Source organism: Pelophylax lessonae, assembly GCF_965119305.1.
Source record: "Pelophylax lessonae genome assembly, contig: HAP1_SCAFFOLD_377, whole genome shotgun sequence".
In the NCBI taxonomy this organism is placed as follows: Eukaryota; Metazoa; Chordata; class Amphibia; order Anura; family Ranidae; genus Pelophylax; species Pelophylax lessonae.
Window position 1 is genome coordinate 8,972 of NW_028119967.1, and position 72,089 is coordinate 81,060.

At 46.2% G+C, this 72,089-nt stretch overlaps 1 protein-coding gene and 2 pseudogenes across 3 annotated transcripts in view; 1 reads left to right on the top strand and 2 right to left on the bottom strand.

The window, feature by feature from the left end:
- Positions 1–4,015: 4,015 nt before the first annotated feature.
- LOC309543826 (uncharacterized protein) lies at positions 4,016–59,000 on the bottom strand (the record flags this gene model as incomplete). Its single annotated transcript, XM_082276258.1, has 10 exons — positions 58,889–59,000; positions 58,627–58,761; positions 48,061–48,184; positions 47,847–47,944; positions 47,561–47,767; positions 47,297–47,438; positions 41,280–41,419; positions 40,084–41,183; positions 6,003–6,081; positions 4,016–4,801 (listed from the first exon to the last, which is right to left on the bottom strand). The coding sequence occupies exons 1-10, from the start codon at positions 58,982–58,984 to the stop codon at positions 4,016–4,018; spliced, it is 2,907 nt and encodes a 968-aa protein (XP_082132384.1). The 5' UTR covers positions 58,985–59,000.
- Positions 55,014–58,269, bottom strand: LOC309543825 (annotated as a pseudogene). Its single transcript has 2 exons — positions 58,233–58,269; positions 55,014–55,753 (listed from the first exon to the last, which is right to left on the bottom strand). The product of its transcript is annotated as an uncharacterized misc_RNA (transcript).
- Positions 59,001–63,609: 4,609 nt separating the features above from the next.
- Positions 63,610–72,089, top strand: part of LOC309543827 — a 17,973-nt pseudogene continuing 9,493 nt past the window's right edge. The window contains exons 1-5 of the transcript in view: positions 63,610–63,737; positions 63,854–63,951; positions 64,041–64,268; positions 64,348–64,551; positions 64,674–64,925. The product of the transcript in view is annotated as an uncharacterized misc_RNA (transcript). The remainder of the gene's footprint in view (positions 63,738–63,853; positions 63,952–64,040; positions 64,269–64,347; positions 64,552–64,673; positions 64,926–72,089) is intronic.

The following is a 72,089-nucleotide window of genomic DNA, read 5'->3' on the forward strand; positions in this document are numbered from 1 at the left end:
ATTTTTGCTACCACAAGGAACATCCCTTGTGATGGCTTTGTCAGGGACAGGTACACTTTATGGAGAAATCCAGGGTCTATCTGATCCCTCCTCTGCCTCCAAGTTAGCTGATCCAACAGAGCCCTAAAAATTGAATTGATGGAATCCTCGCCATGAGTCTGCTTTATCCGCATCCCATCCAAGACATATGTATCTCACAAAAGTAAGTACACCCCTCACATTTTTGTAAATATTTTGTTCTATCTTTTCATGTGACAACACTGAAAAAATGACACTTTGCTACAATGTAAAGTAGTGAGTGTACAGCTTGTATAACAGTGTAAATTTGCTGTCCCCTCAAAATAACTCAACACACAGCCATTAATGTCTAAACCACTGGCAACAAAAATGAGTACACCCCTAAGTGACAATGTCCAAATTGGGCCCAAAGTGACAATATTTTGTGTGGCCACCATTATTTTCCAGCACTGCCTTAACCCCCTTGGGCATGGAGTTAACCAGACCTTTACAGGTTGCCACTGGAGTCCTCTTCCACTTCTCCATGATGACATCACGGAGCTGGTGGATGTTAGAGACCTTGCGCTCCTCCACCTTCCGTGAGGATCCCCCACAGATACTCAATAGGGTTTAGGTCTGGAGACAGTAATAAGATATATTCAGTAAAAAAGTACATGGCCGTCACTAAATGTTACATCTAAGTGAAGAGAGGAAATATCTATACCTACACGAACCTTATGATATATACCAACTTATCCTTATATATGTATGATGTACATGAGTGAAATTAGTAGGAGACATTGATCTCCTGTGTACGAGCTGAGCTCAGTTTGGGGTCAGTTTCCTCATTTTATTGAGATCTAGTTTTAGATAAATGAATAAATGTTATTTTAGGATAAATCCATGTAGTTGTTATCTGTCTCATGCTGTGCCCTTAAAGTCCACACATATGACAGTGGTTCCTTGTGAACATCTGTAGGTTCCCATTTCTCTGAACAGATAGGATGTTGGGACTCTCATGATAGCTCTGGTTTTTCTTCTCCTATCCAAGTTCTCCAAATAAAACATAAAAACACATCCCCTAGACTGGTCATTGGAGACAACGAGCGGAAGAGTGTGTGCACCTGGCTGTGTGAAAATACCCTGTATCTGGCTGTGGAGTAATCAGTGGGAGGCCCGGGTACACCAATATCCAAGCGGCTCCTGCGGGGGTACCGCTACGCAGAAAGCAAACCTTGCTTCAACAAACAGTTCTCTCCTCAGGACAGAAAAGAAGACAAAGGTAGGCAACTGCACCAAACTTTGGTAAGAGGCTGCAATGCACATGGATCACCCAGAGAGCAGAGTCCTCTCCATATGTTTTCCTTTTGGTTACTCCCTAGCAGCCTGCATGGCATCTGCTCCCTTCTGCTGACCTCAAGCCAAACATACTCACGTGTCCCGGACCTCTTCCACAGGGTAATCGATGCATCCGCAGGGCGACCCGGATCCCAGAGGCAGGAACACAACTGCTATATCTGGGTTGGGCACGCTTAGGAGACATGTGCAGAATGGAAACATTTGTTTCGTTTCGGATAGATTCATTATGTTACTAATTTCATTTCATTCTGGAATTTGGAATTCTTTTAGTTTGGTTTTGGAATTTGTTTAGTTTTCGTTAAATTTATTTTCCTTTTCGCTAAAATTTGTTTAGTTTATTAATCTAAAGAATTCAAACTTATCAGAACGATCAGAATTCCGATTGGTCGAGAAACAATCGACTGATTGGAATTCTGAGTGAAGAAATAGCTGGTTGTTAAGCAGGGGGCTGGGAAGCCGGCCGCCCGCATCCTTACCAACCAACGACTCATCAGCCGTCAGTGGGCTTCCCCAATGACAGATGAATGGAAAGAAAAGAATGCCGGCATTGCCCGGCAATAGAAAATGTTTAAAAAAATGACAAGGGGTCTCCCCCCGCCCCCCAGGCTATACAAGGACCATGCCAAAATGTAAAAAAAAATAATTGACGTGGGGTCCCCCAAAATAAATATCAGACCTTTACCTGAGCATGCAGTTCGGCAAGTCAGAAAAGGGGGGACGAGCAAGACCCCCCCTCCTAACCCATACCAGACCCCATACCATGTTGATGGGGACAAGGGCCTCTTCCCCACAACCGTGGCCTGTGCTTGTGGTGGTCTGCAGGCAGGGGGCTTGTCGTTTTCTGAAAGCCCCTTTTACCAAGGGACCCCCCCCCCCCATGTGAATGAGTATCAGGACCATAGTACCTGTACCTATTCACCAAAAAAGTGTCAAAAAGTAATAAAAACACACACACAATTTTTGAAAAATCCTTTATTATAAAATAAAAACCAGCGTCCCCCGATGTAGATCCGTCATCAATCACAAAGCCCGCCGCACCCGGAAAAATAAATAAATAGAGAAGCTCTCGCCGTCATGGAGACCCTCTGCCTACTGCAGGCTCCCCGTTTCACATATTTTATATAGGTAAGGGGCGGGGCCACCTGTCTACATCACCTGGTGGCACCGCCCTTTCTGACGTCAGGGACCCAGCATGCACCGATCCATGAGGCCAGAAGGGGCAGTGCCTCCAGGTGATGTAGACAGATGACCCCGCCCTTTTCCTATGTATGGAGGAGGAGCCTGCAGTAGGTTTTTTTTAAATAAAGGATTTTTCAAAATTTGTGTGTGTTTTTATTACTTTTTGACAATTTTTGGTGAATAGGTACGGGTAATATGTTCCCGATACTCATTCACATGGGGGGGGCGGGATCTGGGGGCCCCCTTGGTAAAAGAGGCTTTCATATTATGACAAGCCCCCTTCCTGCACCTGCAGACCCCCACAAGCACAGGCCACGGTTGTGGGGAAGATGCCCTTGTCTCCATCAACATGGGGACAAGGTGCTTCGGGGTGGGGGGGCATAGCTTACCCAAAGCACCCACCCCCCCATGTTGAGGACTTGTGGCCTGGTATGGTCGATCGTTTTTTTGTCTGATCCGAATTTGAATCATTCTGAAAAGTTGGAATTTCGTTAGAAAACAAATAAACAAAACCAATTTTAACAGATTTCAAAAAAATTCATTACAATTTCATTTGGAGATTTGGATACATCCGAATCTAGGAATAACCAAAAATTTGTTGGAATTTGTTTTTGCACCGAAACGGATTTCACGTGTCTAACACTTAATGGCCACCCGCTAACAGCTGGGCTCCCAGCCAATGCAAATGGCCGCCGATGGCAGGGCCCACTCTCCAGGCATGAATCCTCTACATATGTGTGCCATAACACCACCCCGCTGATAGCTGGGGACTCAATAACCACTCGGGACATCCTGGAAGACTTCTGGATACCAAAGGAAGCTCCTGACATCCCGCACAGCTGCCCAGCACCAGACCCGCCCACCAATGCTTCCAATAGGTAGGAAAACTTCATACAAAAATGGTCCTATAAGTGAGGAGGACAAAAAAGGAACGCAGCCATTGGCTTATCCTGAACATTTATGGGGTGGGGTCTCATGGGGGAGGAACGAGGGCGAGGCTACCCAAACGTATGCTGCCATTGACATCTGTCAGGAAAGCACATTATGGCCACCAGATGGAATTGACCTTTATAGGAAATCCCAATTCACCATGACTGGGGGAATGCGGGTCACATTTCATCAACACATTTATAACAACCAGATCTTTAAGTGTTTGTGAAATCTTCCCGCACAAAATGTACTCAGCCAATGAAAGGTAAGGACTCCATTTTTATTTTTCTCCTGCTATCAATTGCCAACACGAGACAACACTTCATCCATGTCTCTGGTGATCTCTGATCTCCTTATGAAGTGTTTCTTACATGATGAAGATCAGCCATGGAGTATATCTGACGTGTATATCAGGGTGTGCTTCTTCCCCATATGTCCACCAACATTCATATAGAAGACATTTCCCGCACTCAAGGCACTAATACACCTCCAGGGTTGTGTGGGACCCCTGATGAACAGGAAGACAGGACTTCAGTGAGGAACATTTCCCTCACTCAGGACAGGAATACGGCTTCTCCCCCGTGTGAGATCTCTGATGCTTGGAAAGATTGGACTTCTCTGAAAAACATTTCCCGTACTCAGGACAGGAATATGGCTTCTCACCAGTGTGCAATCTCTGATGCTTGGAAAGATTGGACTTCTCTGAAAAACATTTCCCGCACTCGGGACAGGAATATGGCTTCTCACCAGTGTGAGATCTCTGATGTCTGTAAAGAGTGTACTTCTTTGAAAAACATTTCCCGCACTCAGGACAGGAATACGGCTTCTCACCAGTGTGTGATCTCTGATGTGTGGAAAGATGGGACTTGTGTGAAAAACATTTCCCGCACTCAGGACAGGAATAAGACTTATCGCCAGTGTGAGATCTCTGATGACTGTAAAGAGTGGACTTCTGTGAAAAACATTTCCCGCACTCAGGACAGGAATACGGCTTCTCTCCCGCGTGCGATCTCTGATGTGTGGAAAGAAGTGACTTGCATGAAAAACATTTACCGCACTCAGAACAATAATATGGCTTTTCCCCCGTGTGCAATCTCTGATGTGTGGAAACATATGACTTATGTGAAAAACATTTTCCACACTCAGGACAAGAATAAAGCTTCTCACCAGTGTGTGAGCTCTGATGATTGTGAAGACTAGACTTCTGTGTAAAACATTTCCCGCACTCAAGACAGGAATATGGCTTCTCCCCCGTGTGAAATCTCTGATGTCTGGAAAGATCGGACTTCTGTGCAAAACATTTCCCGCACTCAGGACAGGAATACGGCTTCTCACCAGTGTGAGATCTTTTATGCACATGAAGATTGGATTTAAAACTGAAACACTTCCCGCACTCAGCACAGGAGAACCTCTTATCTGTTGTAAGGACGGCACCGTCCCTCACAGTCTGAGGTTCCTCAGGAAAAGAGGAATACGATGGCCCGGCACCCTCCCTCACAGTCTGAGGTTCCTCAGGAAAAGAGGAATACGATGGTCCCGCACTGTCCCTCACAGTCTGAGGTTCCTCAGGAAAAGAGGAATACGATGGTCCGGCACTGTCCCTCACAGTCTGAGGTTCCTCAGGATAAGAGGAATATGATGGTCTGGCAATGTCCCTCACAGTCTGAGGTTCCTCAGGATAAGAGGAATACGATGGTCCATCTACACTGTGTGGTGCCGGATGGACATTTGAGGTAGCCGGGTTTTCTCCTGGACTATACTGTGTGATGTCCTCATCTTCTACTTTACAGTCTGGAGACAAAGTGAGACAATCCTCTGAGGTTTTCCTCATCTCCCGTCCATCTACTAAAATAGAAATATAAAGATTATTACTAGACATGAGCAGATTGGTTCCCCTAAACCAGGACTCCACCCACATCAGACAGCTTTGTCTCTGAGGATCTTACAATTCCCCCCTCAAGGTAACTAGTAAATGGGTCCTCTGATCTCCTACCAGTTCATTTCTTTATTCATGGACCTTAGTCAGAGAGTGAGGAAACAACGAGAACTGTCTTTTATAGGAGTGACAGTGATGAGGGGATTATAGGACTCCCTCCCCCTCTATCACTCATTGCCATCTTCCCAACATAAAAAGTCCCGCACTTCCTTATTTAGTCCATGATTTAGTCATGAATAACAGCAGGGCTGAGCCCCACCAGAGGTCAGAGAGTGAGGATGGGGGGGAGAACAACCACGATGGAGATTGGACTGATCCTGAAGACCATATATATCTTTGGGGAAGTCCAATCAGGATGCAACGCATCAGATGGGAGTGGTTTGAGGACATCATCACGTTAGGCGGAGTGCCCTCAAGTTACACTGAGACTGATGCTTGGGGAATCTGCAGTGATTGGGTGTATTCAATGCTGGATTGCTTTTTTAACCTTGTGAGTGCTTTTCTTATCCATGTAATAAATATAACAGTGAGCACTATGGAGTCTCTTTATCTCTAGTAGCAGGAGCTGACTACCTAAAGAGGAGGCTCCGCCTACATGTACCTGAAGGTGTGTGATTTCATGCTGGGTGTGTCCTCTTGGTATGGAGCAATGGGGTCCATCTGAAGAGGTGAGAGTACACCTGGAATTGCAGAGTGGCGCACTGTCAGCTTATTCTCCGTGACAAGAGAAGGGTGGATTTGTGGCTCATTCATGTTTACTGTGGATTGTAAAACTGTTTGCGACTGTTCACCACTGTGCGTGTCTTTTCATGTCTTTTCTTCAAGTTTTTGTGTGTAACAGTGTGTGCATTGTATAGATAGAATATACACGGCTCAAAAAAAAAAAAGAAAGGAACTCAGTGACTTGGGTGTGAGACTATACAGACATATCCCTCCACCCGGCACAGCCAGCAAATAACAGAGCAAGTAACCCCGGGAGGATTGTTCTGTCAGAGATCTTGCTAGACCTGGGCATGGGGCAGAAGACCCAGGGGTCTAGGCTGAGCAACGTCTATGGTGAAAATCAACATTTTGCTACCAGCTGAACCCCAGAATCTTCATAAATCCAGTCTAGAGACATAAAATGTGTCTGCAGCACAGAGAAGGAAGATTATCCGAGAGAAATACAGGATGGGAAACACAGCACAGGAAAGTGACCAGGGTATTACAGGCTAATATCACCCAGCCCCCCCCCCCCTACTCTGGACCAATCAGTGAGCAGTATGGGTGGAGGAATGTATTTAGTGTTAATGACCCACCTGTGCTGATCTCTGTAGGAGTGTCCTCCTCTATAAATGTCCCCGTTATTCCATCCTCCTCCATAGACTGCTGATCATCCCTCACATACATCTCTTCTTCTTCTGCTTTAACCTCAAATTCTATATCGATTGGATCTCCACTCTAAATCAAGAAAATGAAAGAATATCATCTGTAAAATATAAGCTTTATTATTGTGACATCACATAAAAATCCACACATTGTCTCCATGAGTCTGTGTTTTATAATCTCTGTCTCACCAACCTTGTAACAGTGAGGGATGGTGTGACCTTCCTGTGTAGAATCCCGGGAATACAGAGGACGGGGACATCTCTCTGGTGGGTTCCTGGTATTAGGTGGCTCCATCATATCCTTGTGTCCTTCTGAAAACTCCTCCATCACTCCATACTCCTCATCCTCCTCTTTATACTCCTCTTTAACATCAATATTATCCTCCCCGAGGTTTCCACTCTGAATATATAATACAACATTCATTGTAACAAACATGCTGTGTATAAATCAGAACCACCAATCATTGTCAATCATCTACCTGATGATGGTGAGGGATGGTGTGACCTTCCTGTGTGGAATCCCGGGAATACAGAGGACGGGGACATCTCTCTGGTGGGTTTCTGTAGCTGGATGACTCCTCCATGGTGTCCTGGTACAGATCTTTGTGTATTTTTAGAAACTCTGACTCCTCCATCACCCCATCCTCATCATCCTCCTCTTTTATCTCTTCTTTAACCTCAACTTTAGAACCTCTCAGGTTTCCACTCTGAATATATAATAAAAATGACATCAATGGTAACAATGCAGATAATGTACAGATCCTAATGATACTATCAGTAATTGTTCCTCATCTACCTGATGATGGTGGGGGATGGTGTGATCTTCCTGTGTGGAATCCCGAGAATACAGAGGACGGGGACATCTCTCTGGTGGGTTCCCATTACTGGATCCATCTGTAGGAAACACACACACTGACTGAATACATTGTTTCTATGTGTTTATCAGATGATGGGGGATCTAGGTGGATCCTCCGTACTGCTCTCTCCTTTACAATAAAGTCTCCTCTTACCCGGTGATGTGAGGGGCGGCTGATTGTCCATCATGACGTCCTTGTAGAGATCCTTGTGTCCTTCTAAATACTCCCACTCCTCCATGGAGAAATAGACAGTGACATCCCGACACCTTATAGGAACCTGACACACACAATGATACAGTCACCATCCAGACACATCCCTTGTCTGTTACTGGATAATGTCCCAGAATTCCCAGCACCGCTCACCTCTCCTCCATGATCTCTCTGGTGCCTTCTAGAATCTTCTTTGTATTTCTCTATTCTATCAGGGGGGGAGGTGGAGGCAATGTGATGGTCATATGATCTCCAGACTTCACAGGAGGAAAACTCTAGATCTGAACACAAATAGTAAAATCAAATGAAATTCCCAGAATCCTCCTCACCTCACTATTCAGGTTTCCATTTGATTAAAGCCCCACCTCAGACTGAGGTATAATTTATCCACACAGTAACCCCACACTAAGCAGAGTAAAAACTTGTTGCAGGCATTCTGACATCATTACATACAATGCAGGACCAACAGACCCACTTTATGTGAGGATGCCAAGGGTCCGCCCACATCCTAAGAGCATGAGAAAAAAGCCAGATGGATGGACATTGGGGGGGAGGAGCTGTGAGGTCAGTGTGATGTCATAGGACACATAGACTCTGAATGGAGGGACATTTGGATGGGGAGATTGGAGGGGCTCTCTATTTGAGGCTCCCATGCAAACCAAATCATTGTTCCTGGGTGCCTCCCACTTTTCCTAAAATGAAGAGTAAACTTTGACCTTTACCATACAGAAATCTGTCAGGATTCTGTGAAAGTAATCTCTCATGTGAGCAGGTGACGTGTGGAGGAACGGAGTGTAAATAGCAGACAATTTTCTCCAGAGCTCCTAATGGTGGGGATGGATTTTGCTGCATGCTGGTGCCAAGTTCCCATCCCCCCAGGGTCACTGCAGGTGTGGAGAAAAGCTGTGTAAGAGGATATGGAGGAGAGATGAGGAGGAGATCCAGGAATCAGGATAAAGGTCAGGACAAGCAACAGACGAGCGCATCCAAGAGATGAAGCCGGGGTCACTACACAGAAAATCAATCCAAGGAAACAACAGGCAGGACGAGGAATAGCAAGAAGGAGCTCAGAGACAAATGAGAATATTGCTCAGCCAATGGGAGATTATCTCAGCATGACTTACATAATGAAGGAGATGTGGGGGAGGGGAGGTGACCATAGATACATGGAAATTCAGCTGGTTCAGCAGGGATCGGTCACATTTCCATCCATGTGTGGTTAGCTTTGGAAGCAAGATATATTAATCATCAACTGATCCCCTTGAAGGGGTTAATCTACTTATTACCTCTGCCGCCAGATCCTGCAGTGTCTCCCTCTACATTCTATGGAACGTCCTCTGTACCTGACATCACTTCCTGTCTGTATTCCATAGAGACTTCCTGTCTGGGTAGAGGTGAGATCACCACCTTGTGGAGCTCAGAGAAACTGCAGCCCTGAGAACCGTCTGGTAGTGTGAACACGGCCTTGTGCTGTGTGTGTATGTACTGTATATCCTTCCCCTTTCTCTCCTCCCTGAGTGTGTATGAAGAGGCGGAGTTCCTGCTGGAACAGCGGTCGGAGGAGGAAGCCGAGTCTAGGAGGGAGACTGACAGAAAGCTCAGCAGACTTGCAGGAGTGAGCGAGGAGGATCCAGTTCCTGTGCCATCGGAGGTGAGGAGAGTGTGAAGAATGTTTGTGACTCTGGTAGCTGAAAAGCTGGGAGTCATATTGCTCTGGTGAGTGGGGAAGCACTACTAAGGGGGCGCCCTCACCATCACGTGTGTAAGAGGTGGAAGAAGGCGTGGCTACATTACAGCTGGCACAGTTTGGAGGAGGGAGCACTTTCACACCTTATCAACTTTTCATTCATTTGTGGACTTTTTTGGAGCAACAGAACTTTGTTGAAGTAGATGCAAAGTGGAAGCAGTGGACTTGCAGAGAACACTATATTGAGCACAAAATATTGTATGATTACATGAATTTGCACAGGTTTTTACTTTATAGAAAATATTATAAGATAATGAAGTATGTGTAAAGTGGAAGCAGTGGATCTGCAGGGAACAGCATCTTGAGCACAAAGCACTTTATGTTGTATATGAATTTTCACATGGATCAGTTTACTTCATTTATTGATAAACACCATAAGATGAATGAAGTAGGTGTAAATCTAGACCTAGGGAACACAAGGGAGGTGGAGTGTGGAATCCTCCTATCCTCACAGAGCACCTTCCAGGTTCTTCACTCTCCTCCCTCTCATCATTTGAAGCTCACTGTACGTCTATTTTCTCCAATCTCCTCTAGAAGTGCTGTGATCTATCGCCCCGCTGGACCGGTATTAACTTTCGTTGATGACTTCTCTGCCTGGCTGCCCTACTTTCTCTCTTCTGAAATCCCCACAATCATTCTCAGAGACTTCAACATCCCTGTTACTACGAACATTTCTACTACTTCCAAACTTCTCAGTCTAACCTCCTCATATGGCCTGAAGAAATGGATACACAATGGATAGAGGCTTCTACTCACTCTGGTGGCATCACCCTCAGCCTTGTATTCTCCCACCGATGCCCTCCATGCAACCTCTCCAACAATCCTCTCCCTCCCTCTAAACACCACTAGGGATGGGCGAGCGGTTTGGGCGGAGGATAACTTCCGATCACCCGAATTTTCTGTGCGCTCGGTGTTTTCATTTTTTTTACTATTTATATCCTGCCGAGCGCACAGTCAATAGGTTGTTAGGAAGTGAGACCGGGAAGCCGGCCACTGCGTCCTTAACAACAAATGAGTCATGAGCTGTCAGTGGGCTTCCCCGCTGACAGCAGAATGTAAAAAATAAAAAATTGACGGGAAGAAATAAATCGGTGTGGGGTCCCCCGAAATCTATACCAGGCCCTTTGGGTCTGGCATGAATTTTAAGGGGAAATCCATGCCAAAATTTAAAAAAAAATGGCATGAGGTCCCCCCAAAATCTATACTTGACCCTTATCCAATAGGACTGTTCGAAATTCGGCCGAATTCCGAACTTCTTGCGGAAAAAGTTCGGAATTCGGCAACCAGAACTGCCCAAAATGCAATGGGACAGGAACTGGGGTTTAAAAGCCTGTGATTGGACCAGAAACATCAGTAAAAGCAAATTGAGGGGGCAGGAGGATGCTAGGAATGTGATTGGAGTGACTAGGGGGGTCCAGAGGCCAATCAGTAGTGAATATGCCGCCCAGTATATAACATAGCCCCGCCAAATCTCTAGCACTGTAATAGAGAGGCTGTGGAATAGAGTGGAAGCAGTTCTGTTACTACTGCTGCTCCAGTGTCACTTAGCAATTATTAGTGTGAGGAAACGGATATCTAGTGTAGTTAGGGTACTATATACCACTATAGTTAGATTCAATAATCTAGTTTCTGTAGGGAAAGTGTCAAGAGTCAGGGTGACCGTAGTGTAGTTTAGGGTGAACTAACTGACTGCTATGCCAGGGTGACGAAACTCTTCCATGTCAGGGTGACCGCCAGAGAAAAAAGATAATTTGTCTTAGAATTGCAGTAGAGCAGGGATGGGGCTCCGCTCCTTTCACACCTGGGCGTTTTTGTTTCAGGCGTTTATTGGGCTTTTTTGTGGACGTCTTTGGAGGCAGGCATGATATCTGAACTTCTGTGTAGGGGTATACATACACACACATATATGTATATATACACATACACACATATACTGTAGGTGTGAAAGTAGTGGAACCCCATCCCTGCGCTAATTAAAATTATTTGCAGGGATGGGGTTCCGCTACTTTCACACCTATATGTGTGTATGTGTATATATACATATATGTGTGTGTGTATATATACCCCTACACAGAAGTTCAGATGTCATGCCTGCCTCCAAAGACGCCCAAAAAATGCCCAATAAACGCCTGAAACAAAAACGCCCAGGTGTGAAAGGAGCGTAGCCCCATCCCTGCGCTATTGAAATTCTAAGAAAAATTATCTTTTTTTTCTGGCTCTGGACATGCTACAGAGCTGAAACTTCACAGGTACACTTTTTAGACCCCCCAGACACTAAATCCAAAGAAATCTCTTTTTTTTTTTTTTCAATAATTTTTTTCAATAATTGGCTTTCTATCAAAAAGGACAATTTTTAAGAACTTTTTTTTGTGTGATTAATAGTCCCTGGGGCATGACCCAGAACCCTAGGCACTTTTTAGGGGCATTTATTGGGTTTTAGGGCTTCAAAACTGTGTTTTTTATTACCGAAGTTCGGGTCCCATTGATTTCAATGGGGTTCTGGAATCCAGACCCAAACTTTCGGGAAGTTCGGTGTTCTGGTCGAACCAAACTTTTCAAAAGTTCGATCATCCCTATTATCCGAGCATGCAGCCTGGCAGGCCAGGAAAGGGGGGGACAAGCGAGTGCCCCCACCTGAATCATACCAGGCTACATACCCTCAACATGGGGGGTGCTTTGGGGCAGGGGGGGCTCGGCCCCCCACCCCAAAGCACCTTGTTCCTATGTTGATGGGGACAAGGTCCTCTTCCCCACAACCTTGGCCTGTGGTTGTGGGTGTCTGCAGGCAGGGGGCTTATCAGAATCATGAAGCCACCTTAACAAGTGGGCCCCCAGATCCCACCCCCCTATGTGAATGAGTTTGGGGTACATTGTAAAAATAAATGAGGCTATGAGCCCACTTTTCACAATTCCTTTTATAGAAAGAATAAAAAAACAATGTCCCTCGATGTAGATTAATCGTCATTCACAACGCCCACCTTCAAGGAATGATAGTCTGACAGTTCTTAAAAAGGTAAGGAGCAGGGCCACCTGGTGACATCATCTGGTGGCCCGCCCCCTTGTATTGTAACTGACTGGTTGCATGCTGGATCAGTGACATCATAAGGGGCAGGGCCACCAGGTGACATCACCAGGTGGCTCTAACCCCTTACCTATTTAAAAACTGTCACCTGTTTTTCCAGATTCTGATAAGCCCCCTGCAGACCCCCCTGCCCCAAAGAACCCCCCCCCCTATGTTGAGGGCATGGGGCCTGGTATGGTTTGGGGGGAATTCGTTTGTCCTCACCTCTGTCCTGGCCTGCCAGGCTGTGTGTTTGGATAAGGGTCTGGTATAGATTTTGGGGGGAAGATACACAATTTAAAAAAAAAAATTGGCGTGGGGTTTACCCTCAAAATCTAAACCAGACCCTTATCCAAGCATGCAGCCTTTTTTGGGCCTGGTATGGATGCGGCCTGGGATAGGTGGTGGGGACCCCACACCATTTTTTTCCCCATTTTTTATTTTCTTTGCCAACAATAATTTTTTTTACATTCAGCTGTCTGCTGGGAAGCCTGCTGACAGCTGATGACTCATTTGTTGTTAAGGACGCCGTGGCTGGTTTCCCGGGCCTCGCTTCTTAACAACCTATTGACTGTGCACTCGGCGGGATGTAAATAGTAAAATAAATAGAAGAAACGCAGAGCACACAGAAAATTCGGGTGTTTGGCGAACACCTCAAGGGGCCATTTCGGGTTGAAGTTATGTTTGGTCCAAACCGCTCGCCCATCCCTAGTGGTGTTTAGAGAGAGGGAGAGGATTGTTGGAGAGGATGCATGGAGTGCATAGGTGAGAGAATACAAGGCTGAGGGTGTTGTCACCAGAGTGAGTAGAAGCCTCTATCCATTGTGTATCCATTTCTTCAGGCCAAATGAGATGGTTAGACTAAAAAATTTAGAAGTAGCAGAAGTGTTTGTAGTAACAGGGATGTTGAAGTCACCGAGAATGATTGTTTAAATGTCATATTTTTTTTCTTTATAAATGTCAGTTTTGCTGTAGCAGGTTCTATACACAGTACAGATACACCACTTTACAGGCAGACTAAGGGGACTCCCCATGCACTATATTTAAAGGAATTTTTATTTTTGTTTTTTTTTTTCATTGTAAGCATTAATTAAAATCATTGCTCCTTTAAAAATGATATTTTGTAAAAAAATAAAAAAATAAATTTGCATTGATAGTATCAAAAATGAAAAAAAATTGTTAAAAAAAAAAAAAAAGAAAAGAAAAACATGCACAGAGAAATTTCTGGTGTTGGGCGAACACCCAAATGGACGATGTTTAAGCCAAACCATTTACCCATCCCTGCTCCCTGGTTATCTCTCGCCTCGACTATTGCAACTCCCTCCTCATTGACTTACCTTTACATTGGCTATCCCTCCTTCAGCCCATCATGAATGCTCCTGCCAGACTCCTCCACCTTACAAAACGCTCAGCATCTGCTACCCCTCTCTGCCAATCCCTCCATTGGCTGCCACTCACCCAACAAATTTATATTAAAAATACTAACAGTAACTTACAAAGCCATCCAAAACTCCGCCCCCAGCTACACCACTAACCTGGTCTTAATATGCCAAACAAATAATCCTCTTCAATCCTCCCAATATCTTCTGCTTTCTAGTTCCCTTGTCACCTCCTCCCATCTCCAGGACTTCTCCCAACCCTCTCCTATGCTGTGAAACTCCCTACCCCAATCTGTCGACTATCTTTCGGTGTTCCCTGAAAACTCATCTCTTTAGCGAGGGGGGGGAGGGTTTTCTTTTGCTCACATAGAAAGTAGGTTCTGCCACCGTCCCTATGAAGGAATATGGAAGGGTTTTTCTGGCGCCTCAAACCAGGAGGTTGGGACTTTATGGGCAAGTGAACATAAGTGCAAATGGGTAAATGAACAATAAGCAATGTATTGTGAAAATAAAAACGCAATAATTTATTACAATGTTGGTTTTACATATATAGGCAATTTGTGAACAATGTGCTTGGGGGGAAGACCCCAAGTGTGAAGGAAATAAAAGGGTTTGATTCCAAAGAATCAGTGACAGTAGTGCATTTGTGACATTTGTGAGGATTTTTTGTCTGTTTCCCAATAGATGTTGATTAGGACAGTGTGTCCCCAAAAAAACCCCAATTTCTGACGCGTTTCGGCTCTATCATGGGCCTTTTTCAAAGCATTTTGGGTTATTCAGTCTTTAATCTGAGAGAGAAATATACATAATTGTTTTAGATCCTCTCGGTATAGTTTCATCAAGTATGTATAAAATAAATAATGGAATAGGTACATACACGGGTGTAGCCGCTAATTCTGCGCAGAGCTCCCTTGTCCAAGATTGCAATCACATCGGGAATCGTGTCCTGTATACAGCCTGGGTTAATATGAGGAGTATTGTTGTATTAATGAGACTTGGCAAAATGGGTCTCAGGTATTGAAAAAGGTGTGAGATGTCTACACTTACAGGTATATCGGCTGAAAGGGTTAAATTTCCACGGTTCTGGAGGTGGGTTTTCTTCCTTTCACACTGGGCCAATTCTTGATCTATATATAATGTATTGTAATATATGATCATGTATATGGTCCGTTTTATTAACAATGGTTATCAATAGATTGTATTTGCATATTGTGACTATGGTGCCGGTTCCCAAAGTATTTAATATATTTTATTATAGTGCTTGAACAGTAGAGCAATAATAGAGAAATGAAGTGATTCTGGTGCCCAAGGTTTTATTGTGGGTATTTAAAAGGAGTTCCGTTGGAACTTACGTTTTTGCTGAAAATCTTGGTAGGGAATCATCTGTCCAGCTGCTGCAGGTTCGGTCCGTCCTCTTCTCTCGGCTCGAGAGAAGTGAGGACTGACTCTCGTTCCCCGGCCTTATGAAGTCCCTTGCGCATGCGCAGTACGCGCTGCACGTAGAGGACTTCCGAGGAGCGTGACGTGGCACCGATCTCTGCGCCTGCGCTCAGGAGATGCGCGCGCAGGTCGCTCTGCTCGTAGTGAGGGACGCTCTTGGCTGCCAGCACGGGAGGAGGGGCCATCCTCTCCCAGAAGGTGATTGGTAGGTCCCAGGCAGGGACCCGTGCTGGGTGCGATTGCTTTGTGACAATTGAGCCGGTCAGCAGAACTGTTGCTGCAATCCCTGCATGTAAAACTCATCTCTTTAGAGAAGCACATTCTGCCCCCACCTAACAACTGTACTTTTATTTTCTCCATCAGCCCATCCCCCACAGTTATGACCTTTTGTATCACTTGACCCTCCCTCCTAGATTGTAAGCTCTAAAGAGCAGGACCCTCTGATTCCTCCTGTATTGAATTTTATTGTAATTGTACTATTTGCCCTAACATTGTAGAGCCTGCGCAAACTGTTGGCGCTTTATAAATCCTGTATTATAATAATAATAATAATAATAATAATAATAATAATAATAATAATAATAATATATGACTGCCTAGTCAAGCCTCTCTCAGCCAGGGTTCCTCCAAAGGTTCCTAGGGGCCTCTTGTCACTTCCTTGGGCTGTATATGGAAGTGTCACCTACCAGCCGTTTCTGGATACTGAAGTCTGTCATCATTGCACTGACACACACAATTTTTTTCATTCAATATATTTTTATTCTAACTTTAATTTTAACAAGAGTGCAAAAAAAAAAAAAAAAATGAATAAAATGGTAAAGGAAGAAATCCAACTGGTCAGGAAAATGACTTGTCTGGAATGTGGAAGCGGAGTCGGTAATAATTTGTGTACAATACACAACGTGTTACATTATTATAACAAAGTATTGTAGAAAAGATCACACCATAGAAAATGGGGAAAGGAGAAAATAAACTCGGATATGAAGGTGACATTTGTGTAGGAGGAACACCTTAACAATTACCACCATTTTATTCTCCAGGGACTCTGCTTTCAGAAAATGTATGTTTTGGGGCTTTTATCTAATCTTCAGGCCCAAAATCTGCATTTTTCTTACGTCCTCCGACAGTCGCCGCCCACTCATACAGTCGTCACCAATGGGTATTGACTTCCGCTCCGCAGGAGTAGCTAGGCATAAGACTTGTTAGTCACAAAAGCTTTTAGCATAGACACAGAAAAAGGGTTTGTTGTATGGGCACTTCCGTGGAATACAACAGGCTTTAGGTGAGACACTGCACTTCGGCAGCACTGGAGAGGAGAAGCTGCTCTGAAAGTGATAAAGATAAAAGGACAAGGCGTCTCTAATTGCAGTAGGCTCTGAGTATTTATTAGGTTAAAAGTATAAAAGCACTCACATTTGGTAAATATGACATGGGCATTGCAAAGATCTAGGCATATAGGCTAGGTAAGTCGCGCTAATAAGTGATGTTGGCAAATATCCGCATAAATGTCAAATCATATAAATGTCCAATAAACGTCTAATGATCAAAGGCTGTCCCAAGTAACAGGAGTAGTCCGAAATCCTCAATAGGAATGTAAACCATCAGATAAGTGATCTCCTTACCAGACAAGGAAAGGGAATTCGCCCTGAGATACCAGGTGAAGTGGGTCCAGCAGTCTCAAATTCGGAGATAATGGAGTTTCTCCCGATGTTATATCAGATACATGTGAAAAAAAATTGCATATCCATAGCGTAATACTGTATGTTTATATTACAAACACCCGGATAGTGAGCCTCCACCAGTTGTGATGAAAGGGACAGCCACCACACCAGTATAGATACAGAATCAAATCTCAGCACGCAAAAACAATCTCAGAAATGACTTCTGTGTGTGCCATAACTCAAAAAAGTAAGTGCAGCCGTGTGGAAAGACAGCCAAGGTAAGATGGAGCCCAACACCAAAATCACTGCCGCTTACCAGATTAAATTAAGTGACAAGCCAAACAGTCTCTGTGAGTCCTCTGGATGTCCCAATGTCGATTGCTCCAAGTTCAGCCAAACCAAAGAGGAGACAGAAGGCAATCGATAGTGTAAAACCCAACAATATTTATTCACGATAAAGAGAGCAACTCACATAAAATTGCAGGTAGGGAGCGTGGATAGGATGCGAGCCGCCGGCCGGTCGGCTCCTTCGCCCGTCCTCAAACACAGAGCAGTGACGTCAGCACGCCGCGACCGACGCACGTTTCGTCAGATATGACGTTATCAAGGTACGGCCGGCGTGCTGACGACACAGCTTAAATACACCAGGAATCACGCCCCATGTGACCGCCAGGGGCGGATCAATCCGCCATCTTTCCGAAGATCGAAAGGCAGTAATGTCACATAGGATTGACAAACCGCCAATATTGTATTAGGTACTTCGTAGGGGGATTAAATAAAAATTTAATGCAAATGCATATAAAAACTATATAATAATCGCCTTAGCATCAGGTTTGTACATGATGCCCACACAAAATAAAAACTAAATGGTAAACCAAGTACTATTAGCGCCATCTACTGGCGAACACAAATAGTGCTAAGTTTTAAATAGATCATGTAAATGTCAGTCGCAGGAAGCGTGATACCTCACAGTCACCCAAATAATACTCTTATTAAAATCAAATATTGTCAAACAAATGACTCAGTACAATAAAAATTATAAACAAATTAATACATTTGATTCAATAGGTGACCAATAACGCCACCCAAAGATAAGGCTACATGTCTAATCCATATTGGCATATAGGTGCCAGTCACATAACTGTGATACTCAACCATTCAATTGAATAGTCAAATAAACAGGCATCCACATATGCCAATTTAATACTGACCAAATGGATACTAATAGGCAATATAAGGAGTATATGATAGTGAAACCATCAATATTACAGTATTCCTATAGAAAACAAACCTATCATCCCCAGAAAGTGGTATAATGAGTATAATTTAAATATCCAAATTATGATATAAATAAATTATTTTTTATACTCAAGCTGTGTCAATGAATGCATTGACATCAGTATCAACATTGAGTCCGTACGGCGTGTATGTTCTGACTCTATGGATCCATGACATCTCCATTCTGGAGATGCTTCGTACTAAAGGATCACCCCTCCAATGAGGGGAGAACTTATCAATCCCTAAAAACATCATATTCCTCGGATCTTTGTTATGGGCTATCAGAAAATGTTTGGAGACTGAGTGTCTATCAAAGCCCTTGCGTATATTGGCAATATGCTCGTTCAAACGAACATTCAGAGGACGCTTGGTCCGCCCAATATATTGTAACCCGCACGGGCACTGGAGCAGATAAACAACCCCAGTGCTCGTGCAGGAGACAAAGGGACTAATTTTGAAAGTCTTCCCATTACTGGTAGAGATAAATTCTTTGGTATTTTTCCGCTTAATACAGTTCAGGCGACACACTTGGTACCTATTACATTTATAATATCCTTTTAGTTGTTCCAAAAAAGTTGGTTGTTTAGTGGGTGCTTCAATAACGTTTGGGGCAACCAAATCATGAAGGTTTGGTGTCCCTTTAAAGATGACTCGAGGTTTTTCAACCATAATTCTCCTTAATACAGGGTCATTCTGTAGGATATGCCAATGACGTTGTATAATTTTCTTAATGCCCATGTGTTGGTTGGAGAAAGTAGTAATAAAGGAGGGACAGACATTGACATCAGTGCCCCCCCACGAGCACCAGGCGTCAACAAACTTAATCTGTCCATCCTACCAACCGCCTCCAGAGTCTCACTGAGAGACTCCGGATCATAACCCTTCTCCAGGAATCTCTCAGTGAGAGTCTGGGCCTGGGCAAGGAAGTCACCATCATCTGAGCAATTACGCCGTAGGCGCATGTATTGCCCTTTAGGAACAGCCTTCAACCAGGACTCATGATGACAACTGTCAACTGGTATATAGGAGTTCCTATCAGTGGCCTTAAAATGCGTCTTGGTGACAAACTTGTCATTTCGTATCGAAATAGACAAATCCAAAAAGGTGATGTTATTTTGGCTAATTTCGTAGTTTAGATGGATTCCCCTAGTATTAACATTAAGAGACTCCAGAAAACCGACAAGATCAGACTCATGACCGTCCCACAGGAGGAGGATGTCATCTATATACCTAGCCCACAACACCAAATGTGGTCTGTTGCGGCCATAGATGACATCCTCCTCCCAATGGGCCATGAACAAGTTGGCCAGGGACGGAGCGTACTTGGCGCCCATTGCGACTCCAGTATCCTGCTGGTAGAACTGGCCCCCAAACCAAAAATAATTGTGCTTGGTTGCAAAATCTAATAATTCCATGATGAATGAAATTTGTGTACTGGGCAAACCTGAATCTCTACTCAGATACATATTGACTGCACCCAAACCCAACTCATGAGGGATAATCGTGTACAGGGACAACACGTCTGCCGTCACCATCCACATACCATGAGTGGGCGTAAAATTGGAAAGTATATTGATTACCTGCCTAGTGTCCCGCACATAGGATGGCATCCTCTGTACCAAGGGCTGTAGATAAAAGTCAATATATTTCCCCACCCGGGACGTCACAGAGTCGATGCCACTGACTATGGGATGCCCCGGGGGGGAAGTCAGACTTTTATGTATCTTGGGTAGGTAATATATGATAGGGGTACGGGGACATTTAGGTACTAAGAAAGACGTCTCCTTCTTATTAAGAATGTTTAATTGATGTCCCCTATCAATAATACCCCCCAGTTCTCGTTTATACGGACCTTTGGGGTCTCTCGGCAAAACAGAGTAGGTGGAGCCATCATCAAGGATGCGACGCATTTCCCGTAGGTAATCGCATCTATCCAAGACAACAATGGCCCCTCCTTTATCTGCAGGCCTAATAATTAACTCTTTATTTTTACATTACACAAAGAATCAAGTCCTGCTTGTAAGTCCCTATTCAGTTTGCACCTATGGACCTTCATGGACTCAAGGTCCCTAAGGACAACGTCTCTGAAGACTTTAACTGATGGAGCTAAGGAACCTGGAGGGTTGAACAAAGAGGCATTCGCAAGCCCAGAATGTTGATACTGGGATAACATGCGATTCTCCTTCACAGGGTTGCTAGCGATGTAGCGTTTGATGTTCACTTTCCTAATAAATTTGTGAACGTCCATGTATGTCTCAAATTTATTAAGGGTTCTCGGGGGGGCGAATTTAAGCCCCTTGTCTAAAATCCGTTTTTCAGATTCAGACAGGACAACTTTACTTAGGTTAAAGATCCCAACTCCTGCTACATCCTTACTTTTTTTGAGTTGGATCCTTCTCCCCCCTCTGGTGCCTCGTCTTGTTCTGCCAGCCTCTTGGTGCCCTGATTCACCTTGGGAAAAACCCAACCTGGGTATCCCTGACCCAATTGTTGAGTACCCAAAAGTGGGGGGGCCCCAGTGTCTACAACCCTACGTTGTTGCAATGGCTGAGAATTGACAGGCTCCTCATCCTCAGGACATTCATTGTCCCTTAAGGGAAAAAATTGGTTCTTAGTTGGTACATTATAATATTGCCCACCCTGGCGTTGCTCATTGCCGTAAGAACCTTCCTCATAGTCACCATATTCATCCCGACCATAGTCAGAGTTAATCCATGGCTGGTTCTGCCTATAGTTAGGAGGTCCCTGTCTCCATTGGGGAGTCTGATCATATCTATAGGGAGTGTGTTGATCCGAAGGGTGGGGCCTCCATTGGGGGCCAAAATTACGGTAAGGGCCCTGCCTCCCACCATCAGGGCCCCGCCACTGAGGTCCATTCCATGGAGCACCACGAGGTCCCGTGGTGTTACCATTCCAATAATTAGGTTGATTGGAAACATAGGGTCCATTGCAAAGATCTGTCTGGAGTCTTCCTATCCGCTGTGCTGAGTGGTTGCAATGGGGACATCCGGTTATCCGCTTCCTGTAGATGCGTCCTTTCGTCTGTGTCTCAGCCTGGTCTGCATGAGATTTCCTGAAGGCAGGGTGTGGACGCAGCGGCTGGTGTCCAATAGAGCGGGTGGTGGGCGGTTACATGTTTCGGAGCTCAGCTCCTTCGTCAGACTGGGAGCTAGACTTTACTAGCTGTTATTTTGCCAGCTTTTGATAGTGGATCTTCGGATGAAGATGGATCATGCAGAGCTGGGAATCGGACTGGCCGCCCTGGTTCTCCAGGACAGAGGGTCAGATGGATCCCCAGCCTGCCATCGAGCGTTCGGCTATGGTTCGCACTGGCGCTATGAACGACCCATCCCTGCTCGCAGCAGGGATGCAGCCTGTGAGGTGGCTACCTCACTGGACGTTTTCTGTGGTCTTGTGCCGCAGTGTCCTGCATTATGGCTGACGGCATTCCCTGTCATATGAGGACAGCGGCTTTCCATTAATGGAGGCACCCACGCCATCCGGTACAGGAAAGTACTTTTCTGTGTGGGGGCCTCTGTCTGGGGTGTCAGTCTGTGTTGCTGTGTGTTTGTCTCATGTCTGTGTTGTTGTGGGGCTCCCGAATGCGATCCCTGCGGGGGTCCTCTTTAATAACTGCTAGCGCTGTGTGAGTGGGGGCCCTTTTCTCCTGTATCACTTGTGAGTGTGCTGTGGGATGATGCAGACATGTGTGCGGCGACCACTGCAGCTGAGCACCGCGTGGTCCGCCATTTTCGATGTGGGCGACATGCTGGCTTCACTGTGGGCCTTTTGCATTGCATACTGTATGGTGCTTTTGGCGCCATCTTGTGTGTGGCAGAACGATCGTCCAAAGCACATGTTGGCAGCCATTTTACCGAAGCCTTCCATTCACTTCTATGGGCAGCCATTTTCCCTGGGCCTGACAGCATATAGTTCAGCCTCTGGTGACCTCACTTCCTTTTCTCCTGGAACAGCGATCGGTGTGGTAACGCTCTGTGGGGCTCTGCAGACTATCTCTTCCATATCTCTCTGTGCTATCCTTCCTGGCTCAGTTTTGTCCCTTTTTGGGGGTCTGTGTATACAGTGATTATATTTGAAGGGCCAGTACCTTTTTCCCTCATTATTGGGCAATGGATTCTCAGGACAGCAAGTTCCCCCCAGCCTTGGTGGGGGACCCCAGTTCTGCTGAACCCCCCGTTATGCCTAGTTTGGCTGCTGTAGTGGCATCTTTGGTGTCATAAAAAGGAGGTGCTGATGGCTGAACGTACTACTAAAAAACAGCCCAGGTTATCTCTCTCCTCGGATTCAGATGGTGATGTGGCTGCTGTGGCTTTTCAGGGTCTCGCTCGTCTCTGGACCCTTTCGGGTCTGAGGGGGAGGCGGAGGTAGAGGGGGTTGATCTGTCTCCCCCGGGGTCGCCTGAAGAGCTTGCTCTCATGGACGAGCTGATTTCTTCTGTTAAGGAAATGCTGCATCTGGAGGATGAGCCCACTCCTCCGGCCATTGTGTCCTCTTTTGGGACGCATAGAACCCGCAAGTCGGCGCAGGTTTTCCCCTGCCCCGCTGAGTTTCATCACACAGTGAATGAACAATGGCGCATTTTAAAACGCCCCTTCACGGTGCCTAGTCGGTTTAAACTGCTCTACCCTTTTGCGCCCTCTATGGAGACGCGCTGGTGCGTGGCACCCCAGGTGGATCATGCTGTGGCCGTGTTAAACAAGGCTACCTTGGTTCCTACAGAGGATACCCCGGTTTTCCGGGATCCTACGGACAGGAGGTTGGAGTCTCTTGCCCGCCATGCATATATGGTGGCGGGCTCTATGCTCAAACCTATTTTCGCTTCTGTCATGGTGGCTCAGGCGGTGGCAGACTGGACTAAGGTGCTTAGATGCACTCTCGTGTCTGATTCTGCCCCACCAGCTACGCTGGAAATGGTGGACCAGATTCATCAGGGGGTCATGTATTTGTGCGATGCGGCCTTGAATGAGGCCCCTTTAGCTGCACGCCTCTCTAGTGTCGCGGTGCTTAACCGTCGACTGATCTGGCTGAAGAGTTGGTCGGCTGACCAATCGTCAAGGAAAACGGTGGCTGATTTTCCCTATGCTGGGTCTTGCCTTTTTGGCGAGGCTTTGGATACTTTGGTGAAAGGAGTCACTGGGGGCAAGAGCACTCTGCTGCCCCAAAATCCGAAGAACAAGTCCTTTCGCGGCAAGCGGGGTCCCGCCTTTAGGCCCTCTCAGGGGTCCTTTCGTGCCTTTAAGTCACAGTCCAAGGGCAAACCCTTCAAAGGCCAAGGTGGCCTGAAGAAGCCCTGGGCGGGTAAGCAAAAGTCCGGCCAGGCCGGTTCAATGCCTCATTCCGCCTCTGCCTGAAGGGACGCCCTCACCCGTATCAGGGAAGGGGGGACGTCTGCGCGGTTTCCTCCAACCTTGGCTGCTCCGTATTCCAGACAGGTGGGTTCAGGAAATCATTCGATCAGGATACAAGATCGAATTCCTTTTCTCGGCCGGCGGCCAGATTTTTTCCCTCAAATCTTCAGTTGACCCCAGGGCATTTATAGGACCTGCATAAAGCGGTGCAGGATCTCCTTGCCCAGGGGGTGATTGTCCCAGTGCCTCACCGGGACAGCTTTCGGGGGTTTTACTCCAATCTGTTCACTGTGCCCAGAAAGGAGGGCAAGGTGCGTCCTATCCTGGACTTAAAAGCTCTGAATCGCTTTGTGCGCGTTCAGAAGTTTCGCATTGAATCCCTCCGCTCAGTGGTGGCCTCCCTGAGTCCAGGGGAATTCCTGGCCTCTATCGACCTGAAGGATGCGTATCTACACATCCCCATTTTCAAAGGTCATCAGAGGTACCTTCGGTTCGCCATTGCGGAAGATCATTATCAGTTTGTGGCGTTACCTTTCGGTCTCGCTTCGGCTCCACGGGTCTTTACCAAAGTGCTGGCACCTGTTCTGGGCCTGTTGAGGGCCCAGGGCATTGCGGTCTTGGGATATCTGGACGATCTCCTGTTACGATCGAGTGGCAGTCAGAACCTGCTGTGCGATCTGTCCACTACGGTGCAGACGTTTCTGGAGTTCGGTTGGACCATCAACGTTCCGAAGTCGATATTGTCTCCTTCGGTTCACCTTCCCTATCTGGGAATGGTTCTGGACTCTGCTCAAGTGAAGGTTTTTCTGCCGGAGGACAAACTCCGGACCCTTCAAGACGAGGTCAGGTCCCTCAGGGACAACCAGTCCTCATCGCTCAGGACCTGTATGCGGTGCCTGGGGTTAATGGTTTCAGCCTTCGAGGCGATCCCCTTTGCTCAGTTTCGCACTCGATCTCTCCAAGCGGAGATTCGGGCCAGGTGGGACAGGCGACCTCAGTCTTTGGATCTGAGGGTCTCGTTGAGTCACCAGACCTGAATGGACCTTCTGTGGTGGCTCCAGTCCCCGGCTGTGTCGCCCTTCCGCCCGTTACTGTGGACAGTAATTACCACAGATGCCAGCCTGTCGGGCTAGGGTGGAGTTCTGGGCACCCTGTCTGCCCAGGGAACTTGGTCGGAGGAGGAATCCTCCCTTCCGATCAACATCTTGGAATTGATAGCGATAAAGCTTTGTCTTCTCCAGTGCTTGGAACGACTTCAGGGCCGTCCTGTTCGGGTACAGATGGACAATGCTACCGCGGTGGCTTTCATCAACCACCAAGGGGGCACCAGGAGTGCCAGGTCGGCCCGGGAGGTGGCCGACATTCTGTCTTGGGCCGAGACTCATGTCCCGGCGATATCGGCAGTGCACATTCCGAGTGTGGAGAATTGGCAGGCCGATTATCTGAGCCGCCAGACCCTGGACCAGGGGGAATGGTCCCTGCACCCAGAGGTCTTCCAAATGCTGTGTGCGAAGTGGGGATCCCCAGATGTGGATCTGTTCTCGTCTCGGGTAAACCACAAGGTGGAAAGGTTCGTGGCAAGAACACGCGATCCTCGGGCGGACGCCTCGGATGCGTTAGTGGCACCTTGGCATCAGTATCGTCTGATGCATGCCTTTCCTCCGATCCAGTTGTTGTCCAGGTTCCTTCGCAGGTTAGCCTCGGAAACCGAACTTGATGATTCTGGTGGCACCGGACTGGCCCCGCCGGTCCTGGTACGTGGACATCGTTCACCTAGCAGTCGAGCCTCCTTGGCGACTGCCACTGCCGGAAGATCTGCTGTCTCAAGGACCGATCTTCCATCCTGCTTTACAGTCGCTGGCTTTAATGGCCTGGCTGTTGAAAGCCAGGTCCTGAGGGACAGGGGTCTCTCCCCAGAGGTCATGCCTACTTTAATCAAGGCTAGGAAAGCCTCGTCTGGTAAAATTTATTACCGTACCTGGAAAGCCTACTTTGCCTGGTGTGAGTCCAGGGGGTTCTCTCCTCGCTCATACTCGGTGTCGAGAGTGTTGGCTTTCCTTCAGACTGGTGTGGACCAGCGTCTGGCGCTGGCCACGATTAAGGGCCAGGTTTCTGCACTGGCTGTTCTGTTTCAGCGCCCTGTGGCGTCTCATTCTTTGATTCGCACCCTCGTTCAAGGTGTGCGACATTTGGCCCCTCCTCAGAGGGAGCCTTTACCTCCATGGGACTTGAACTTGGTTCTGTCCGTATTACAGCGGGCTCCCTTTGAAAACATCAGGGAGATATCGTTGCCTCTGCTGTCTAAGAAGGTTGCCTTTTTGGTGGCGATCACTTCGGCTCGCAGAGTGTCGGAGCTGGCGGCCTTGTCCTGCCGCTCTCCCTACTTGGTGGTTCACAAGGATAAGGTGGTCTTGCGACCTCATTCGTCCTTCCTTCCTAAGGTGGTCTCTGATGTTGTCAGGGCGATCAGGGTTTACCTGTCGTCCACTGAATCCTTTCCCTCTTTGTCCTTCCTGAGGGACCTCGGAAGGGCATGGCGGCGTCTGCAGCGACCATTGCCAAATGGATCAGACAGACCATTGTACAGGCCTATGCCTTGAAGGGCCGGGTTCCACCCTTTCCTGTTAAGGCGCACTCTACCAGATCTCTGAGTACGTCTTGGGCCTACCGGCATCAGGCCTCGGTGGCCCAGGTGTGCAAGGCTGCGACTTGGTCGTCGGTGCACACTTTTTCCAAATTTTATAAGGTTGATGTTCTGCCATCAGCCGATGCCTCCTTTGGCTACAAAGTTCTCAGTGCGGCAGTGCCATAGGGGACCCTTGTTTTTTTTGTGGGTCCTTGGCTGTTGGGGTTATTTGCTTTCCTGGGCTGTTGCTCCTGTTGAGCCTGTTTCCGTTGCCCAGATGATGTGGGTACTGCGTTGCCTTTTCTACGGTTGCGTCTCCCACCCCTCATGTCTTCACTGCTTTGGGATATCCCATTGGTGACGACTATATGAGTGGGCGGTGACTGTCGGAGGACGTAAGAAAAAACTGAATTTTTGTAAAATCTTACCGTAAAATTCCTTTCTCTGAGTCCTTCGACAGTCGCCGCCCCCGCCCCTCTTTTGGGGTCTTGACCAGTAGGACAGCCCCCATGGGTGTGTCTATGCTAAAAGCTTTTGTGACTAACAAGTCTTATGCCTAGCTACTCCTGCGGAGCGGAAGTCAATACCCATTGGTGACGACCGTATGAGTGGGCGGCGACTGTCGGAGGACTCAGAGAAAGGAATTTTACGGTAAGATTTTACAAAAATTCAGTTTTTACCATGTGTGCAAAAATAATGCAAACACAGCTCTGGCAGTGAAAGGGTTAATGTGAGCAAGATGGGATCACTCTGCTGTGATCACATTAAAGCTCCCCCTAGCTGCAGCCTGGTAATAACATTTCTAGGAGGTCTATTCATTTATCTGCTACAGACTTCCCATCTTTGTATAAACGTCTACTGACATTTAGGGGTAAATTTTAGAACATTTACATAGCAATTCTCTCAGTGACAATGTATGTACATTCCTTCTGTGTGATTGGGGAAACAATGAATGTTATTAGGGGATTTGCTGAACTGGTTGAATATTTTTCATTGATTTAATGATGTTCGGAGCTCCTAAACCCAGGGTGGGTATGGGGAAAAATCAAGAGAGCAGCCTAAAAACATCAAATGAGGATATATGTAACGGGTCAAAATTAAGAGGTTTGTATACCAATGCCAGAAGCCTGGCCAACAAGATGGGAGAGCTGGAGCTACTGATGTTTGAGGAGGACTTAGATTTTGTGGGGATAACTGAGACTTGGTTTGACAGCTCTCATGACTGGATGGCGACCATTCAGGGTTATTCCCTTTATCGCAGAGATAGAGAAGGTAAAAAAGGGGGAGGGGTATGTCTGTATAGTAAGAACAGTGTACAGGTAAATATGAGGGATGATATTAATAATGGAGCTATGGACGAGGCAGAATCCCTATGGGTAGAGCTTCAAAGGGAAGGCACTGTGGGGAAGGTAATATTGGGCGTATGCTATAGGCCCCCCAACCAGAGGGAGGAGGGGGAGGCGGACCTCATTTTACAGATAGGATTGGCAGCAAGGATGGGAAATGTCATTATAATGGGGGACTTTAATTATCCTGATATAGACTGGGCAGAAGGAACCGCACACTCAGCCAAGGCTAGGCAGTTCCTAAATGTTTTGCAGGACAATTTCATGGGTCAGATGGTGAATGCACCGACAAGAAACAATGCGGTACTTGATCTACTGATTACCAACAATACAGACCTGGTCACGGATATAGAAATACGGGACAACTTAGGAAACAGTGACCATAGGTCAATTGGTTTCAGTATTAATTACAGTAATAGGAAACACAAGGGTAATATAAGGACACTGAATTTCAAAAGAGCCAATTTCCCTAAACTGCGCTCGCTGCTAGAAAATATCAAATGGGATAGAACCCTGGGAACAAAGAACACGGAGGAAAAATGGGAGTGATTCAAAAGCATACTAAACAAAGGGATTGACCAGTGCATTCCAAAGGGAAATACATTTAAAAGAGCAAAACTAAACCCTGGGTGGCTAAACTCCAACATAAAAATGCATATTAATACTAAAGAAAAGGCCTTCAAAAAATACAAGGGGTCATTGGCAGCATTTAAGCATTACAAAGAGTGTAATAAGAAATGTAAAGATGAAATCAGGGCGGTTAAAATAGAACATGAGAGACATATAGCGGAGGAGAGTAAAAAGAACCCCAAGAAATTCTTTAAGTATATAAACAGTAAGAAAGCGAGGCCAGAACACATTGGCCCCATAAAAGATGACAAAGGAAATATGGCCACTGAGGACAGAGAAAAGGCGGAAGTGTTAAATAATTTCTTCTCTTCAGTCTTCACAAAAGAATCGGGGGGCTACACGAACCCAGCTTGTAAGGCCGAACTAAACAACACACCTCAGGAAATACCGCCATGGCTAACAGAAGATAGACTTAAAACTAAACTAGAGAAACTTAACATAAATAAATCCCCGGGACTGGATGGCTTGCACTCGAGGGTTCTTAAAGAGCTCAGCCAGGTGATTGCCAGACCATTATTCTTGATCTTTAAGGATAGTTTACAGACGGGTATGGTGCCAGCTGATTGGAAAAAAGCCAACGTGGTACCAATATTTAAAAAGGGGCCAAGATGTATCCCGGGTAACTGTAGGCCGGTCAGCCTAACATCTGTAGTCTGCAAGATTTTGGAGGGGATGTTAAGGGACCACATACAAGACTTTAGTAATGAAAACTGTATTATTAGTAGTAATCAGCATGGATTCATGAAAAATCGTTCTTGCCAAACCAATCTATTAACCTTCTACGATGAAGTGAGCTGCCACCTAGATAAAGGTAAGCCTGTGGATGTGGTGTATCTGGACTTTGCAAAGGCCTTTGACACCGTTCCCCACAAACGATTACTGTACAAACTAAGGAATGTAGGTATGGACCATAAGGTGAGTACCCGGATAGAGAACTGGCTCCAGGGGAGAGTCCAGAGGGTGGTGATAAATTAGGAGTACAGTAAACCCCCCTCCATTGCGGGGGTTACGTTCCGGACCCAGCCGCGAAAAGTGAAATTCCGCGAAATAGAAAAACCCTATTAAAATGCATTGTAGGCATGATTTTTTTACTGTCACTGTACGTGTAGAAGCATTTTAAGGTCTTTAAACACACTTTTAAAACAATAGAAACTCATTTAAACACATAAAAGATACTTAGAGACAGAGCAAGAGCTATGAAAAACACAAAAATCTTTCATTTTTAATGATTTATATAGTAAAATAACATTACAAAAAAAAACGCGAATTACCGGGACCGCAAAAACTGAACCGCGATGTAGCGGGGGATTACTGTACTCGGATTGGGCGTGTGTGGAAAGTGGGGTCCCCCAGGGTTCTGTCCTGGGACCAATCCTGTTTAATTTATTCATAAATGATCTAGAGGAGGGGATATCTAGTACAATCTCAGTATTTGCAGATGATACTAAATTAGGCATGCCAATATCTTCTATGCAGGATGTGGAAACCTTACAAGCAGACCTGAACAAAATAACGGGGTGGGCAACTACATGGCAGATGAGTAGGGTTGAGCGGAAACCTAGATGTCCGTGTTCGACGGGTTCGGCCGAACTTTAAAAAAAAGTCTGGGTCCGTGTCCCGGACTTTTACCAAACTTTTCCCGGACACCGAACCCCATTGAAGTCAATGGGGACCCGAACTTTAAGGCACTAAAATGGCTCTAAAAACACCAATGGAAAGGGCTAGAGTGCTGCAAATGGCAGCAAAACGTAGTTAAGAGCATGGCAAGTGCTCTGCAAACAAATGTGGATAGGGAAATAACTTAAAACAACAAAAAAAAAACAGAAAAATAAAACAATGTTCTTCATCTCTGAAGGACGAGGCCCATAAGGAGTAGGAGGGAGGTTGAGGTGGTGGTGGATGTGGCGGTGTCATAGGCGTGCGCACAGGGTGTGCCTGGTGTACCTGGGCACACCCTAATCACCTAGGGCACATAGCATTATCGCTCTGTTTGCCAGTGAGGAGATGGGAAAGATCTCCCTCGCACCTGCTCTGCTCTATTTCTCTTTGCCAGCAGGGAGAGTAATGTATCGGGGCCATGTACATGTAGGCAAACACATGCATGTGTATTTCAACTTTGGGGTGCACACCCTAATGCAATAGGCTGCGCACACCTATGGGCGGTGTAGGTGGAAGCGGCGGTGGAGGAGGACCAGGGCCGGATTAAGAGCATCATGGTCTTGGTGCTGAGGATTTTGAAGGGCCTTAAGGGCCGTGCCTTGGCATGCACCCAGAGGAGGAAGGGTGCAGCCATGCATGCCTAATTCAACATGGGATGCTGTCTCTGAAGCCCATAAACACATCCATGCATCGGCAACTGTCCCTCCTTGTCCGGCCTTCGCGCTGTGTGGGGAGGTTCTGAGGGTGCTGCCTGGGGAAGCGAGCATAGAAGCCAGACTTCTGTGTTTACAAGTGACAGAAGAGCGGTCACAGTGAATATGGCCAACCCGGGGCCTATATAAAAGGTAGGGGCCTGCATGGAGCTGCAGCTCCAATAGCCCCTACGTTAATCTGGCCCTGAGGAGGAGGACGAGGTAGCCAACACTGCTTCTTTTCACAAATTTTAAATGAGGGTACACCCCAAAAGAGTGAGAAAGAGCAAAAATGGAACAATGGCTGGGTAAGGTCGGTATCCATTGCTATTCTGCACAAGGTACGGAAAAGTCCCGTGGGATCCATGCCTGGTTCATTTTAATGAACGTGAGCTTGTCCACATTGTCTCTGGACAGGCGGCTGCGCTTGTCTGTTATAACACCCCCAGCCGTGCTAAATACCCGTTCAGATAATACACTGGCTGCAGGGCACGCCAGCACCTCCAAGGCGTAAAGGGCAAGCTCAGGCCATGTGCCCAATTTGGAGACCCAGAAGTTGAAGGGGGCAGACCCCTCATTCACTACATGTAGGCGTGTGCACACATACTGCTCCACCATGTTGGTAAAATGCTGCCTCCTGCTAAGACGTTCCATCTGACCTGCTGGTGCTGCTGTTTGTTGTGGCGTGCTAACAAAGCTTTTCCACATTTCGGCCATGCTAACCCTGCCTTCTGAGGTGCTGGCGGTGCCCTGGTTGAGTTGGCGACCTCCTCCTCCTCCTCCTCTGCCTTATGCTTCCACTGTGGCCCCACTGTCAGATGGGAATGCCAGCAGCATCGCGTCTACCAGCGTGCGCTTGTACTCGCGCATCTTGCGATCGCGCTCCAGTGAGTGAATTAAGGACGGTACGTTGTCCTTGTAACGGGGATCCAGCAGCGTGGCCACCCAGTAATCAGCACAAGTTAGAATGTGGGCAACTCGGCGGTCGTTGTGGAGACACTGCAGCATGTAATCGCTCATGTGTGCCAGGCTGCCCAGAGGCAACGAAAGGCTGTCCTCTGTGGGAGGTGTATCGTCCGTGTCCTCTGTATCCCCCCAGCCACGCACCAGTGATGGCCATGAGCTGGCCTGGGTGCCACCCTGCTGTGAACATGGTTCCATCTCCTCCTCCAGCTCCTCCTCCTCCTCATCCTCCAGAACTGAGCCCCTGCTGGACAATTGTGTCCCTGGCGTTTGTGTGTGCAGGAACCCACCCTCGGAGCCCCTTGCGAATGACTGCCCTGAAAGCCTTTGAAATGTTACCTCTTCATCCTCCTCCTCCTCATCCTGTGCCACATCCTCTTCCATCATCGCCCGAATTGTTTTTTCAAGGAGGCATAGAAGTGGGATAGTTAAGCTGAGAACGGCGTCATTGCCACTGGCCATGTTGGTGGAGTACTCAAAACAGCGCAACAAGGCACACAGGTCTCGCATGGAGGCCCAGTTATTGGTGGTGAAGTGGTGCTGTTCCGCAGAGCGACTCACGCGTGCGTGCTGCAGCTGAAACTCCACTATGGCCTGCTGCTGCTCGCACAGTCTTTCCAGCATGTGCAAGGTGGAGTTCCACCTTGTGGGCACGTCACATATGAGGCGGTGAGCGGGAAGGCCGAAGTTACGCTGCAGCGCTGCCAGGCGAGCAGCAGCAGGGTGAGAATGCCGAAAGTGCGCACAAACGGCCCGCACTTTCTGCAGCAGCTCTGACATATCGGGGTAGTTTTTAAGGAACCTCTGCACCACCAAATTCAGCACATGCGCCAGGCAAGGGATGTGCGTCAAACCGGCTAGGCCCAGAGCTGCTATGAGATTTCTCCCGTTATCGCACACCACCAGGCCGGGCTTGAGGCTCGCTGGCAGCAACCACTCATTTGTTTGCTGTTCCATGCTCCTCCACAACTCCTGCGCGGTGTGTGGTTTGTCCCCCAAACAGGCAAGTTGTAAAACTGCCTGCTGTCGTTTACCCCTGGCCGTGCTGAAGTTGGTGGTGAAGGTGTTACGCTGTCCGGATGAGGAAGCGGAGTAGGAGGAGTTAGGAACAGGAGGCAAACTGAAGCGCCCTGCAATCCTCGGTGGTGGAAGGACATGCGCCAAATTGCTATCCGCCTCAGGCCCATCCGCCACTGCATTTACCCAGTGTGCCGTTAGGGAGATATAACGCCCCTGACCGTGCTTACTGGTCCACGTATCGGTAGTTAGGTGGACCTTGGCACAGATGGCGTTGCGCAGTGCACACCTGATTTTTTCCCCCACTTGGTTGTGTAGGGAAGGGATGGCTTGCCTGGAAAAATAGTGGCGGCTGGGCACGACGTACTGTGGGACAGCCACCGACATAAGGTTTTTAAAACTGTGCGTCTCCACCAGACGGAATGACAGCATTTCAAAGGCCAATAATTTTGAAATGCTGGCATTCAGGGCCAGGGATCGCGGGTGGGTAGGGGGGTACTTCCTCTTCCTCTCAAGTGTTTGGGAGATGGAAATCTGAACGCTTCCACGGGACATTGTGGAGATGGTTGTTGGTGACTCAGGTGGTGGTGTTGCTGACAGATCGTCTGTTTGCGGGGTGGCAGGTGCCGGTATCACTACAGATGTGGCTGGAGCGGCCGAGACTGCAGCAGAAGAGGAAGCAGGATGAGCCAGAGACGTTTCTTGGTTTTGAAGGTGTGTACTCCACTGCAGCTCGTGCTTTGCACTTAGATGCCTGATCATGCAGGTTGTGCTCAGGTTGAGAAGGTTTATGCCTCGCTTCAAGCTCTGATTGCACAGGGTGCAAACCACTCGTGTCCTGTCATCAGCACATTTTCTAAAGAACTTCCACGCTAGAGAACTCCTTTGAGCTGACTTTGGTGCGCTCGTTCCCTTGCTGCGTTGGGCAGTAGCGGGCGTAGTGTCTAGGGCACGGCCGCTCCGCTTCTGCACCCTGCTCCCTCTTCTGATGTGCTGGTGGCTCTGTGCGACCACCGCCTCTTCCTCCAAACCACTCAGGTCACCTGCATGACGTTCATTCCATGTGGGGTCAAGGACCTCATCGTCCTCCACATCATCTTCCACCCAGTCTTCACCCCTGCCCTCCTTGTCGGTCTCCACAATGCTGAACGCCGCAGCAGTTGGCACCTGCGTTTCGTCATCATCGGAGACGTGCTGCGATGATCCTTGCATGTACTCATCTTGAGAAATAAGTGGTTGGGCATCGCTGCACTCAATCTCTTCCACTTCTGGGGCAGGGCTAGGTGGATGGCCCTGGGAAACCCTGCTGACAGAGTCATCAAAAAGAAGAAGAGACTGCTGTATGGCTTGGGGCTCAGACTGCTTGCCTGATTTGCAAGGGGGTGAGGTGAAAGACGGTTGGACATCGGCTGCAGGTGCCAACTGTGACCTTTCTGCAGTAGACTGGGTGGGAGACAATGTGAAGGAACTGGAGGCACTGTCAGCAGCAAACCAATCTACTATTGCCTCCACTTGTTCTGGCCTCATCACTTCTAGGGGCGTATGATGTCCTACCAAATACTGATGCAGGTTCTGTCGCCTACTCACACTTGAGGAAGGTGTTTCACTTGTGCGTGTAGCTGGCACAGATCGACCACATCCTCTCCTTGCAACAGGAGCTCTAGCAGCAGCACCACCACGACCCAGGCCACGGCCCCTATTTGACGCTCTCCTCATATTTCTGAAATTTAAGATCTTGCCCTAGAAAGGTTTTATTGAATAGCGGAACAAAAGAACAACAGTATCGCACGGGTGTATCTCACAGTCAAATATGCAAACTATGCCGCAATTTAATGTTTTTTACACCAAAAGGGTGTGTATTGAATAGCGGAATAGGATAAAAAACTGTGTATCTCACACGTACAAACACAGACTAGGCCCGATTAAATTTTTTCCTACCCTAAAGGGAGGATGAGGAAGAGGAGTATGGAACAGGCAGCACCCTCAAATCTTCAGAAGTATGAGATGAACCCCAAAAACTTGGAAAGGTGGATCTCACACGTACCGACACAGACTATTCCGCAATTTAATTGAGCCCCAAAGGTTTTTATTGAATAGCGGAATAGGAAATATGATCAAAAAAAAGTGTATGTTTTTCACACGTACAGAAGCACACTAGGCCCCAATTACTATTGTTTGTACACCTAAAAGGATGGATGAGGAAGAGGAGGAGGAGGAGTATAGAACAGGCAGCACCCTCAAAGCTTCAGAAGTATGAGATGAACCCCAAAAACTTGGAAAGGTGGATCTCACACATACAGACACAGACTATTCAGCAATTTAATTGAGCCCCAAAGGTTTTTATTGAATAGCGGAATAGGAAATATGATCAAAAAAAGTGTATGTTTTTCACACGTACAGAAGCACACTAGGCCCCAATTACTATTGTTTGTACACCTAAAAGGATGGATGAGGAGGAGGAGGAGGAGGAGTATAGAACAGGCAGCACCCTCAAAGCTTCAGAAGTATGAGATTGTGTTCACTGTACCCCACAAAGATTGTGTTCACTGTACCCCATAAAGATTGTGTTCACTGTACCCCACAAAGATTGTGTTCACTGTACCCCACAAAGGTTTTGTTCACTGCACCCCACAAAGATTGTGTTCACTGTACCCCACAAAGATTGTGTTCACTGTACCCCCCAAAGATTTTGTTCACTGCACCCCACAAGGATTGTCTTCACTGCACCCCACAAAGATTGTGTTCACTGTACCCCACAAAGATTTTGTTCACTGCACTCCAAAAGGATTGTCTTCACTGCACCCCACAAAGATTGTGTTCACTGTACCCCACAAAGGTTTTGTTCACTGCACCCCACAAAGATTGTGTTCACTGTACCCCACAAAGATTGTGTTCACTGTACCCCACAAAGGTTTTGTTCACTGCACCCCACAAAAATTGTGTTCACTGTACCCCCCAAAGATTTTGTTCACTGCACCCCACAAGGATTGTCTTCACTGCACCCCACAAGGATTGTCTTCACTGCACCTCACAAAGATTGTGTTCACTGTACCCCACAAAGGTTTTGTTCACTGCACCCCACAAAGATTGTGTTCACTGTACCCCACAAAGGTTTTGTTCACTGCACCCCACAAAGATTGTGTTCACTGTACCCCCCAAAGATTTTGTTCACTGCACCCCACAAGGATTGTCTTCACTGCACCCCACAAGGATTGTCTTCACTGCACCCCACAAAGATTGTGTTCACTGTACCCCCCAAAGATTTTGTTCACTGCACCCCACAAGGATTGTCTTCACTGCACCCCACAAGGATTGTCTTCACTGCACCCCACAAAGATTGTGTTCACTGTACCCCACAAAGATTTTGTTCACTGCACCCCACAAAGATTGTGTTCACTGTACCCCACAAAGATTTTGTTCACTGCACTCCAAAAGGATTGTCTTCACTGCACCCCACAAAGATTGTCTTCACTGTACCCCATAAAGGTTTTGTTCACTGCACCCCACAAAGATTGTGTTCACTGTACCCCACAAAGGTTTTGTTCACTGCACCCCACAAAGATTGTGTTCACTGTACCCCACAAAGATTGTGTTCACTGTACCCCACAAAGGTTTTGTTCACTGCACCCCACAAGGATTGTCTTCACTGCACCCCACAAGGATTGTCTTCACTGCACCCCACAAAGATTGTGTTCACTGTACCCCACAAAGATTTTGTTCACTGCACCCCACAAAGATTGTGTTCACTGTACCCCACAAAGATTTTGTTCACTGCACTCAAAGGATTGTCTTCACTGCACCCCACAAAGATTGTGTTCACTGTACCCCACAAAGGTTTTGTTCACTGCACCCCACAAAGATTGTGTTCACTGTACCCCACAAAGGTTTTGTTCACTGCACCCCACAAAGATTGTGTTCACTGTACCCCACAAAGGTTGTGTTCACTGCACCCCACAAAGGTTTTGTTCACTGCACCCCACAAAGATTGTGTTCACTGCACCCCACAAAGATTGTGTTCACTGTACCCCACAAAGGTTTTGTTCACTGCACCCCACAAAGATTGTGTTCACTGTACCCCACAAAGATTGTGTTCACTGCACTCCAAAAGGATTGTCTTCACTGCACCCCACAAAGATTGTGTTCACTGTACCCCACAAAGGTTTTGTTCACTGCACCCCACAAAGATTGTGTTCACTGTACCCCACAAAGGTTTTGTTCACTGCACCCCACAAAGATTGTGTTCACTGTACCCCCCAAAGATTTTGTTCACTGCACCCCACAAGGATTGTCTTCACTGCACCCCACAAGGATTGTCTTCACTGCACCCCACAAAGATTGTGTTCACTGCACCCCACAAAGGTTTTGTTCACTGCACCCCACAAAGATTGTGTTCACTGTACCCCCCCCCCCAAAGATTTTGTTCACTGCACCCCACAAGGATTGTCTTCACTGCACCCCACAAAGATTGTGTTCACTGTACCCCCACAAAGGTTTTGTTCACTGCACCCCACAAAGATTTTGTTCACTGCACTCCAAAAGGATTGTGTTCACTGCACCCCAAAAAGATTGTGTTCACTGCAGCCCACACACAGAAAAATGGATGTGGATCACTGACACCTGCCTATCTCCTATCCCACACCACACAGCAATATCGATTGTAGTTTGTAGAACACAGTTTCCCTAAAATTCAGCAGACTCTATCCCTAAAATGCCTACAACTCGCCCTGCCTAAACACTCCGACCTGTCCCTCAATTCTATCCGGACACAAATGGTTTTTTCCTGCCTATCTTTCCCTAATCAGCAGCCAGCACGTTGATGTGTGCTCTGTCCCTGATCTAAGCAGCAGAATGAAGACGCTGCGGCTGCCTGGAACTTATAAAGACTTGGTCACATGCTTCAGACGGCCAATCACAGCTACTGAGACATTTGCAGGCATGGCTGGGATGGCTTAAGGCACACCAGTTAAACGATTGTTGATTGGCTGTTGAAAGCCCGCCATGAAAAGAGCGCCAAAGCATGCAAAACCCGGAAATAAAACGACCGAACACGGATTTTTACCCAAATATACAGTAAAGTGTCCGTGTTCGTGTTCGGGTAACAAAAATCCAATTATTCGGTACGAACACGAATAATACAGTCCGTGTTCGCTCAACACTACAGATGAGGTTTAATGTTGAAAAATGTAAAGTAATGCACTTGGGTGCCAGAAACCAGAAAGCAAGCTACTCACTAGGGGGGAACCTCTGGGTGAGTCTAGGATGGAAAGGGACCTGGGGGTACTGGTAGACAACAGGCTTGGCAGTGGCATGCAATGCCAAGCCGCTGCAAGTAAAGCCAACAGAATACTGGGTTGTATAAAAAAGGAAGATTCACTCCAGAAATAAAGAGATTATTCTCCCGCTCTACAAGACTCTGGTCCGGCCACATCTGGAGTATGCTGTCCAGTTCTGGGCACCGGTCCTCAGAAAGTATGTGCTGGAACTGGAAAGAGTCCAGAGAAGGGCAACAAAAATAATTAGGGGAATGGAGGACATCAGCTATGAGGAAAGACTGCAAGCACTGAACTTATTCTTTCTGGAGAAGAGACGATTGAGGGGGGATATGATATCAATGTACAAATACTGTACTGGCGACCCTAGCATAAGGAACAAACTATTCAGAGAAAGGAGATACAATAAGACACGTGGCCACTCACTAAAACTAGAGGAAAGGTGGTTTAACCTTAAAGTGCGTAAGGGGTTCTTCACTGTAAGAGCGGTAAGGATGTGGAATTCTCTTCCACAAGCAGTCGTATCAGCAGGGAGCATTGATAGCTTCAAAAAACGATTAAATGGGCACCTTAGAGACCACAACATACAGGGGTATACAATGTACGGTTAAAAGCAAACACACACACACATCATAGGTTGAACAGGATGGACTGATGTCTTTTTTCAACCTCACTAACTATGTAAAAAAAATGGAAAATGTGATATTTGGACACTAGATGGCGCTAATTGCTATGATACTGAGCACCATCTAAAGGACAAATGAGGTAATTTTGGTTTTAAATCAATGGTTGGTTGAATCCTGTGGTTTTATTTTATTTATGTCCTTCAATGTGTACTATATTTATAAATGCATAAGTATGATCACAGGGATTTGTATGACCCCTCCCCCCGACATAGGAAACTAAGGGGTTTATGCAAAGAATATGTTGGGTGAGTGTGACAAGGATGTGTCCAGCCGTGACAAATTCTGGCCGTATTCTAATAAACACAGTGATTTCCTATAATCGTCAGCTCCAACTAGTGGCCATAATGAGGTATTCGTTCCAAAATACCTCAATCAGAAAAATAGTTCAATACCGCATTATGGCCACTAGTTGGACCCAATGATCATAGTAAATCACTGAATGAAACAAAATAAGACCAACATTTGTCATGGATGAATGAATGATTGTCATATTTGTTCATCTGTTTTATAAAAACGAAACATGTAAGTGAAGTGGTAACTATTGAGCCAATCCCTTCATCAAACCACACATAATATCTCCCTTCAAAGGGAAAACAGAAATTATTTACAGAAAATCAAACAGTATAAATATTTTCCAACCAATAACCTCCACCCAGACAAGATATGTAGAAATATAAAGACAAGCGGTGTTACCTCTCGTGCCGCACTCCGCCAAGCCACCCAAACCCACACAGGAGCAAAGGAAAGAAGTTCTCACCTAGTTTATCTCCGAGTTCTCCTTCCCTCCTGTTGGGGGATGGGAGAAGGATGGACTGAAGACAGAAAGACACGCTTCGGGGTCACCACGGGTAAGTAAAGCCTTGAAATGAAGGACATCAACTTCAGAATTTCTGTCTTGTCTGTGTAAAGTTTACTGATAAAGATATATGGGATCTCAAAGCTTCTAGCTCTGTAACCCGCTATATCATTATCAGTAACTGTCACACAGACAAGCAAGACATTCTGAAGGTGATTCCTTCATTTCACGGCTCTACTTACCACTCTACACCCCAAAATTTACTCAGCCAATGAAAAGTCAACAAGGTACAACACTTCATCCATGTCTCTGGTGATCTCTTATCTCCTTATCAACGGTTTCTTACATCATGAAGATCAGCCATGGAGTATATCTGAGGTGTATATAAGGGTGTTCTTCTTCCCCACATGTCCAGCAACATTCATATAGAAGAAATTTCCCGCACTCAAGGCACTAATACACCTCGAGGGTTGTGTAGGATCCCTGATGTACAGGAAGACAGGAATTCAGTGAGGAACAATTCCCTCACTCAGGACAGGAAAGCGGCTTCTCCCCTGTGTGAGATCTCTGATGGGTGTAAAGATGGGACTTCTGTGAAAAACATTTCCCACAATCAGGACAGGAATACGGCTTCTTCCCTGTGTGAGTTCTCCGATGTCTGGAAAGACCGGACGTATCTGAAAAACATTTCCCACACTCAGGACAGGAATACGGCTTCTCCCCCGTGTGAGATCTCTGATGTGTGTTAAAGCTGGACTTCACTGAAAAACATTTCCCGCACTCAGGACAGGAATACGGCTTCTCCCCCTTGTGAGATCTCTGATGTGTGTAAAGTGTGTACTTCTGTGAAAAACATTTCCCGCATTCAAAACAGGAAAACGGCTTCTCCCCCGTGTGAGATCTCTGATGTGTGTAAAGATGGGACTTCACTGAAAAACATTTCCCACACTCAGGACAGGAAAACGGCTTCTCCTCCGTGTGAGATCTCTGATGTGTGTGAAGAATAGACTTCCGTGAAAAACATTTCCCACACTCAGGACAGGAAAACGGCTTCTCCCCCGTGTGAGATCTCTGATGTTGGTAAAGATTGGACTTCACTGAAAAACATTTACCACACTCAGGACAGGAAAACAGCTTCTCCCCCGTGTGAGATCTCTGATGGGTGTAAAGATGGGACTTCTGTGAAAAACATTTCCCACACTCAGGGCAGGAAAACGGCTTCTCCCCCGTGTGAAATCTCTGATGTGTGTAAAGATGGGACTTCACTGAAAAACATTTCCCACACTCAGGGCAGGAAAACGGCTTCTCCCCCGTGTGAGATCTCTGATGTCTGGAAAGAGTGGATTTCACTGAAAAACATTTCCCACACTCAGGACAGGAAAACGGCTTCTCCCCCGTATGAGATCTCTGATGTGTGTGAAGAATAGACTTCCGTGAAAAACATTTCCCACACTCAGGACAGGAAAACGGCTTCTCCCCCGTGTGAGATCTCTGATGCTTGAGAAGATCTGCTTTTGTTACAAAACATTTCCCACACACAGGACAGGAAAGGGGCTTTTCCGCGATGTGAGATCTCTGATGTCTGTAATGATTAAACTTCTGAGAAAAACACTTCCCGCACTCAGTACAGGAAAGCCTCTTATCTGTTGGAAGGACGGCAACGTCCCTCACAGTCTGTGGTTCCTCAGGATAAGAGGAATACGATGGTCCGGCACCGTCCATCACAGTCTGAGGCTCATCAGGATAAGAGGAATACGATGGTCCGGCACCGTCCCTCACAGTCTGAGGTTCCTCAGGATAAGAGGAATACGATGGTCCATCTACACTGTGTGGTCCCGGATGGACATTTGAGGTAGCCGGGTTTTCTCCTGGACTATACTGTGTGATGTCCTCATCTTCTACTTTACAGTTTGGAGACAAAGTGAGACAATCCTCTGAGGTTTTCCTCATCTCCCATCCATGTACTAAAATAGAAATACAAAGATTATTACTAGACATCAGCAGATTGGTTCCCCTAGACCAGGACTCCGCCCATATCAGGCAGCTTTGTCTCTGAGAATCTTACAATTCTCCCCTCAAGGTAACTAGTAAATGGTAGAGGGTGACTAGATGTCCCAGGAGCCACACATCAAGTCAAGACCTGCTGTATGATAGTAAATGGCAGTCTCAGTCTGGACCTATGCCAGGCCACGCCTTGATGTGCGGGACACCTACTCACTATCTATCGATGTATAAAATGTCCAGCTGGTAGAAAATAGGTGTAACAAAAAAGAAACCATATTATGTGTATATATAGCAGTGGGTAGAGGGGAGAGCAGAAGTCAGGACTATGTAATGTACAACATAGAGTATATAGAGTATATAGTGCAAGGGGTCAGGAGTATGTAATGTACAGAATATTGTATAAGATACAACTGATAGGACTATATAGTATCAGAATGATGTAATGTACAACATAGAGTATATAGTGCAGGGGTCAGGAGTATATAGTGCAGGGGTCAGGAGTATGTAATGTACAACATAGAGTATATAGTGCAGGGGTCAGGAGTATATAGTGCAGGGGTCAGGAGTATGTAATGTACAACATAGAGTATATAGTGCAGGGGATCAGGTGTATGTAATGTACAACATAGAGTATATAGTGCAAGGGTCAGGTATATAATGTACAACATAGAGTATACAGTGCCGGGGTCAGGAGTATGTAAGGTGTAATATGAATGTCGAATCCCTCCGACATCAAAAAGGCAGGATAACTCCTCCAAAAGTCAGGGGCGGGCTAGCATTTCATCCCACGGCTGAATCCATGCCATAAATACCGGGACCAAGAAAGGATATTGGGTGCCAGTCACTTTTGTCTTTTTAACCATTTACTGACCCGACCGCCGTCATTATACATCGGTCGTTTAAAGCTAAATACCGGGGTTATGGCTGCAGATAGCAGATAGCTGCCATAACCCCGGTATTTTTTTAAACAGCGGGCGGCCAGCGTTCAGATAAGCGTGGTTCCAGTGGTGTATTCGCTGCGGGATCACCCTTACGGTGCGGCGGAAGAGGTGCCCCCTCTGCCTCCCGCCACATCTCGGCCGTTTTCCCTGCTTACCGCACCCACCGGCAGCAGGGAAAACGATCTGGTCCCAGATCCTCAGAGACAGGAAGTCGAGTGAGGGAAAGATGGCCCCCACTCGACTCTATGGTCGTTGCCTAGCAACTGGTTTAAAGGGCTAATTTTTTTTTCAACAATTTTTTTTTCCTATTTTAGTGTAGATGTGAGATCTGAGTCTTTTTGACCCCAGATCTCACAAAAAAGAGGACCTGTCATGCCTATTTCTATTACAAGGGATGTTTACATTCCTTGTAATAGGAATAAAAATGATCAACATTTTTTTTTTTTTTTTTTAAACTGTGTAAAAATAAAAATAAACAAAATAAATAGGAACAAAAAAAAAATAAATAAAGCGCCCTGTCCCCGTTAGCTCGCGAGCAGAAGCGAATGCATACACAAGTCCCGCCCACATATGTAAACGGTGTTCAAACCACACATGTGAGGTATTGCCGCAATCGTTAGAGCGAGACCAATAATTTGAGCTCTAGACCTCCTCTGTAACTCTAAACTGGTAACCTGTAGAAATTTATAAAGCGTCGCCTATTGGGATTTTTAAGTACCAAAGTTTGTCGCCATTCCACGAGCGTGCGCAATTTTGAAGCATGACATGTTGGGTATCTATTTATTCAGCGTAACATTATCATGACGTGGGACGTCACTACGGAGTGAAGCAGCGGTCATCTCGTTGGCGGTCTAACATTTCTGGCAGATAAGCTCTTTTTACTCTTATTACCTGTAAGCATTTATTTGGCATAAGGAAATTAAATGGTGGTTCATTAGGTGTTGCACTATGGTTTTCTTTTTTGCTTTTTTCTGGTATATATGAGTGATCAGTCTGCCTTGTACCATCTGTATGGAGTCGCACCTAATTGGCTTGATCCTGGAATCACTGAGGATTTCTGGAGGAGCAGTTTGGTGGAACCTTTGAGCCTTCTTTTATTAGTGGGACGGTAAGCGGCAGTGTGATTGGGGTTGCTCTCTATCTCTGGTGGTGTTGGCACTTCAAGGAGACCAATCAGCTGGACCCTACCTATACCTGGACTTTTTATATAGCGCTAATTTTGTAAAATTATCTTTAATATTATGGAAAAAAAAAAAAAAAAAAATCGGGCTAACTTTACTGTTTTCGTATTTTTTAATTTGAAAAAATGAATTTTTTCCAAAAAAATGGTGTTTGGAAGACCGCTGCACAATTATGGTGTGATAAAAAATATTAGTAAACCATAAAAGTGTAGCGCTAAAAATATTGATGATCAAAAATTGAAAAATAGTGTCCAAATAAATGGAAGAAAACCACTAATCACAATAATGTTTGTAATAGAGAAAAAAGTGTCCAAGTGAATAAGTCCCAATATAAATGATATAAAATGAAATCATGAATCCACGTGCACAATGTTGCAAGAAGTGATTCAGCCCGTGACGCCCAGGGTATGAGAAGGAAGGGAACACCTCGGTGGTGGGATATATTAAGCAGCTTACCAGATTTCCGTGGCTGTTCAACTTAATGAACCAGCCTCTCCCAGCTAGTAATCAAGACCGTTGACGATCCGGTGTTCAAGGGATGCTTAATTGATGCAAATAAACCACTTCTCAAGAAACATATAACGGATCAGTGCAGGATTCGTACTCCTCAGTATTTTTCACCAAACATAAATGAATATGTGGGAAGAAAAGAAAGCGAAGCCCATAGCGTAATCCCATTTAAAAACAGTATTCCATTTTATTAAAAAATATTACTCACAATATCTCAAGAACAAACAGGCTTGTCAAATCATTAAACCTGGGGATGAAGATGCGGCGTCCCGCGAATAATCCCACGTGGCAAAGGATGATGGAGGCCGGCTATTTTCCAGGGGGCGTGTGGATGTTGCGTCTGGAGTCGCCAACGTTTCGTCTCAATAGACTTCGTCTGGGCGTGACGCCCAGACGAAGTCTATTGAGACGAAACGTTGGCGACTCCAGACGCAACATCCACACGCCCCCTGGAAAATAGCCGGCCTCCATCATCCTTTGCCACGTGGGATTATTCGCGGGACGCCGCATCTTCATCCCCAGGTTTAATGATTTGACAAGCCTGTTTGTTCTTGAGATATTGTGAGTAATATTTTTTAATAAAATGGAATACTGTTTTTAAATGGGATTACGCTATGGGCTTCGCTTTCTTTTCTTCCCACATATTCATTTATGTTTGGTGAAAAATACTGAGGAGTACGAATCCTGCACTGATCCGTTATATGTTTCTTGAGAAGTGGTTTATTTGCATCAATTAAGCATCCCTTGAACACCGGATCGTCAACGGTCTTGATTACTAGCTGGGAGAGGCTGGTTCATTAAGTTGAACAGCCACGGAAATCTGGTAAGCTGCTTAATATATCCCACCACCGAGGTGTTCCCTTCCTTCTCATACCCTGGGCGTCACGGGCTGAATCACTTCTTGCAACATTGTGCACGTGGATTCATGATTTCATTTTATATCATTTATATTGGGACTTATTCACTTGGACACTTTTTTCTCTATTACAAACATTATTGTGATTAGTGGTTTTCTTCCATTTATTTGGACACTATTTTTCAATTTTTGATCATCAATATTTTTAGCGCTACACTTTTATGGTTTACTGTTATTTTTGAGTCACTGTTGGTTGATTTTGTGTTGGCTGCTGACATACATCTACTAATTATTTATCATATTAGCGCGGAAATTTTTTCTATTTTTTGATAAAAAATATTGCAATGATCTTCATTTTATTCTCTAGGGTCTCTGTTAAAAAAAAGATATAATGTTTGGGGGTTCTAAGTAGTTTTCTAGCAAAAAAAAAAACAGATTTTAGCTTGTAAACACCAAGTGTCTAAAATAGGCCGGGCTTAGAATGGTCCAGGAGGTGAGGGGTTGGAGGTGAGGGTTGGGGGGGGGTCTCAGATACCATGGCAGATCACTTACAGACTCTGCAGATGAATGTCTATTCTCACAGTGTCAGAACCTAGAAGCCGACTGAGTAACACTGTAAGCACATTCCCAAATTTCAGTGCGTTCTCCAAGTGAGTCACCAGGCCCTCCTTAGAGACCGGCCTTCTTCATGGCTCCTTCCAGCAAGGGGCCTCCTCTGGGTCTCCTCCTTGGCACAGCTTCCTCCAGACCAGGCAGGACAGCTTCACAACCACTTCAGCACATGTTAGGCCCCAAAACAGGCCAATGGACCTAACAGCAGAGCTCCATCCAGAAGCCCCTCCCTACACCTCATCCCAGGGGAAGAGAGCGAGCACATGGCCTGTCACATATATTTATTTCCTCCCCCAGCATGCACCAGTGACATAAACCTCCTACTGGATTGGCTGACAGAAATATAAATATTCTTAATGTAAGACATTAAACCCAAAGAAAATATTTATTATATTGCAGCTTATCGATTCTTCGATTTGATGTTAGTTTTCCTTTTTAGGATTTCTTCTATTTTCATCTGGTGATCTGGCCAGTAAATCTGTTCTATAAAAGCTCCAACTCTAAAGCAGAATGTATCAGTTACTGGGAAGGGGCAGACCATTTACCACTGACAGGGGTGCTTACAATGATCAGCTTTTATTTATTCTTGTAAAACCTTTATCCTAAAGGAAAAAATAATTTGCTGTAACTAATTATAAGGTGTGAGATGGAGTTTGGCTTCAATTTGTTACTGTTTTTAAATCTGATAATACATCTAACACCCCCTCCCCCCCCCCAGACTGATAATGCTGCTGTCTCCAGAGTGGGGGCGCTCTAATACAGAAGGTGTGACCAGGTGAAAACAGAGGGGAAAAAGCCTTAAAAAGAAAAGTAATGCAGCCACCACATCTAATGATTGGTAAGCTGCAATGTGTGACATTTTTGGTTTTGGGTTAATTATCATTTTAGTTTGGTTGGTGAAATGTCATACTATGTCCAGTGATAGCGGTGACATCTACTGGCCACAGTGAGAAATCACAACTCAGCTTAGCTTAGGGAAAAACCAGGCGAAAAACTGAACAATCAGTCTGAGCTAAGTACAGCCCAGCCAAAAACTAACATGACATAGTAGTCCCTATTTAAGACATAGCTGTAACTCCAGATCCCCGTCTCCTTTTTTCTGACTGCTCAGATAAACTGTCTAAATTCTGGACTATGGGCAGATGTAAAGAGAGGAAAGCAGATAAAGGGGTACAACTTATGTAGGAGGATTTGTTTCATTTCTGTGTATCCCCTGAGGACAGTCACTTCACTGGGTATATGGAGGGTTTACACCCACTCAAAATGTGCACATGAGACAAGTTGCAGAGGTCCCACACCGCTGCCTCCCATCTCCTGAGACTGCACTCAGTGACTTGGGTGTGAGACTATACAGACATATCCCTCCACCCAACACAGCCAGCAAATAACAGAGCAAGTAACCCTGGGAGAATTGTTCTGTCATATTTTGCTAGACCCCGGCATGGGGCAGAAGACCCAAAAAACATACCCCAGGTGCCTAGGTCTAGTAATGCCTATGGTGAAAATGAACATTTTGCTGCCAGCTGAACCCCAGAATCTCCATAAATCCAGTCTAGAGACATAAATTGTGTCTGCAGCACAGAGAAGGAAGATTATCCGAGAGAAATACAGGACGGGGAACACAGCTCAGGAAAGTGACCAGGGGATTACAGACTGATATCACCCAGTCCCCGCCCTACTCTGGACCAATCAGTGAGCAGTATGGGTGGAGGAATGTATTTAGTGTTAATGACCCACCTGTGCTGATCTCTGTAGGAGTGTCCTCCTCTATAAATGTCCCCGTTATTCCATCCTCCTCCATAGACTGCTGATCATCCCTCACATACCTCTCTTCTTCTTCTGCTTTAACCTCAAATTCTATATCGATTGGATCTCCACTCTAAACCAAGAAAATGAGAGAGAATATCATCTGTAAAATATAAGATTTATTATTGTGACATCACATAAAAATACACACATTGTCTCCATGAGTCTGTGTTTTATAATCTCGTTCTCACCAACCTTGTAACATGGAGGGATGGTGTGACCTTCCTGTGTGGAATCCCAGGAATACAGAGGACGGGGACATCTCTCTGGTGGGTTCCTGGTATTAGGTGGCTCCATCATATCCTTGTGTCCTTCTGAAAACTCCTCCATCACTCCATACTCCTCATCCTCCTCTTTATACTCTTCTTTAACATCAATATTATCATCCCCGAGGTTTCCACTCTGAATATATAATACAACATTCATTGTAACAAACATGCTGTGTATAAACCAGAACTACCAATAATTGCCACTCATCTACCTGATGATGGTGAGGGATGGTGTGACCTTCTTGTGTGGAATCCCGGGAATACAGAGGACGGGGACATCTCTCTGGTGGGTTCCCATTACTGGATCCATCTGTAGGAAACACACACACTGACTGAATACATTGTTTCTATGTGTTTATCAGATGATGGGGGATCTAGGTGGAGCCTCCGTACTGCTCTCTCCTTTACAATAAAGTCTCCTCTTACCCGGTGATGTGAGGGGCGGCTGATTCTCCATCATGACGTCCTTGTAGAGATCCTTGTGTCCTTCTAAATACTCCCACTCCTCCATGGAGAAATAGACAGTGACATCCTGACACCTTATAGGAACCTGACACACACAATGATACAGTCACCATCCAGACACATCCCTTGTCTGTTACTGGATAATGTCCCAGAATTCCCAGCACCGCTCACCTCTCCTCCATGATCTCTCAGGTGACTTCTAGAATCTTCTTTGTATTTCTCTATTCTATCAGGGAGGGAGGTGGAGGCAATGTGATGGTCATGCGATCTCCAGACTTCACAGGAGGAAAACTCTAGATCTGAACACAAATAGTAAAATCAAATGAAATTCCCAGAATCCTCCTCACCTCACCATTCAGGTTTCCATTTGATTAAAGCCCCACCTCAGACTGAGGTATAATTTACCCACACAGGACCCCCACACTACGCAGGGTAAAAAGCTTGTTGCAGGCATTCTGACATCATTACATACAACGCAGGACCAACAGTCCCACTTTGCTAATGAGGATGCCAAGGGTCCGCCCACATCCTAAGAGAGGAGAAGAATAAGCTAGATGGAGGGACATTGGGGGAGGAGCTGTGAGGTCAGTGTGATGTCATAGGACATATAGACTCGGGATGGAGGGACATTTGGATGGGGAGATTTGAGTGGCCCTATATATGAGGATCCTGTGCTAACCAAGTCATTGTTCCCGGGTGCCTCCCACTTCTAAAATAAAGAGTGAACTTTGACCTTTACCATACAGAAATCTGTGAAAGTAAGCTCTCATGTGAGCAGGTGACGTGCGGAGGAACGGAGTGTAAATAGCAGACAATTTTCTCCAGAGTTCCTAATGGTGGGGATGGATTTTGCTGCATGCTGGTGCCAAGTTTCCACCCCCCGGGGTCACTGCAGGGGTGGAGAAAAGCTGTGTAAGAGGATATGGAGGAGAGATGAGGAGGAGATCCAGGAATCGGGATAAAGGTCAGGACAAGCAACAGACGAGCGCATCCAAGAGATGAAGCCGGGGTCACTACACAGAAAATCAATCCAAGGAAACAACAGGCAGGAGGAGGAATAGCAAGAAGGAGATCAGAGACAAATGAGAATATTGCTCAGCCAATGGGAGATTATCTTAGCATGACTTACATGATGGAGGAGGGGAGGAAGTCACTTAAGGTGACCATAGATACATGGAAATTCAGCTGGTTCAGCAGGGATCGGTCACATTTCCATCCATGTGTGGTCAACTTTGGAAGCAAGATATATTAATCATCAACTGATCCCCTTGAAGGGGTTAATCTACTTATTACCTCTTCTGCCCCCAGATCCTGCAGTGTCTCCCTCTACGTTCTATGGAACGTCCTCTTTACCTAACATCACTTCCTGTCTGTATTCCATAGAGACTTCCTGTCTGGGTAGAGGTGAGATCACCACCTTGTGGAGCTCAGAGGAACTGCAGCCCTGAGAACCGTCTGGTAGTGTGAACACGGCCTTGTGCTGTGTGTGTATGTACTGTATATCCTTCCCCTTTCTCTCCTCCCTGAGTGTGTATGAAGAGGCGGAGCTCCTGCTGGAACAGCGGTCGGAGGAGGAAGCCGAGTCTAGGAGGGAGACTGACAGAAAGCGCAGCAGACTTGCAGGAGTGAGCGAGGAGGATCCAGTTCCTTTGCCATCGGAGGTGAGGAGAGTGTGAAGGATGTTTGTGACTCTGGTAGATGAAAAGCTGGGAATCATATTGCTCTGGTGAGTGGGGAAGCACTACTAAGGGGGCGCCCTCACCATCACGTGTGTAAGAGGTGGAAGAAGGCGTGGCTACACTACAGCTGCCACAGTTTGGAGCACGGAGCACTTTCACACCTTATCAACTTTTCATTCATTTGTGGACTTTTTTTGGAGCAACAGAACTTCATTGAAGTAGATGCAATGTGGAAGCAGTGGACTTGCAGATAACACTATATTGAGCAAAAAATATTGTATGTTTACATGAATTTGCTCTGGTTTTTACTTTATACAAAATATTATAAGATTAAAGAAGTAGGTGTAAAGTGGAAGCAGTGGGTCTGCAGGGAACAGCATCTTGAGCACAAAGCACTTTATGTTGTATATGAATTTGCACATGGATCAGTTTACTTAATTTATTGATAAACACCATAAGATGAATGAAGTAGGTGTAAATCTAGACCTAGGGAACACAAGGGAGGTGGAGTGGGAATCCTCCTATCCTCACAGAGCACCTTCCAGGTTCTCCACTCTCCTCCCTCTCATCATTTGAAGCTCACTGTATACGTCTATTTTCTCCAATCTCCTCTAGAATTGCTGTGATCTATCGGCCTGCTGGACCGGTATTACCTTTCCTTGATGACTTCTCTGCCTGGCTGCCCTACTTTCTCTCTTCTGAAATCCCCACAATCATTCTCAGCGACTTCAACATCCCTGTTACTACGAACACTTCTGCTACTTCCAAACTTCTCAGTCTAACCTCCTCATTTGGCCTGAAGAAATGGGTACACAATGGATAGAGGCTTCTACTCACTCTGGTGGCAACACCCACAGCCTTGTATTCTCCCACCGATGCACTCCATGCATCCTCTCCAACAATCCTCTCCCTCTCTCTAAACACCACTAGGGATGGGCGAGCGGTTTGGGCCGAGGAGAACTTCACCAATCACCCGAATTTTCTGTTTTCATTTTTTTTACTATTTACATCCCGTCGAGCGCACAGTCAATAGGTTGTTAAGAAGCGAGACTGGGAAGCCGGCCGCTGCGTCCTTAAAAATGAATGAGTCATGAGCTGTCAGTGGGCTTCCTCGCTGACAGCAGAATATAAAAAAAAAAGAATTGCCGGCAAGAAGAAAATCGAGGAAAAATCGGCGTGGGGTCCCCCAAAATTCATACTAGGCCCTTTGGGTCTGGCATGAATTTTAATGGGAACTCCATGACAAAATTTAAAAAACAAATGGCATGAAGTCCCCCCCAAAATCTATACCTCACCCTTATCTGATCATGCAGCCTGGCAGGCCAGGAAAGGGGGGGATGGATGAGTGCCCCCCCCCGAATCATACCAGGCTACATGCCCTCAACATTGGGGGGGGGTGCCCCAAAGCACCTTGTTCCTATGTTGATGGGGACAAGGGCCTCTTCCCCAAAACCTTGGCCTGTGGTTGCGGGGGCCTGCAGGAGGGGGGCTTATCAGAATCATGAAGCCCCCTTTAACAAGGGGGCCCCCAGATCCCGCCCCCCTGTGTGAATGAGTTTGGGGTACATTGTAAGAATAAATGAAGCAATGAGCCCATTTTTCACAATTCCTTCTATAGAAAAAATCAAAAAAACAATGTCCTCCAATGTAGATCCGTCGTCAGTCATGACACCCACTGCACCTCTGGACCCCAAAAAAGAAAACACTCCACCCTCAAGGAATGACAGCCTAACAGTTCTTAAAAAGGTAAGGAGCAGGGCCACCTGATGATATCATGTGGTGGCCCGCCCCCTTGTGATGTAACTGAGTGATGCATGCTGGATCAGTGACATCATAAGGGGCAGGGCCACCAGGTGACATCACCAGGTGGCTCTGCCCATTACCTGTTTAAAAACTGTCACCCAGCAGAGCAGGCATTCGAGAGTCAGCCTTCCTTGTGGGTGGAGGATTTTTTTGGGTCGGCGGTGCAGCGGTTGTTGTGATTGACAATGGATATACATGAGTACATGAGGGGACATTGTTTCTTTATTTTATTGTTTTAATAATGAACTGGCTCATGTCTTTATTTTTGACACTTTTTTTGGTAAATGAGGGCCAGGATCTGGAGACCCCTTTTTCAAATGGGCTTCCAGATTACGATAAGCCCCCTGCAAACCCCCCTGCCCCAAAGCACCCCCCCCAATGTTCAGGCCATGTGGCCTGGTATGGTTTGAGGGGCACTTGCTTGTCCTCACCCCTGTCCTGGCCTGCCAGGCTATGTGCATGGATAAGGGTCTGGTATGGATTTTGGGGGGGAAGATATGCCATTTAAAGAAAAAAAAATTGGCATGGGGTTTCCCCCTCAAAATCTATACCAGACCCTTATCCAAGCATGCAGCCTTTTTTTGGGCCTGGTATGGATGGGGCCTGGTGTAGACGGTGGGGACCCCACGCCGTTTTTTTTCCCATTTTTTATTTTCTTTGCCAACAATAATTTTTTTTACGTTCAGCTGTCTGCGGGAGAGCCCGCTGACAGCTGATGACTCATTTGTTGTTAAGGACGCCCTGGCCGGTTTCCCCGGCCTCGCTTCTTAACATCCTATTGACTGTGCACTCGGCGGGATGTAAATAGTAAAATAAATAGAAGAAACGCAGAGCACGCAGAAAATTTGGGTGTTTGGCGAACACCCAAGGGGGCCATTTTGGGCTGAAGCTATGCTCGGTCCAAACTGCTTGCCCATCCCTAGTGGTGTTTAGTGAGAGGGAGAGGATTGTTGGAGAGGATGCATGGAGTACATAGGTGGGAAAATACAAGGCTGAGGGTGTTGCCACCAGAGTGAGTAGAAGCCTCTATCCATTTCCTTTTCAGGTGACCGACAGCAAGTGGATGGGCCAAAGTTGTTTTTGTGCCCGGAACTCCACTTTAAGAGGTTAAACTTCCCTCCCGTGTTCTATCAGAAAACCCTACCCCATCAGATTTCCCTACCGACATCATTTCCGATTGAGATCAGCTGTGGATTCTTCATGCAGCAGCTGTGGATTCGTCATGCAGCAGCTGTAGCCACGTCACACGTCCTATTGTGCGTGCGCAGAATAGGTAGGGAAATTTGATAACATCGTAAAGGGTCAGACAAAAGTCCTACTGCGCATGCGCACCAACTGGTCAGGCAGCGGCATCGCTTATAACAAACACCCATCCGATCTCCATCGCCCACACCGTGCCGACCCGAAAATCCGATCTCCATGCACCACACTGCGCCGACCCGACACTGCGTTGACCCGACAATGAGACAGTGGGCGTGCGCGTGGGGGTAGGGAATAGGATTGTTCCATTGTCGGCTCGGTGCAGTGTGGGCCATGGAGATTGGATGGATGTTTGTTATAACAGATGCTGCTGCCCGACCAGTTGGTGCGCATGCGCAGTAGGACTTTTGTCTGACCAGTTACGATGGTATCAAAATTCCCTACCTATTCTGCGCATGCACAGTAAGACGTGTGACGCGGCTACAGCTGGTGCATGACGAACCCGCACCGGAAATTACGTAGGTAGGGAAATCTGAGGGGGTAGGGTTTTCTGATAGAACACCGGCAGATGGAAGGAAAAGATACATTGTATTCATTGTGTTTATACTTAACTGGGAGATTGATGTTGATAGGCATTTGCGGGAGGCTTTTTTTTTTTTTTCCTTTGACAGCTGTTCTCTGCTCCCTCACAGCTATGTAAAGAATCGAGCAAATGTCATGTTAAGATCATCAGGGGGTGAATCGAGATTGCAATTTTTTTACGATTAGTCGTGCAGCTCTAGTAGCTACAAGCCTGCCTGAACGTGTTCCCTGATTGGGTTTCCTCCACTGCCCTATGAGAAGCCTCTCACAGGAGCCAGTGGGGAGACTCCCCTCTCAGCAGACACACCTGGAAACCATGACACCCTGACAAGAAATCATGACCCTGCTGTTAGGCAGACAAGGCCCCACTATACATTTACCTAGCACCTACCTGTAGGGTGCTACAGATCATCTAATCATTGGTAAAAAAGAAGACTCGGCACAGAATATTGTACGAAGAGTTTTTATTGGACAAGATCAGAATAAGCGATTACCACACAGTAATGATATGAATAAAATAAAGCTTAAATCCTTTATAATAGATTTAACAAATGTGTCAAATGTATTAATAATCATACATTGGTTGGACCAATAAAAAGCCGGCTACTTCAAAAAATCAAAAAGGAGCAACAAAATGAAGCAACCAATAGAAAAGGTTTACCAGTGAAAGATAAATCCTGATTGGCTGCTGTGGGTTAATGCATGTTACAGGGATCTTTTTCCATCCAGTAGGTTAGATCTATATACATATTTATAAGTAGAACACAAAAAGAATAAAGCATTTCCCGTTAGGACCTCATGCAGTTCCATGATAGGCCATGTATTGTCATGATTTCCTGCCTGTTGCCTCATGTGAGGAGGGATCGGTAAAGCTATACAGCTGAGTCATGATTTTACCATCCCCTTAAGCTTAAATGGCAGCCGGATGGGGAGGTACACATGGCACTGCAATTTGCGGCTGCTGCAAACCTCACACCCCCCGGTCACATTGGGCAATGCTCTTCAACTGAATGGGGTTGTGCCGCAACAGCCCCGATGCATACGGTTGCGGCGTACTGGCGTGGGCTTTACAGGGTTAACATAAGGGCTCCCAGCTGCCTGCCAACCCCACAGCGGGTCAGAGGGTGATGCGTGTGTAAACCAACCCCGAGTGGACTGTGGTGGTTTCACATTTGTTTATGGACTAAACAGTTCCACATGTTACAATGCAGCGTCCATTTCCCGTAGTGCCAGCAGGGGGTGCACTCAGATGTTTCATTATATTTCCTTTATTTTTACACTTTCCCACACTCTGAACATGAAAATGGAGCCTCTAATATAAGTGTAAATTCTTTGCTGTTTGAAGCGTACATAAGGAGTGAAACATTTCCCGCACTCTGAACATGAAATAGGACGCTCGCCCATATGAACTTTCTGGTTTCTAAGAAATAAATCTTTGTTTGGAAAAGATTTCCCGCACTCGTAACATTAAAAAGGACGCTCACCTGTGTATAAGTAGGCGTTCTTTCTTAGTAAAAACATTTCCCGCACTCTGCACAAGATTAGACGCTCGCCTGTATGAACTTTCTTGTGTCTAACAAGTAAACATTTGAGCGCAAAACATTTCCCGCACTCTGAACATGAATAGAGAGGATCACCTGTGTGTATTCTCTAAAGACTAAGAAGGTTTATTTTATTATTAAAACATTTCCCGCACTCTAAACATGAATAGGGACACTCACCTGTGTGTTTTCTCTGATGCCTATTAAGGACTCCTTTACTATTAAAACATTTATCGCACTCTGAACATGAATAGGGAAGCTCATCTGTGTGTATTCTTTGATGGCTAAGAAGGTTTATTTTATTAAAACACTTCCCGCACTCTGAAGATTAACAGGAAAGCTCACCCCTGTGAATTCTCTGGTGACGAAGAAGGTCTGCTTTGTGACTAAAACATTTCCCGCACTCTGAACATGAATAGGGACGCTCCCCTGTGTGTATTCTCTGGTGCCGAAAAAGGTCTGCTTTGTGACTAAAACATTTCCCGCACTCTGAACATGAATAGGGATGCTCCCCTGCATGAATTTTCTGGTGCGGAAGAAGGTATCTTTTTTGACTAAAACATTTCCCGCACTCTAAACATGAAAAAGGTCGCTCCCCTGTGTGTATTGTCTGATGGCTAAGAAGGCTTACTTTCTGATTAAAACATTTCCCACACTCTGAACATGAATAGGGACGCTCCCCTGTGTGAATTCTCTGGTGCCTAAGAAGGCATATTTTTTGACTAAAACATTTCCCGCACTCTGAACATGAATAGAGACGCTCACCTTTGTGTATTCTCTGATGGCTAAGAAGGCTTTTTTTGTGTTTAAAACATTTCCCACACTCTGAACATGAGAATGAATAATCTCCTGTATGGTGTAAAGAAGATTCCCTGAGATGAGATGGTTTCCCGCACCCGTCGGCACTGTCAGATATTAGAGGACTATGTGAAGTATCAGGAGATTCCAATGATCTCCTCCAATGGTGAGGTCTGTCATGTATATTATGAGGAACGGGATTTACTTCTGGAGAAGATGCCATGTCATTATCTTCTGTAGTCACATCTTCCTCCGATGTCCTTCTATTCCCACCACAGAGTCCGTCTGTCAGAAGACAAGAAAAATTACCAAGAGTTTTCCACACTCATATACACTGCTCAACACTTTATAATCAGAGTATAGCATCAAGTCAGGGAAACTCCTGGGATATTCATCTGCTCAGTCAAGTAGCAGAGGGGGTTGTTACCAACAGGTGCACTAGATGGGCAACAATGAGACGACCTCCAAAACAGGAATGGTTTTACAGGTGGAGGCCACTGACATTTTCCCTACTCATCTTTTCTGAGTGTTTGTCACTTGTTTTGCATTTGGCTGGGGTCAGTGTCACTACTGGTAGCATGAGGCCATACCTGGACCCTATAGAGGTTGCACAGGCAGTCCAACTCCTCCAGGATGGCACCTCAATACCTCCCATTGCCAGAAGGTTTGCTGTGTCTCCCAGCACAGTCTCAGGAGCATGGAGGAGATTCCAGGAGACAGGCAGTTACACTAGGAGAGCTGGACAGGGCCGTAGAAGGTCCTTAACCCATCAGCAGGACCGGTATCTGCTCCTCTGTGCAAGGAGGACCAGGATGAGCGCTGCCAGAGCCCTACAAAATGACCTCCAGCAGGACACTGGTGTGAATGTCTCTGACCAAACAATCAGAAACAGACTTCATGAGGGTGGCCTGAGGGCCCGACGTCCTCTAGTGGTCCCTGCGCTCACTGCCCGGTACTGTGGAGCTGGATTGGCATTTGCCATTGAACACCAGAATTGGCAGCTCCACCACTGGCACCCTGTGCTTTTCACAGATGAGAGCAGAGTTCACCCTGAGCACATGTGACAGACGTGAAAGGGTCTGGAGAAGCCGTGGAGAACATTATGCTGCCTGTAACATCGTTCAGCATGACCGGTTGGGTGGTGGGTCAGTGATGGTCTGGGGAGGCGTATCCATGGAGGGACGCACAGACCTCTACAGGATAGACAATGGCACCCTGACTGCCATTAGATATCGGGATGAAATCTTAGGACCCATTGTCAGACCCTACGCTGGTGCAGTGATGCCCTGGTCCAGATCTGGGAAGAAATACCCCAGGACACCATCCGTCATCTCATTAGGAGCATGCCCTGACATTGTCAGGCATGCATACAAACACGTGGAGGGGCCATACACACTACTGAGGACCATTCTGAGGTCCTGCAGTGACATTTCACCAAAATGGACTCGCCTGCTGCATCATTTTTTCACTTTGATTTTCGGGGTGTCTTTGAGTTCATCCCTCTGTAGGGTGATAATTTTCATTTCCATCAAATGATGTGGCATCCTTTCCTTCCTAACACATTACCCAGTCTATACCAGTATACCTGTAGATCCTAATACATTACCCAATCCATACCAGTATAAATCCTAGCACATTACCCAGTCCATACCAGTATAGATCCTAACACATTAGTCAGTCCATACCAGTACAGATCCTTACATATTACCCAGTCCATACCAGTATAGATCCTAACACATTACCCAGTCCATACCAGTATAGATCCTAACACATTATCCAGTCTATACCAGTATAGATCCTAACACATTACCCAGTCTATACCAGTATAGATCCTAACACATTACCCAGTCCATACCAGTATAGATATCCATCATGATATTTTTCCCCATCGAGATCTGATGTGTTTTCAAAGTGTTCCTTTCATTCTTTGGAGCAGTGTATGTTGGTTGAGCATTTTAAAGTTTAAAAAGAGATCTGTGGTGGAACTGGGTGCAATCACAACACCAAACTATGACAACTAACCAGATCAATGATACCACCCAACCAAACATCACTAAGTAAGCTTTAACACATTCTTGTATAATTACCCGAGCTGATATCTGGAGAAGTTTCTTCCTCTTTAACTGCGTCCATCATCCCAACCTCCTCTGTAAAATGCTGATCACCCCTCACATACGTCTTTTCCTTTATAACCCCAATTTGTACATTTATCAGATCTTCATCCTAAACCAGCAAAATGGCAGAAATAATATTAAATACAAAATAATAATAATAGAAGAATGATATCTCTTAGGGCTTGGGATCACTTTCCTACATTCTCATTCACCTGATGATGGTGGGGGATGGTGTGATCTTCCTGTGTGGAATCCCGGGAATACAGAGGACGGGGACATCTCTCTGGTGGATTTCTGTAACTGGATGACTCCACCATGGTGTCCTGGTACTGCTTTCTGTGACCATTTGGAAACTCTGCCTCCTCCATTACAAAATCCTCATCATCCTCCTCTTTTATCTCTTCTTCAATGTTAACCTGTGTGGAATCTCGGGAATACGGAGGACGGGGACATCTCTCTGGTGGGTTCCCATTACTGGATCCATCTGTAGGAAACACACACACTGACTGAATACATTGTTTCTATGTGTTTATCGGATGATGGGGGATCTAGGTGGATCCTCCGTACTGCTCTCTCCTTTACAATAAAGTCTCCTCTTACCCGGTGATGTGAGGGGCGGCTGATTCTCCATCATGACGTCCTTGTAGAGATCCTTGTGTCCTTCTAAATACTCCCACTCCTCCATGGAGAAATAGACAGTGACATCCCGACACCTTATAGGAACCTGACACACACAATGATACAGTCACCATCCAGACACATCCCTTGTCTGTTACTGGATAATGTCCCAGAATTCCCAGCACCGCTCACCTCTCCTGTCAGCAGTTCCATTATCTTCTTGGTGACTTCTAGAATCTTCTGCATGTTGTGTCTCTCAGGTTTTAGGGAGTCACATGGAGGCACTGTGATGGTCATATGATCACCTGACTTCAGAAGAGGAAATCTCTGTATTGAGGAACCAATAGGAATATCATGTTAGAATCCCAGAATCCTCCTCACCTCTCTGGTAGGGTCTGTGTTTTATTAATAGAGATAAGAGTGATGTCATGTGACCTCCCAGAATCCTCCTCACCTCTCTGGTCAGCAGGTAGATGATCTCCAGGGTGAGGTTTAGTATCTTCTCAGTCATGTGACTCCGGTCCTCCTCCGTCCTCATTGGTTCTGTCATCTATGAAGGTTTCCCTGTAGACAGATAATATTGATAACAGAGAATTATCTGGATTGGTATTGGTTGTACAATAATAGGATGAGGATATCAGGAGGTAATATGAAGGTCGGTATTTTTTTAAGCACTATGGTCCCAGTGAGAAAATATTTAATCTGGACAGTTAATGCCCCGTACACACGTGCAGATTATCTGAAGACTTTTGTCTGCAGACTTACCAAAACCATATAATATGAGGTCAAATCTAAACACTTTCAATTTGTATGCAATCCGGCAGGCCCTTGCACTACATAGAAAAGGTAAATCTGAAGACAAAAGTCTTCAGATAATCTGCACGTGTGTACGGGGCATTAGTGTTTTCTATGATCCTTGGGGTTTGGGATTCTAGTACAAATTTGGCCACCTGGATCACAAGTTACATTCTTTATGTTGGGTGTGAGATGAGGAGGAGATCCAGGAATCAGGATAAAGGACAGGACAAGCAACAGACGAGGGCATCCAAGAGATGAAGCCGGGGTCACTACACAGAAAATCAATCCAAGGAAACAACAGGCAGGACGAGGAATAGCAAGAAGGAGCTCAGAGACAAATGAGAATATTGCTCAGCCAATGGGAGATTATCTCAGCATGACTTACATAATGAAGGCGATGAGGGGGAGGGGAGGAAGTCAACTTAAGGTGATCATAGATACATGGAAATTCAGCTGGTTCAGCAGGGATCGGTCACATTTCCATCCATGTGTGGTCACTGCCGGATAAAAGGACTCTCCCATCCCCCTCCAATGTGTGGATGGGGAATGAGTGTAGCTTTTTTTACTCATCCTGCTGGCTGAACGATAAAACTGAACCATGTATGGCCGGATTTGGAAGCAAGATATATTATTCATCAACTGATCCCCCAGAAGGGGTTAATCTAGGTTTCCACACTATATATGTGTGTATCATCATCTGCTGGAGGTAAAAGACGTCACAGGACAGACATGACGGGGGAGAGGGGTTACTGGGTGTAAATAGAAAATAAGATCTTATTACCTCCTCTGCTGCCTCTTCCAGCAACGTCTCTTCTCTCTATGTCTTCCCGACTCACCTCTCACCCGGAACTTCCTGTCTGTACCTGACATCACTTCCTGTCTATATTCCATAGAGACTTCCTGTCTGGGTAGAAGTGAGATCACCACCTTGTGGAGCTCAGAGCAACTGCAGCTCTGAGAAACGTCTGGTAGTGTGAACACAGCCTTGTGCTATGTGTGTATGTACTGTATATCCTTATAGATGGGTCATCTCCACTCCCACCAAGGGGGAGAGAAATATATTACTGCTCGGGGGGGGGGGGGGAGACATTTTGGCAACTTTGATTTGGCAGTAAAATTGATCACAGATTTAGTCATGTAGATGTAGAACATCTGTTACATGGATACAAAGAACCCCAGCCGAGAGTAAAGGGTGGAAATGGCTCCTGATCCCCAGATTTGGGAAATTATGTCACCAATATAAATGGGAAAAAACTGCGCTATGTGTAACAACTCAAATACCTACAAAAATAACTTCCACCGGACTGCTGCTGTAACAAAGGTAAGAATTCCCTTTATCAACTAGAAGAGCATTATGTGTCACAGCGCTGTCCTATTGTGTGTGCACATAAATTATCATAAATACACTAAAATATGTGGCTACATTCATATATAAAGTGCTAGGGGCTCAAAATAATATTCTCTGCAGACCTACTGCTTCCGCTTTACACCTACTTCATTATTCTTATAATCTTTGCTGCTATATTAAATAAACTAAAAATCTGTGAAATTTCATGTAATCATACAATATTTTGTGCTCAATATAATGTTCTCTGCAAGTTCCACTTTCTACTTCAGTGAACTTATTTTGTTAATATAAATTCACAAATGAATGAAAAGTTGATAAGGTGTGAAAGTTCTCCGTGCTCCAAACTGTGCCAGCTGTAGTGTAGCCACGCCTTCTTCCACCTCTTACACACGTGATGGTGAGGGCGCCCCCTTAGTAGTGCTTCCCCACTCACCAGAGCAATATGACTCCCAGCTTTTCAGCTACCAGAGTCACAAACATCCTTCACACTCTCCTCACCTCCGATGGCAAAGGAACTGGATCCTCCTCGCTCACTCCTGCAAGTCTGCTGCGCTTTCTGTCAGTCTCCCTCCTAGACTCGGCTTCCTCCTCCAACCGCTGTTCCAGCAGGAGCTCCGCCTCTTCATACACACTCAGGGAGGAGAGAAAGGGGAAGGATATACAGTACATACACACTAGTGATGTCCAGTTCATGAACGACTCGGTAGGAAACAGTTCAATATTCAGTGAAGGAGAGCTGCTCTGGGCTGATGGTAATATGATCCTGGAGTGAGGAGCTCAGCTCCTCCCTCTAACCAATCAGCGTCTCCCAGGCCAGCACACTGAAGGACTGGCCAGAAACACAAGCTTGTATTGAACCGTTCAGGGAGAAGAGTCGAATCATTCAGTAGTTCAGTACACGAGTTACTGAGTCAAAAGAATTGAAACCTATGAGTCGGTCTCTGTTAGCACAGTACACTAAGAACCGTTCATCACCAGCACATACAGCTGTATACATGAAAAGCAGGTTTCTGTGCATGTGAACTGCATTCTGATGGGCAAACTTCACAGTTAACTTTGCCAGCTATCAGATTTGTCCAGTTTTTACAGCGCATGCATAGCAATAAAAGTCTAATTTTATTACTGTGGCCAAAGTACCCGCACACAGTAATAAAATCTGATCGTTATTCCTGTGCATAATCTGTAAAAACTGGTCAAATCTGATAGCTGGCAATGTTAACTGTGAAGTTTGCCCATCAGAATGCAGTTCACATGCACAGAAACCTGCTTTAAATATATACAGCTGTCACCTGAAGTCCTGAACGTGATAATGCTGGCTAATCTGAAAAAGTGTATTGTGTCTGACATACCGTAGGCTTGAGACAGCTCTGAGGAGCTTAAATCAAAGAAAACATCCCCAGAGAGCTGCCAAACGTATGAGTCACTCTTCTCATTCAGCTCATTTGAATAGAGTTGAGTCGGAGCTTCAGTTCACCTGCTTGTCAGTAGACTCAGCAAGTGAACCGAAGATTCGATTCAATGAATCGGTTAATTTCAGTGAGTGACTCGAAATGAACCGATTCATTTCAAAGAGTCGAACTTCCCATCACTAATACACACATAGCACATGGCCGTGTTCACACTATGAGAGGTTTCTCAGGGCTGCAGTTCCTCTAAGCTCCACAAAGTGGTGATCTCTCTTCTACCCAGACAGGAAGTCTCTATGGAATACAGACAGGAAGTCTCTATGGAATACAGACAGGAAGTGATGTTAGGTAAAGAGGACATTCCATAGAACGTAGAGGGAGACACTGCAGGAATTGGCGGCAGAGGAGGTAATAAGTAGATTAACCCCTTCAAGGGGATCAGTTGATGATTAATATATCTTGCTTCCAAAGCTGACCACACATGGATGGAAATGTGATCGATCCCTGCTAAACCAGCTGAATTTCCATGTATCTATGGTCACCTCCCCTCCCCCTTATCTCCTTCATTATGTAAGTCATGCTGAGATAATCTCCCATTGGCTGAGCAATATTCTCATTTGTCTCTGAGCTCCTTCTTGCTATTCCTCGTCCTGCCTGTTGTTTCCTTGGATAGATTTTCTGTGTAGTGACCCCGGCTTCATCTCTTGGATGCGCTCGTCTGTTGCTTGTCCTGACCTTTATCCTGATTCCTGGATCTCCTCCTCATCTCTCCTCCATATTCTCTTACACAGCTTTTCTCCACACCTGCAGTGACCCTGGGGGGTGGAAACTTGGCACCAGCATGCAGCAAAATCCATCCCCACCATTCAGAGCTCTGGAGAAAATTGTCTGCTATTTACACTCCGTTCCTCCGCACGTCACCTGATCACATGAGAGCTTATTTCACACTCCTGACAGATCTCTGTATGGTAAAGGTCAAAGTTCACTCTTCATTTTAGGAGAAGTGGGAGGCACCCAGGAACAATGATTGGTTTGCACAGGATCCTCATATAGAGGGCCCCTCAAATCTCCCCATCTAAATGTCCCTCCATTCAGAGTCTATATGTCCTATGACATCACACTGACCTCACAGCTCCTCCCCCCAATGTCCATCCATCTGGCTTTTTTTTTCTCATGCTCTTAGGATGTAGGCGGTCCCTTGGCATCCTCATTAGCAAAGTGGATCTATTGGTCCTGTGTTGTATGTAATGATGTCAGAATGCCTGAAACAAGCTTTTAACCTGCGTAGTGTGGGGGTCCTGTGTTGGTAAACTATACCTCAGCCTGAGGTGGGGCTTTAATCAAATGGAAACCCGAATGGTGGGGTGAGGAGGATTCTGGGAATTTCATTTGATTTTACTATTTGTGTTCAGATCTAGAGTTTTCCTCCTGTGAAGTCTGGAGATCATATGACCATCACATTGCCTCCACCTCCCCCCCCTGATAGAATAGAGAAATACAAAGAAGATTCTAGAAGTCACCAGAGAGATCATGGAGGAGAGGTGAGCGGTGCTGGGAATTCTGGGACATTATCCAGTAACAGACAAGGGATGTGTCTGGATGGTGACTGTATCATTGTGTGTGTCAAGTTCCTATAAGGTGTCAGGATGTCACTGTCTATTTCTCCATGGAGGAGTGGGAGTATTTAGAAGGACACAAGGATCTCTACAAGGACGTCATGATGGAGAAGCAGCCACCCCTCACATCACCGGGTAAGAGGAGACTTTATTGTAAAGGAGAGAGCAGTACGGAGGCTCCACCTAGATCCCCCATCATCTGATAAACACATAGAAACAATGTATTCAGTCAGTGTGTGTGTTTCCTACAGATGGATCCAGTAATGGGAACCCACCAGAGAGATGTCCCCGTCCTCTGTATTCCCGGGATTCCACACAGGAAGGTCACACCATCCCTCACCATCATCAGGTAGATGAGGAACAATCACTGATAGTATCATTAGGATCTGTACATTATCTGCATTGTTACCATTGATGTTATTTTTATTATATATTCAGATTGGAAACCTGAGAGATTCTAAAGTTGAGGTTAAAGAAGAGATAAAAGAGGAGGATGACGAGGATGGGGTGATGGAGGAGTCAGAGTTTCCAAAAGGACACAAAGATCTGTACCAGGAAACCACGGAGGAGTCATCAAGCTACAGGAACCCACCAGAGAGATGTCCCCGTCCTCTGTATTCCCGGGAATCCACACAGGAAGGTCACACCATCCCCCACCATCATCAGGTAGATGATGGTCAATGATTGGTAGTTCTAATTTATATACAGTATATATGTTATAAGAAATGTTTTATTATATATTCAGAGAGCAATCCTCGGGGATGATAATATTGATGTTAAAGAAGAGTATAAAGAGGATAAGGAGTATGGAGTGATGGAGGAGTTTTCAGAAGGACACAAGGATATGATGGAGCCACCTAATACCAGAAACCCACCAGTGAGATGTCCCCGTCCTCTGTATTCCCAGGATTCCACACAGGAAGGTCACACCATCCCTCACTGTTATAAGGTTGGTGAGACAGAGATTATAAAACACAGACTCATGGAGACCATGTGTGGATTTTTTTGTGATGTCACAATAATAAATCTTATATTTTACAGATGATATTCTCTTTCATTTTCTTGGTTTAGAGTGGAGATCCAATCGATATAGAATTTGAGGTGAAAGCAGAAGAAGAAGAAGAAGAAGAGAAGTATGTGAGAGATGATCAGCAGTCTATGGAGGAGGATGGAATAACGGGGACATTTATAGAGGAGGACACTCCTACAGAGATCAGTAGAGGTGGGTCATTAATAGTGTTGAGCGAACACGGACTGTATTATTCGTGTTCGTACCGAATAATTGGATTTTTGTTACCCGAACATGGACCCGAAAACTTTACTGTATGTTCGGGTTTAAAATCCGTGTTCGGTCATTTTATTTCTGGGTTTGTATGTATTGGCGCGCTTTTAATGGCGGGCTTTCAACAGCCAACCAACAAGCGTTTAACTGGTGTGCTTTAAGCCATCCCAGCCATGCCTACAAATGTATTAGTAGCTGTGATTGGCCATCTGAAGCATGTGACCAAGTCTTTATAAGTTCGAGACCGAGCGCCACTGCGTCATTCTGCTGTAGTACAGGGACAGAGCACACATCATACGTGCTGGCTGCTGATTAGGGACAGACAGTCATAAATTATATTGTGTCCAAAAATAATTCAGAATCAGGGACAGGTCAGAGTGCTGCAGGCAGGGCGAGTTGTTAGGGCATTTTAGGGTGAGGCTGGAGATAGGCAGGGTCAGTGTTCTACAATCGATTTTGCTGTGTGGGGGGGGTTTGCAGTGCCGACAGTGACCGATCTTATTGATCATTTTAGGGCGAGGCTGGAGATAGGCAGGGTCAGTGGTCCACATCGATTTTGCTGTGTGTGGGGTGGTGTGAACACAATCTTTTTGCCCGCTGAGGAGGAGGGATAATACACTGCTGTGTTCACATGTGCTATTATTGAGTGATTTCAAAATTTATACACTTTTTTTCTATTCCACTATTCAATATACACCCTTTTGGGTTAAAAAAATTAAATTGTGGCATAGTTTGTACTAATCTATTTAAAAATTACAAACTTAAAGGGGAATTTTCTTTTTTTTTCCCTCCATAGCCTGCAGCAGAGCTGACTGATATAAGACACTGCTGTTCACATGTGCTATTGAAAAATCACCAATTTTATATCATATTTTCTATTCCGCTATTCAATCTACACCCTTGGGGTAAAAACTATTAAATTGCGGGATAGTCTGTATCGGTACGTGTGAGATACACCTTTCCAATTTTTGGGGCGCATCTCATACTGCCGAGGATTGCAGGGTGCTTCAGTCTGCCTCCTGCCTGTTCCGAACTCCTCCTACTCCTCATTCTGCCTTTGGGGGTACAAAAAATAGTAATTTGGGCCTAGTCTGGGTCTGTACGTGTGAGATACATACACCTTTTGATATCATATTTTCTATTGCAGGGTGCTTCATTTTGCCTCCTGTTCGGACCTCCTCCTACTCCTCATCCTGCCTTTAGGGTACAAAAAATTGTAATCGGGGCCTAGTCTGTGTTTGTACGTGTGAGATACACCACCGTTTTGTAAAATTTTTCCTATTCCGCTATTCAATATACACCCTGTTTGAGTGTAAAAAATTAAATTACGGCATGGTGTGTATCGGTACATGTGAGATACACCTTTTTAAATTTGTTTGGCGCATCTCCTTCCACCGCCGAGGATTGCAGGGTGCTTCAGTTTGCCTCCTTTTCCCAACTCCTCCTACTCCTCTTCCTCATCCTGCCTTTAGGGTACAAAAAATTGTAATCGGGGCCTAGTCTGTGTTTGTACGTGTGAGATACACTGTATTATAAAAATGTTTCTATTCCGCTATTCAATATACACCCTTTTGGAGTGTAAAAAATTAAATTACGGCATAGTCTGTATCGGTACATGTGAGATACACCTTTTTAAATTTGTTTGGCGCATCTCCTTCCACCGCCAAGGATTGCAGGGCGCTTCAGTTTGCCTCCTGTTCCGAACTCCTCCTACTCCTCTTCCTCATCCTCCCTTTAGGGTACAAAAAAATTTAATCGGGGCCTATTCTGTGTTTGTACGTGTGAGATACACCGTTTTTTATCCTTTTTTCTATTCCGCTATTCAATATACACCCTTTTGGGGTAAAAAAAATAAAATTGCGGCATAGTTTGCATATTTGACTGTGAGATACACCCGTGCGATACTGTTGTTGTTTTGTTCCGCTATTCAATAAACACCTTTCTAGGGCAAGATCATAAATTACAGAAATATGAGGAGACCGTCAAATAAGGGCCGTGGCCTGGGTCGTGGTGCTGCTGGTAGAGCTCCTGTTGCAAGAAGAGGACGTGGTCGATCTGTGCCAGCTATACGCACAAGTGAAACACCTTTCTCAAATGTAAATAGGCGACAGAACCTGCAGCAGTATTTGGTAGGGCATCATGCGCCTCTAGAAGTGATGAGGCCAGAAGAAGTACAGGCGATAGTAGATTGGGTTGCTGACAGTGCCTCCAGTTCCTTCACATTGTCTCCCACCCAGTCTACTGCAGAAAGTTCAGAGTTGGCACCTGCAGCCAATGTCCAACCGTCTTTCACCTCACCCCCTCCTTGCAAATCAGGCAAGCAGTCTGAGCCCCAAGTCATGCAGCAGTCTCTTCTTCTTTTTGATGACTCTGTCAGCAGGGTTTCCCAGGGCCATCCACCTAGCCCTGCCCCAGAAGTGGAAGAGATTGAGTGCAGCGATGCCCAACCACTTATTTCTCAAGATGAGTACATAGAAGGACCATCGCAGCACGTCTCCGATGATGACGAAACGCAGGTGCCAACTGCTGCGGCATTCAGAATTGTGGAGACCGACAAGGAGGGCAGGGGTGAATACTGGGTGGAAGATGATGTGGAGGACGATGAGGTCCTCGACCCCAAATGGAATGAAGGTCATGCAGGTGACCTGAGTAGTTTGGAGGAAGAAGCAGTGGTCGCACAGAGCCACCAGCACAGCAGAAGAGGGAGCAGGGTGCAGAAGCGGAGCGGCCGTGCCCTAGACACTACGCCTGCTACTGCCCAACGCAGCAAGGGAACGAGCGCACCAAAGCGAGCTCAAAGGAGTTCTCTAGCGTGGAAGTTCTTCAGAAAATGTGCTGATGACAGGACACGAGTGGTTTGCACCCTGTGCAATCAGAGCCTGAAGCGAGGCATAAACCTTCTCAACCTGAGCACAACCTGCATGATCAGGCATCTAAGTGCAAAGCACGAGCTGCAGTGGAGTAGACACCTTCAAAACCAAGAAAGGTCTCTGGCTCCTCCTGCTTCCTCTTCTGCTGCAGTCTCGGCCTCTCCATCCACATCTGTAGTGATACCGGCACCTGCCACCCCGCAAACAGACGATCTGTCAGCAACACCACCACCTTGGTCACCAACCATCTCCACAATGTCCAGTGGAAGCGTTCAGTTTTCCATCTCCCAAACACTTCAGAGGAAGAGGAAGTACCCCCCTACCCACCCGCGATCCCTGGCCCTGAATGCCAGCATTTCAAAATTCTTGGCCTTTGAAATGCTGTCATTCCGTCTGGTGGAGACGCACAGTTTTAAAAGCCTTATGTCGGTGGCTGTCCCACAGTACGTCGTGCCCAGCCGCCACTACTTTTCCAGGCAAGCCATCCCTTCCCTGCACAACCAAGTGGGGGAAAAAATTAGGTTTGCACTGCGCAACACCATCTGTGCCAAGGTCCACCTAACTACCGATACGTGGACCAGTAAGCTTGGTCAGGGGTGTTATATCTCCCTAACGGCACACTGGGTAAATGCAGTGGCGGATGGGCCTGAGGCAGATAGCAATTTGGCGCATGTCCTTCCACCACCGAGGATTGCAGGGCGCTTCAGTTTGCCTCCTGTTCCTAACTCCTCCTACTCTGCTTCCTCATCCTCTACCGCCTCCTCATCCGGTCAGTGTAACACCTTCACCACCAACTTCAGCACGGCCAGGGGTAAACGACAGCAGGCAGTTTTAAAACTTGCCTGTTTGGGGGAAAAACCACACACCGCGCAGGAGTTGTGGAGGAGCATGGAACAGCAGACAAATGAGTGGTTGCTGCCAGCGAGCCTCAAGCCCGGCCTGGTGGTGTACGATAACGGGCGAAATCTCATAGCAGCTCTGGGCCTAGCCGGTTTGACGCACATCCCTTGCCTGGTGCATGTGCTGAATTTGGTGGTGCAGAGGTTCCTTAAAAATTACCCCGATATGTCAGAGCTGCTACAGAAAGTGCGGGCCATCAGTGCGCACTTTCGGCGTTCTCACCCTGCTGCTGCTCGCCTGTCAGCGCTGCAGCATAACTTCAGCCTTCCCGCTCACCGCCTCATATGTGACGTGCCCACAAGGTGGAACTCCACCTTGCACATGCTGGAAAGACTGTGCGAGCAGCAGCAGGCCATAGTGGAGTTTCAGCTGCAGCACGCACGCGTGAGTCGCTCTGCAGAACAGCACCTCTTCACCACCAATAACTGGGCCTCCATGCGAGACCTGTGTGCCTTGTTGCGCTGTTTTGAGTACTCCACCAACATGGCCAGTGCCGATGACGCCGTTGTCAGCTTAACTATCCCACTTCTATGCCTCCTTCAAAAAATGATTCGGGCGATGATGGAAGAGGATGTGGCACAGGAGGAGGAGGATGAATAGGTAACATTTCCAAGGCTTTCAGGGCAGTCATTCGCAAGTGGCTCGGAGGGTGGGTTCCTGCACCCACAAACGCCAGGGACACAATTGTCCAGCAGGGGCACAGTTCTGGAGGATGAGGAGGAGGAGATGGAGGAGGAGATGGAACCATGTTCACAGCAGGGTGGCACCCAGGCCAGCTCATGGCCATCACTGGTGCGTGGCTGGGGGGATACAGAGGACACGGACGATACACCTCCCACAGAGGACAGCCTTTCGTTGCCTCTGGGCAGCCTGGCACACATGAGCGATTACATGCTGCAGTGTCTCCACAACGACCGCCGAGTTGCCCACATTCTAACTTGTGCTGATTACTGGGTGGCCACGCTGCTGGATCCCCGTTACAAGGACAACGTACCGTCCTTAATTCACTCACTGGAGCGCGATCGCAAGATGCGCGAGTACAAGCGCACGCTGGTAGACGCGATGCTGCTGGCATTCCCACCTGACAGCGGGGCCACAGTGGAAGCACAAGGCCAAGGCAGAGGAGGAGGAGGAGGAAGAGGTCGCCAACGCAACCAGGGCACCGCCAGCACCTCAGAAGGCAGGGTTAGCATGGCCGAAATGTGGAAAAGCTTTGTCAGCACGCCACAACAAACAGCAGCACCAGCAGCTCATATGGAACGTCTTAGCAGGAGGCAGCATTTCACCAACATGGTGGAGCAGTATGTGTGCACACGCCTACATGTAGTGAATGACGGGTCTGCCCCCTTCAACTTCTGGGTCTCCAAATTGGGCACATGGCCTGAGCTTGCCCTTTACGCCTTGGAGGTGCAGGCGTGCCCTGCAGCCAGTGTATTATCTGAACGTGTATTTAGCACGGCTGGGGGCGTTATCACAGACAAGCGCAGCCGCCTGTCCAGAGACAATGTGGACAAGCTCACGTTCATTAAAATGAACCAGGCATGGATCCCACAGGACTTTTCCGTACCTTGTGCAGAATAGAGATGGATACCGACCTTACCCAGCCATTGTTCTATTTTTGATCTTTCTCACTCTTTTGGGGTGTACCCTCATTTAAAATGACTGAAAAAAAGCAGTGTTGGCTACCTTGTCCTCCTCCACCGCCGCTTCCACCTACAGCGCCCATAGGTGTGCGCAGCCTATTGCATTAGGGTGTGCACCCCAAAGTTTAAATACACATGCATGTGTTTGCCTACATGTATATGGCCCCGGTACATTACTCTCCCTGCTGGCAAAGTGAAATAGAAGTGTGTGGCACTTCTCTTATGGCAGAGCAGGTCCGAGGGAGATATTTCCCATCTCCTCACTGGCAAACAGAGCGATAATGCTAATGTGCCCTAGGTGATTAGGGTGTACCCAGGCACACCCGGCACACCCTGTGCGCACGCCTATGACACCGCTACATCCACCACCACCTCAACCTCCCTCCTACTCCATATGGGCCTCATCCTTCACAGATGAAGAACATTGTTTTATTTTTCTGTTTTTTTTTTTTGTTGTTTTAAGTTATTTCCCTATCCACATTCGTTTGCAGAGCACTTGCCATGCTCTTAACTACGTTTTGCTGCCATTTGCAGCACTCTAGCCCTTTCCATTGGTGTTTTAGAGCCATTTTAGTGCCTGAAAGTTCGGGTCCCCATTGACTTCAATGGGGTTCGGTGTCCGGGAAAAGTTCGGAAAAAGTCCGGGACACGGACCCAGACTTTTTTTTCAGGTTCGGCCGAACCCGCTGAACACGGACATCCAGGTGTCCGCTCAACTGTAGTCATTAACACTAAATACATTCCTCCACCCATACTGTGCACTGATTGGTCCAGAGTGGGGCGGGGACTGGGTGATATCAGCCTGTAATATCTTGGTCACTTACATGAGCTGTGTTCCCCGTCCTGTATTCCTGTATTTCTCTCAGATAATCTTCCTTCTCTGTGCTGCAGACACAATTTATGTCTCTAGACTGGATTTATGGAGATTCTGGGATTCGGCTGGCAAAAAAAATGTGCATGATATAGGCACCTAGGTTATGAGTTTTGGGCCTTCTGCCCCATGCCTGAGTCTAATGTCATGTTCCAAACAAATGAGGAGGAGATACTGTACACCACATGAAAGGTCCATCTCCATTCCTCAATATAACGTCATATTCCAAACAATAAAATTGTAATAATTTCAATAGCATTATTACTTAGTGATGTTTGGTTGGGTAAGGTTGTATCATTGATCCATGTCAGATCTCTTTTTTTTTTTTTTTTCAATTCTTTTATTTGTATGAAAGACAACTTCCAGGCATAATAAACAGTAACATTGCTTATAGAACATATGCTGAGACAGTGTATTACAACATTGAAGACAATTCAGTCATAAGGTTGAGATCTACATCGGTCGTAGAATAAGAGGTGTTCTACAATTCCTCTAATGGGAGGAGTTATGCAGGACTAGAAAGTACCCGGAGTTGTCCGTTTCAGTTTTGCATAACGTATAGAAGAAGGAAGGAGTAAAGTGAATAAGTAGTGGAAAGAGAGAGGGAAGTAAAAGAAACCTAGAGAGAGGCAGAAGAGGATAAGTAGGTGGGATGAGTGGGGAAGGGGTAAGGAGGTGTGGAGGGGGGGGGGGGGGTTAGGAGGGTTAGCATTGGTAAAGCTATGGCCCTACATCAGCAATACTTTCCACCAATATTTTAGAGCTCCCCCAAACTCAACATAAGGTCTCTTTAGTATTGCCACCCTTAATTACAGAGCAGCCTTCATCAGAGAGGACAAATATATTCCATTATAAATAAAACGTGATGCGCCAGAAGTGCACAAAATTAATTGAAGTGACCGTATAAACAATACAGTGTCC